This window comes from Pelmatolapia mariae, linkage group LG1 (assembly GCF_036321145.2).
Source record: "Pelmatolapia mariae isolate MD_Pm_ZW linkage group LG1, Pm_UMD_F_2, whole genome shotgun sequence".
Lineage (NCBI taxonomy): Eukaryota > Metazoa > Chordata > Actinopteri > Cichliformes > Cichlidae > Pelmatolapia > Pelmatolapia mariae.
The window spans coordinates 32421577-32493665 of NC_086227.1; the positions used below are offsets into that span (position 1 = coordinate 32421577).

Here is a 72089-nt window from a genome sequence, read left to right on the forward strand (position 1 = left end):
TTAGCGCTAAAGATACATAGCTTTACAGAAGTTAATTTGACTATAGTGTGTCACCTGTCAAAGCATCTGACATTAAATAATTAAACATTAAATACGTATCAAGAGCTACCTTACAAATATAGCAATATAGCAAATTATCCACTCCAGTATGCTACACTGACCTCAGTTTTTCTATATATTAAAACTGAAATATGAATTATTCTACATTTTTTGTTTTTTGATATATTTTGACAATTTGATTCTTAATCACACCAAACAAGGATCAAAACATTTTTCTCACTTTTTTTACAGCTTACTATTAGTGCCTTAGTGACATGGAAGTGTAAAAGACTCAAGTAATTGCACATTAGAGGGAATACCAAATCAAAGCTGTGACCCTACAATACTACAACGATAAAATATATACTTTTACAATATATCCAACAGTGGCTAAAATTGAGTGATAATGCTGCTGCTTGACATTTAATTTAAACATGCTCTTAAATTCTCAAGAGTACATGTGAAAGTGAAAGTATTTGCTCTTTAACTCTATTTTAAAATTTGGAAGTTTGATAATTACAAGCACCACTGGCTACTGTAACCAAACAAACTAATTACATACCACTGCAAATTTAAGTTTCGATGCACCAGCCTATTTCATTATTTAAAAGCAGCAAATGTAAGAGACATTATAGCTGAAATAAACACCTTTTTACATATTTTAGTTTTTTCCATAAAATGTGAGTTTTACCCAGTCCCCCACTTTCACCTCTCCCCAGGCCTTACTGCCACATCCACTGCACATCCTCTGCTCCCTTCCGGGCCCCAAGCTCTGGAGCCTCACAAAGGAGCCCTAACAAGAGAGAAGAAAGAGCCAGTGCCACTTGGACGGGATTACATCCTAGTAAGATTCTTCAGTCCTCTTGGCTGGCCGCCCCTTAACCCTCCCCTTCCCTGATTAGAAAGTGAGCAGGGAAAGGCTGGCTGGATAGAAAAGAGGTCCACACATGTCCAATGAAGTGTTGCACTGTTGTTTGCAGTAGACTTGCTGAGAGTTGTGTCAGTCTGGTCTTATCAGAAATCCTCTCATTGAAGCAATTGTTGTACATGACTTACTTTGCATTGCATCTGCAGTGTTACACAGAATTAGTTAATAAAAGGCCACTTTAATACATTTTTTAGGCAATATTGTGTGTGTTTATTATATTGTTTCCAGTCTCGTGTGAACTTCAGCATTAGTTCATGCTCTGGCATGCTCAAAATCAAGGACAAGGACGCAACTACTCTCATGTTGTACCTTATCCTGTCTGGATCTGTTTTTAATACCTGGCTACACACTTCCTGTGCTCAGATCTAGCATATCCTCATGCTGACCTGTCTATCTTGTTTTATGCTTCCTTTACTGTCTGCTTTACTCTACATTACTTTTTCATGATTTGAAGAAAGCTCATTTGCATTTGGAGTTTTCAAGTGACTAACAATTCATTCAGACATTCTGCAAGACATCAGAGTGCTTGAACAGAGGAGTGTTTTTTGCAGTGATTTTCTTTTTTTCACCCCGAATGCTTTTCACACCACCTGAGCCCCATGCCTTCTCCAAGAATGGCGGAATGGGTCAGGTGACAGGTGGACAAAAACCAGTAGCTTCAGAGTAAATGATGCATGCCCCAGGATCAGTAGATAAGAGGCAATGTGGCATTAAAACAGGGCTGCCCGCATAGCTGCCATTCTTGCTGGTGGGGATGTCGAGGGGTCATCTGGATGGACCTGCCACAAGTGTAGTACAGTGTAGGTCATGTTTGATTACTACAGATTTTAATTGCTAATAAGTGATGGCATTTTCTTTTTAGTAAAATTAACTACATGAGCCGCATTTATTATTTTTTCCCATGAAGACAAAGAATTACAGAAAAGTGTGCATATGTGGAAAAACCCTGGATATAAGACAAATGGAGGGAAGGCAATAGCATAAACAAGGTTATAGTCGTTTGTATGTGATGGCATCAATCTTGTAAAAGATGTCTGACATTTAGCTGCAATGAAACTTCAGTTGACAAAATAAAACTGATGAGTTAAACACCACATCCAGTTTCAACAATTTCTTGCTGCCATTAGCGATTCCTTTTTTATTTGCTATTTCAGCCAGAGCAAGAGATGAGCTGTTATTGTTTATGGGAAGGTGGTAATGTTTGGAGAACCTGTTTCAGTGCAGCAACGTCTCTGAGTGAGAGAGGGAGAAAGACGAAGAGGGGTGGGGGTGTTCTGGCTTCCCCTCAGGAACTCTATCGTACACTGGAGCCAGGGAGGCAGCTGCTTGCTTGCGTAGCCAGGGCTCCCTTTAGCCAGGTCCCTGCAGCACTTCTCAGCTCTCCTCTGGAGCTGAGCAGGGGACTGACGAGGCCTGGAACTCCTCTGTCTTCTACATTGCAGCCAGTACAGCAGCCGCCAAGCCAGTCAGCCAGGCAGGCAAGCCCCCTCCCCAGCCTTAGCACCAAGCCAGACCCCTTTGTGGTGCTCCACTGCCCAGTAATTGATGCCTTGCAGTGGGGATATATTTAATCACCATAACAAGGAGTTGGTAGGAATAAAATGATCTTGTAAAGGCGCAGCAAAGCCCTCTCTGAACAAGCTGGATCAGATTTTGTGGAAATGTAATGGTAAGATTCGAGTATATGAGTGTATGAGTGTACATGCACTTTTGTTCTCTTGCGCTTTCATATGACTATCTGGAATCTAAGACACTCACCTACGTCTTCCTCGTCTCCCCTGTGTACTTCTCTCCCACGACTCCACCCCAAAGACACGACTGCAGGCCAACAAATTTCATTACAACAGCCCTAAACTGCACAGTTTTAGAGCCTTCTAATTATTTCTCTCTCAGATGTGGTCATGTTGAGAAAGGCCGTAAATCAACAGAAGTACGAGCGCCAGGCCTGGAGCTGTGAGAAAACTGAAAACAAATGATGTGCCCCTTCCCCTGCTTTTTCCTTCTCCCACCATCCCTCTTTCCAACACCTTACCTCACTGTCTGCCTGCTTTGACTTCCAGGGACGCAGAAAGATGAAACAGAAGGACTGACTGAATTGAGTCTGCACGTTTAACATTCTACCTTTATCAGCCTAAGCCTAGGCGTGGACACTTTTTAATCGCCTCTTGCTACTATGCAATTCTATTGAAGAACTTTGGTATGGAGTCTCTTGCTAAAATGTCGTATGGTAGTGAGATGGTCAACAGATAGCTGACTAGTACCTGGGACCAGGTCTGTTTGACTGCTCTGCCGTCAGTGACTGCCTGTAATCAGCTTCTTTAAAGGTTCCAGCCAGTAATTGCTCAGTATAGCCCCAAGATAGAAATCAAAGAGATGCTGAACTCCATGTTCTGCCTCTCTCTGTTTCTTTCTTGTCTTCTCCCTCTATCCTTCTTTCTTTTTCTCTTCCATTGTGACTCTTATTTGGAGACACTGTGAAGAAAAGCATCTTAGCATCTGTTTTTTAGTGTTTGAGGGAAGAAAATCAATTCAAATTGAACTAATGGTAAAATTGATATTGCTTTGAAGAATGTTTCTCCATCCCTCCCTCTACCTCCCGCCTCTCTCTCTTGTCTCTGTCCTGGTTGCATTTTTCCCGATTCTCTGTTCTCTTATCTTTCAACAATTACAAGAGCACTCTAATGGCCCTTTTAAGTTGCCTGCCAGCTGTATTTGCAAAAAAATAATGTCGTCTTCTTCATCTATAGGCAAGTGTAGTTGTGTTGAGGTCCATTCTCATGTAAGGATCGCTGATGCCTTTCCTCTGAAGTCATGATGAGGGCATTAGAGCTGTTTGTCTGGGCACGAGATGTGAGCGAATTCATGAACAGATCTCATGATGTTATGTCAAATCTGTCAACCATCATAAAGGTAACAGGCAGTGTTTGATGTGGTATGAATTCCTGATAATCAAAGCTGTTAATTCTGCCTTCAACGGGAAGCCAAAACCATTACTTGATTAGTCAGTAAGATGATTGTTGGAAAATAATTTATCACATGAAAATAAACATTATCTGCTTATGGCTTTGTAGATGGGAGTGTTGGTCATCATCTAAAGATGAAAACAATGTTTGTTTAGTTTTCAGAGGGTTTGGCTACTGGCTAGATTATTTCAAGACATCATTTTGGTTTCTTGTAATTTATGAATTTATTATTTTTGGAAATGTATAGATTTGATAGTTAATTAAGCATGGAAATAACAATAACTAAATGTACGTGCATATTTTTATATTTCTAAACGTGTATTTTTGCCTTTGGACTGTACTGTAGATTTAGACTGTAACAGTGCCTTGCTTTGATAAAAGTCTCACTGTTTTCTGCTGCTACTTTGTCTGAGTTCTCACAAAATGTACCACTTAGCACTAAAGTTTGATTTGTTTGATTCTAATTTTATACACATTTTATATGTATGCTTTACATGTGATTGTTGCCAAACAGCATGGTGTCACTGGGTGAAGTCATCTGCTAAGTCTCATGAGAGAAGACACCTGCAGTTCAGCAGATGTCCCATCAATTATCACCGCCTGCACTTCTCCAACCTCACCCAGCACCCACTCCTGGTTTCTGGAAAGTGGCCCCAGCCTAATCAGACTAGCTTGTCCCTTTGATACAGTGCTCCAGTCTTCCTATCCTTTGGAATTGATTTAGGGTATTTGTGTTTTTGCTTTGATACCAAACCCTTCTGATCAACTTGTTCACATCATATTCTGTTCTGAAACCCAGCATAAACCCCGTAGACTGGCATGATGTTACTTAGCACGATGTTTGCCAGACTTTAATGCCAGCTTAGCCTGTGTTGCACTGTATTCAAGTGGGGAAAAAATGAAGCAGTGTGTCCTTTCCTCTTAAGGCTTAGAAGTTAACCTGCTTAAGAATCTGTCTTACGTGGGATATCAGGTGAGGATCATCCAGCATGATTGATCAGATTGCATCATGACAAAGCACGCAAGCTTAAAGATGCCAATACATAGACGACGCAAGCTAAAGGAAAGAGGCATAAACATGGCAGAGGAAAGCCACAGAGGAGAGAGAAAGAGGAGTGTTGAAATAGAAGCAGAGGAAGGGGGAAGCAAACCCGTTTGAAGATACTGGAGAGAGGAATGAAGGAGTCAAGGAGAGGAGGGTATCAGTCTTGCAGCTACGCTAAGACCAATGAAGATAGAGAAAGAGAGCAAGTGAGGGTTTGTGCAGGAGAGAGAGCGAGCGACACAAGCCAAGTGTTTGAAGTGGATCACTACAGGCCAAACATCTGAAGAGGACAAGACTGCAAACATGTCACACTGCAGCCTGCTTGCATTTAACAACAGATGTTTGTTCTCCCCTTTTCTGGTAATAGTCCCACACCCAGGTTGGTCTGACCTAGTGAATGAATAATATATACATCTTTTTCTTTTAAACCCATAAAAAAGGTGGGTTGCTGGCATGGATGGTCATTTTTAGAAGTCCTGAATTTTCCCAACTGCTAGTTCTCTTCTATCAACTAGAAAGGCTGTAGTGCTTTGCCTAAGGACTTTTCAATACGACTTGTCATAGGAAAGGAGAGACATATTAGTGATTCCAGAGCACGAAATATCAAAGTGTCAATGTTCAACTGTCGGCCACTTTCTCCTTAAAAAGAAAAGAACAGGGATTTTAAAAACAAACTGCAAATTTCCTACTTTTCCTCCACTTTTCCTAAATATATTGTGGTCTATTTTTAGAATGCTCAGCTAAGTTTCCTCTTTAAATATGTAATTATTCTGCAGCATTAGCACTCCAAACAGTCTCACAAGGTAGTGGCATCACTGGTCGTGTGCTGGTAATTTATGGTCCTAGAGGTTAAACGTTTTAAAAAGGTTTAATAATTTCTGTTAAATATCCCGACAGGTGCAAAACCTATGTGTCGGATGGTGATCAAACCTAGCAATTGCAAGTCTAAGCATGACAAGATACTAGCTCTGAACAGCTTTATACCTCTGCACTCATTTATAGGGGTTGGCAGTGGTGTGAGAGCAGAGCCAGAGGACCTTCATGAATTATAGATATGAGGTTGAATGATTGGGGCAGAGGCCATGTGAGCAATGGACAAATAGGACAGAAAGAAGTTGGCTGATGGGTTGTTGTCCCTGTTGCCCTGCTGTATGCCAGTGCTCATACAGATTAATGATAGGATGCTGAATAAAGCAGGCCTTTTGCTGGAACAGTTCACTGGCAATAAAATGCTAGGCCATCATGACATGCAGTCATTGATGGAAGCTCATGGCCATTTGAATGTGTTTTTAAAGGACTTTTGACAAGCCAGTAGATTACAGAGAGCCTTAAAGACTGTACAGCAGGAATACACAAACTTGTATCACTTATTTTAAAAGGTTGTTTATTTGAACTCTCTTAGAAGTTGCTGAGATTTTTTTACATCTGTTATAAAAGTGTGAAACTTTTTTTTACCCACTAGAAAACCAAACGAATATTTAAGGGCAAATTGATATGTATAGGGGGGTTGTAAGGAGAACTCTGCAGCCTGTTTCAAGTGATGATTTGGCCATTCCTAAAGTTTTAGCTATCACTCTGATAGGTTTCTTTTGTCGGTTTTTTTCTAGCCTAGTAATGCCTTTCGTAGGCATGCCTAGCCTAATAATCTCTTTGGACTAAATATAGAGCATCGCAGTGACAAAAATACCAAATGCAAGTTGGAATCAACTCCAGATATTTTATCTGATTATTTTTTCATTGAATAATGAGGGAACAGACTTCATCTGGCCATTAAGTTACTTGTCAGCCATTTACCTTTGAGCCTCTGAAAATGGAGGGCTATGTATAAAAATGAGTGTAATTCCTGAAAAGTCAAATCAGTGCAAGTGTTAAATTAAATCTGAAAAGCTATAGTACAATTTAAAACCACAACAGTGTTGTGCAGTGGCAAAATTACAAAAATTGTGCCAAAAAACCTGATTTAGTTTACTGTAACACCTGTGACAGTCAATGGGAATCTATATTCTTCTTTGTGCTGTTCCTTTTGCCAGTTTTTGTGCCAATGCACATTCGTAATACACAGAATTAAAGATTGCCATTCTGTTTTTAATGAACCACTTGTTGGAAGAGCATTGATTGTACAGACATTAAGCCCATGCTCAGATAAGATAACACAGAACATTCTCTAATCTAGCTCTGTCCTACTTCACACTTGACCAGATGGAGATTTTTTTTTATCACTTAAAGAAGCAAGAAAAAAATCTCTTTAAAAATTAATACATTATTTACACCCACCAAAGGCTTACCGCCCAGTGTAAATCAAGTCCACAGCAGGCTCTTCTGAGTCCCTCTTAATGACTTCTAAAACATATGTTTTTTTTTATCTTTCTCCTGTTTTCTTCCTTTTTTTTTTTTTTTACTTTTTGCCTTTTATTGAACCATACACACACTCACAGACACACAGTGAATTACACAGTGTCATTTCCACAGTAATAACAGAAGAACAGGTCCTGCACTCTACTGATAAAATCTGAAAAGGACACATAGTGACCCCCTTCCACTCATCCTCCACCCACATCAAAAGCCACCCCACACTCTCGTCTCTGTCTTTCCTTCTTTACTCCGTCTTACTCATTTCTGAGAGGAGCAGAGGGGTGGGGTGGTGCAGGTAGTTAAGACTGACCTTATGTAAAGCAGGCCAGCTGCTTTCTTTGTCTACAGTCTTCAGATAGCGTCAGTCAACAAGACCATTGTTGTGGCAGGGCAGGTAACTGTTTTTACATGTACCTTAAAAAGCATCTTGTGGGTGGCACTTTGAGATTACTACTTGAGATTTATTAAAATGGTCAGAGATAAAAAGAACAATGGGGTTTAAGCGGGCTGGGTAAGTGGGACTTACACACAACAGGAAGAAGGGCAACACGGCTGCACACCTACAAACAGGAGGATAAATGCCCCTGCTATTTTACCATCAGTTAGCAAACAAGCTCAGAGGTTGGACTGTCTGCAAGACAAAGAAGAAGAAAAACAATACTTGTTTGATTTGGAACAGTAAGGAACAGGCGAGCTAAGAGATAAGTTCCAGGCTATTGTCCAGGTGGCAGCAGGAAGGAGAAGAGATCGCTTGCTTTCGAATGAATTCAATCAACTGAATGTCCCAAATAACGCTGCGACATAATTATCCTGTCCCTTGTGTAATGCAATGCAAAGAAGAAGAAATAAGGTTGGAATGAAGATATCTAAAGGGAAATTGTGAACTATGTTTATTTATTTTAGTTTTTTTTACGCACTGGGTAATTGCAGCTACAGTAATATGAATTATTCTAGTGACATGTGTCTGTCAGTCAGTGCTGAGGTGCTTAATAAAAATTTGCGCGTTAAAGCAGGGATGCTACAGATGTTCAGGCAGACGTGCACATGCAAGCGTATGTTTTTCGTGTTAAGAGGATACATTTAATTCAACTAGAGAATAATTATTGAAAATACTAGGCTGCAATCCTAATCTGAGTTCCAATCAAAGCATGAGCCTTAGTCAGATTAAATCTATCCCCTACATTTCCATCTGCTTCAAGACATCTCCAAAGAAATACACATTTTCTTTGGACAAGAAAACAACAGAATTAGATTTTAGCCCAAGGCAGTTTTAACATCACTGTTTACCAAATCAGCATGGATTAAAGAGAAGGCCCTTGTCCTGGCACAGGAGCAAGTCTGCACAAAAGGACAGAGCAGCACGGCATTCCTAAAGTTCTTTGGCCCACACTTTTACACACACACACACACACATACATCGTGCATGTACTCTACTATTACCAAGCCTATGACTTTATATGCAATCAGCTTGTATATTGCTTGGTTGCATTTTTAAATCCGCAGCATCAAATTTGGGCTTCATATGGATAGAGGGATTAATCAACAGGATGTTAAAATGGATGACATCATCATACAAACTCAGGTTTAGCTGGAAAAGTTTTGTCAGACAGTAGACACAGCTACTATCACTTTTGACTTTTCACCTTTTTTACCCTCTTTATGACTTTATGAGTCATTCAGCTCAGATTAGGATGAGTATTTAGTGATTTGCTGCATTCAGTCTTGTCTTGGAAAAAAGTTTCAGGTAAAAAAAACGTGAGACAGAGTTAAATTTTGCCTTGAAATTAACTTATTCATCTGGAACTGGACTAGTACATTTAGTAATTCATACAAAGTTGTTTTTTGTTTTTTTAAGAGAAAAAAAGGAAAAGGTAGTCACATAAAGTTGAGTTTAATGAACTTTGACTTACGAAAAAAGAAGAGGGAACAGACAGTCCAGAACAAGTGTTAGTTTATTAACTGCGTTAACTTTTAAAGAACAAAGAATTTGCAAAGAGTTGTGGCACAAAATCGAGGGTTAGGTACATTCGTTTGAATAGCATATCAGGGTTTTTTTTTCTCAATCAAAATGAAAATATTTATGCCATTTTTAAATTGTCATTTCCTGAAAATAGTTGAAATAGTTTATACATGTTGCAAAACATTATAGATAACTAAAATCCTGTAACTCCCCCAAAACCTTCAATGTGAATGACAAAATGCCGTTTTCATGGCAATGAATGACTTATGACTCATACTGTGTTAACTAGGGTTGTTCAGGTATTTGGACAGAATGACAGTGGACTGTAGAGGTCTGTTCACCACAAGGTTTTAGCACTGACATTTTTATGTGATGGGGAAAAATGAACGTTCCAGTGGTCACACAATGCATTAAAATATAGTTAAAATATAGTTAGAGCAACAATAAAAACAAATAAGTACTAACAATATGTGCTGTTGAAATAAAACGTTGGCCTACTATGTGCAACAGTATACTAGAGAGAAAAAACATTGTGAATCACTGAACATCTCTCTCCTGCTCCTTTGGCAGATTCTCGTAAGCCTCATACCCTCTTCCTGTGTTACACTGCAAAGGACTGGATCCTTTGCAGTGTAACACAGGAAGAGCCATCTTTAGCCTGCATCTTCTGTGCTTTTGTCTTCTCTTTGTTACACCACTACGCATCCTTAGTTCTCACCTTCTCCTACAAATATTTTTATAGCTAACCATAGAATTTTGACAGTGTGATGAACAGTTTTGCACATGATATTGCAAACAATGAAATATATTTATTTTAGTCTCAAAGGCATAAACAATATTTGTTCAACTTTTTTTGTGTCATTTACCTGAATTTCCCAGAACATTTGCAATGACTAATGCTCTTTCTGATGTGCACAAGTACACTGTTTTGAAGGATTTCACATATTGTTTTGAAAAGCTAAACTGGCATTTAAGATTGATTAAACTACAAGTACAGGCATATACTTGTTTAAAGGCAAAGTATGAACCCTATCATCATTTCTCAGTTATGTAATTACTGCCGCCCTTCTTAGTGGTTGTGGAGGTTTTACAGAGATGCAGACAGATATGAATACAATCATTCTTAAGTCATACCGTGATTCATAGTCACACTATGTCAAATATAAAACCATGCTTTTTTAAGTACCTTTAATCCAAATAGTGTCTTCTCAGCAGAAAGTCTCTGGTTTCACGTCTGACAGTTCACTTTTTGAGAGTGACAGGAGATGACAGCAGGCTGCTATTACCTCGTTCTCATAGACATGGCCTCGGCTGCAGACATGTCAGCCTGTGGCATTTTGGGTGGAATTGATGATACAGTTACACATGTTCACATATGTCTCGGGGAATTAAGATGCATCTCACACTCTTACTGTCTTTCTGGGGTCGATGTCATACTTGGCCTCTTCGAATGGCCCTGCCTGTCCACAGCTTTCTGCATTTCACACTTTGGATTATTGCTCACTTTGTGTTTCACGCTGGTACATCCTAATATATCAACCAGTGGCTCCACTGCCACCCCCCCTTAAATAACTCAGTTTCACTGTAGCTTGTTTTAGTCGATCTTTTTTAATGACCATGGCCAATTGGATATGTTCTGTTGGCAACTGTCTAGCTCCTCTCAAACACTGGACTATTGTGAAGAAGCATAAAAAAGAAAGTTAAGAAGGCCCTTTGGATATTTAACTGGTATGTGACAGTAAATTTGTTTCATGTGACTAACTGTCTACTGATTATATACTGATTGTATAATTCTATACACATATGTTATGTGTGATTATCAATGCCTGTATATCTGTTTTTCTACATTTATATATATTTGTATATGAGGCTAATCGCATTAGCATTTTTTTTCACAAATTAAATCTCAGACTGCTGGGTTCACAGCTCCCTGGAATCATTTGTTCATCTCCATAAAACAGAACCAAAAAAATAATAACACCCTAAATCTTTCCTTTACTAAGAAGAAGCAGCAAAAGTTGCCAAGCGGTGCGGAAAAACAACATTCTTTGCCTATATGATGCATATCAGAACTGCTTATAGAATGGTTGAAAGAAAATCCCTCATAGACCTTCTTTTATTGGCAGAACAGAAAGATCAGAATTAAAAATCATTCTTGATTTAATATGTAAGGCGCTGTAATTGATTCAGACTGTCACATCTAAAAGACTTGTGAAAAATTGAGAAATAACTGTATAATTACATTATAATTAAAATGTGCAAATTTAATTGCTCATTTTACACACTGCATCCTGTTATCTGTGTTCATTGATTAAACCACATCAGTTGAGAATGACCAATATTCAGTTGTACGTTTAATTCAAGGATAGTACTGGTATTGGTTTAACTTGAGTACATGCGCTCACATGCTGGCATGAAGGAAGAGGTAGAGAGGTCATAAAATAGGGAGGAAGTATCATAATCTCTCATTACATCATTCATGGAGGTTATTGCAAAGGCATAAACCACAGCTTCAGGAAATGACTTAACAACTGTCATAAAAGTCAGTTAAATACTGCTCTCCCCACTGCAACTCCTCTACATTTCTGATCAATATATGTTGAAATGACAACGATGTTGTTTTAGTCTTGCAGCAATTTCACTAAGAAATGTATTGAAAGTGTTTTAGTTTTAGATGAAAACTTTATAGGGTAGACTAATTTACAAGACAGCCACAGTTATCATCGTTTAACTTTTTCAACTGATATTTAAAATAACTGCTTTCAAGAATGACCCGTCCATGATTCATTTTGCACTTTCATTAGACTGCATTCAAACCAGCTGCGGAGGAGTCCTGTTTCAAAATAAAAGACCTGAAAATCTGTGCATAATGAGTTAACATGTATTATGTGTAATCAAGACTATTAAAACCTGCTATGATTAAGCCATTTATCCACATCTCAAGGAACTTCTAAAATAACTTTCCACAGACTTGTAGGTCTTAACCTTGAAATGCCTGTTTTCTTCTCTCTCTCTGCCTTGACCCACTCATTGCTCTCCTGCAGTCATGTTTTTGGTGATGTGTCTTACTCTGGGAGTAACCTAAAGCTATTATATCAACTGAAACAGACTTGGTGGACCTCCCTCTCAGTTGTGTCCCAATTATCCCTCTAAGTCTTACGGCAGGTATCCAAAATGTCAAGCGTCTTCCATGTTATTTCTCTCGCCACTCCACTCCAGAAGTAGATTCAGTAATTAGTACCTGTGGGATGTGTCAGTGTGATCAGAGGGCAAGAGTTAAGCATGGCTCTGCACCGAAATGGTCTTTCATAACGGCTTGATGGTTGCATTGTTCAGACAGGGATTTTTGTTCGATAGAGCTCCTGAATCTTGACGTTACAGCAGTGTCAGCGGTGTGCAGGTATGGAGTCCTGGGCAGCTAGTTTATTGAGATGGAGCTTAGTGTTCTCACAGCCTTGAAGTGTTGCATTCCCACAATTAGGAAAAAAAGTATGAGTTTCTTAAAGTTTTAAACTACAGTCTAATTCTCATGCTAGGATAGAAACTGAAAGGTGAACAATCAGACCTGGACAATAATCAGACACTTTTTGTTAATAAAACAGTTTTTTTTTGTGGTTAAAAATGATATTTTTTCTATCATCAGTCATGTCATCGTATCCGTTGGTGGGAGAGGCCACCATAAGCATTGGTCGCACCACCATGTTGGTTTCGAAAAAAGTATATGTATTTAAGTAATCCAATACATTGCAATACTAAATGCCACCACTATTTTCACTGGCCTGTGGCACCTGTTTGCTGGATAGTCAAACTAGATTTGAAGTTTCTTCCCAGCATGCATTTACATCATCTGACAGTGTTGGGTGTAACAGAAGGTATCAGTTTCATACATGGTCTCCTTTCCACTAAACTGCATGTATCTAAATGCCACCTTTTTTCTATAATAGAATGTGGACAGGCATTTGAGGAATTAGTTTGAGCACTGCACAAATAAGTCATATTTAAAGATAGGCAAGTACACCTCTAATTCTTTTGTCCAGAAGGATGCTCATTACCAAATATGTTTATTTAGATGGGAGCAATAGCATGCACAAAATAATTTTATTATAATTATATTTATTCTCACCAACTTCATTTCTAATTTACAAAAGATTAATATATTTTAAAAAAATTATGTCTTAAGTAGAGATTCCCAGTGTGCACCATCAGAAAGACAAATGTGACAATGATCAGTAATGATGTTGAGGGACATTTTGAAAGTACAAACCAGTACAATTCTATTGATGTCTTTAATTACATTGTTTCCACTATCCTTGTGTTCACCCTATGGACTTATGAACCCCATATGAAGTACTTCTTCTATTACACCTAGCTTTTTAACTTGCCTTCTCTTACAGGGAATAAAAACACCTGTAAACTTTTTTCCTTTTTGGTATGGTCAGACAAGTGTGATGTGGCACAAAACAACACAACATTACATTATGAGCAGAGTTCACCTAATTTCAAAACCTCACAATCATTATTTGAGTAGTTTACATTATTTCAAATGCATAAAGAAACAATAAATAGCAGCAGCCTATTATCTAAACTCAAAAACAATAACTATTTGAATGAACATAAAAAAAACCATGAAAAGGTTTTCCACGTGATTAAATTGCTTTATTTTACCATTATGCAATTCTGTTATTCCAACATAATGTACTTGAATTGGACCAACTTAATTAAATTTGAATTGAGTTGATCCAACCCATGCAAATTACGTTAGTCCAACAAAAGTACTTAATGCAAATAGAAAGCCATTTATTAACATGGAAATCCTTTCCATGATTATTTTAAGTTCATTTAAAGAGTTATTTTTTGCAGTGTTCAACAATGTCAGAGTCTGGTTAACATAAAACTGGTCATGTGCATCTTATTTTCCTACAAAATTTAATGGGTTTAGGACATAGCTGTCACTCCCCTTGGTCGCAGGAGCCTATCCCAGCTGTCACAGGGCAAAGGTGGGGCACACTCTGTCCAAGTCACCAGTATATCACAGGGAGACAGACAATCGTTCACTCTCACATCTATGGGCAATTTAGAATCATTAATTAACCTAGCCCTACTAACTGCATGTACCCAAGAAGACGCAAACACGGAGAGAACGTGCAAACTCCACACGGAAAGGCTGTGGCCAGTTGAGCTCAGGACCTTCTTGCTATGAGGCAATAGTGCTAACCGAGCGCCACCGAGATGTCACTCCGTAGTTAAATGCCGAATTTTTTTTATGTTTTTGTCCCTGACAGGTTAAAAAAGTGCTGTGGTTATGCTTTTCTGCCACTTATAATCCCAATGATTTTCCTGTGGTTTGAAATCTCGCGTAATCTTGTGATATCCATGCAACTAACCACTCTTACTAGATTGTGTCATGTAATTGAAACAAGAATACATTGAACTAGTATTAAGTTGTTGAATTTCATGCAGATCGTACATGATTTAATTACATTCACCATAAAAACATAAAATTATTTTTATATTCAAATTACAAGTTAGACTCTTATAAATTTAATAACCACCCAATTTCGCTTTTTTGAGTGTAGTTCCTAGGACTTTGGGTGGATCCAGAACATATTTTAAACATCACTTAAGCAGTGTCACATATACTCAGTAAAGATATTTACTGATTTTTCATCTAACTTCCAAATGCATACTTTTATTCTCTTCAGTTTCAAGGTCTCGTAAATAAGAGAATAGGAAATAAAGCAACACTGGGAAGCTGTGGGAAATCGACTGATGAAGCCGCTCAGCTCAGTGTCTCCGTTTGATATAAGAGCTATTCTATGCAAAAGCACTCCCTGCTCGTTTTTTCCCCCTCTCCTCGCGCTTTGTCACTTAAAGAATGCTTGGCGCCTGTGGATTAATTAAAGTCTAAACATTAAATATTGATTGATGCATTATCAGTGGCTCACAGTCGCCTCCTCTCAGATTGATTTCCACTGTGATTTATTGTCATATTTGCAGAGTCATTTCACTTGATAACAAAGAGAAATTGCTTGCAACCTTGGTACCCCCACCATTAGCCACCCACATTGACACGCTCCTGGTACTTAGCCCTCCTCCCATCATCCCCCACATTTCTCTTGTTTCTGTTGTCCTTTTTTAGTCTTTTTACTGATGTTTCCTCCTCTGTCTTTGATATCATCCTCAAGCCATGTGCCAAGAAGCCTGTTCTGCCATTTCTTTGGCAGCTATTTGCAATGACAGGAAAATGCAGGGACAATAGAAAATATATGCATAAGAACTAACAGTTCAAAATATTAAGTGAAGCAGAGTATGCATGAAGTGAGTACTTCTGTTTAAAAAAAATTGTAATTTTATTCACGAGAACTGATTTTTTTTCTCCACTCTAAGTGGGTAATCAGGAAAAATGTCCTAAAGTATTTAAATGTGTTATTGCCATCATTTTATTTTTCATTTTTTAGGAAAGCAACAATCCCAATACAGCAGGGCAAATTTCTATTATTTCTCCTCCAGTTTTTGCTCCATTTTCATGTGCCAAACATAATTTACGATGTCCCACCTCAGCCGTCAACTGTGAACTCTATTAATTTGTAAGGGGGGAATCTGATTTATAGACTTATGAGGCCATGTATTCACATCATCATTTGTTAACCAGATATTTGCTGCCAGCTCCCTGGATGATGGCATCATCCTATTTCTCTGCAGCACACGCACACATTGTGGATACATACACAAACACACACATAAACTTAAACATATACAAACAGCCATCATATATACCTTCTAATTAAGAACTCACTGTGTAATGTATGCTTTATTCTCTCAGCAGGTTTAAGGGCACGTTTTTGTGTTTGTAGGCATGCGTGTAGGGCTGGGAGGGTGAGGAAGGAGGTTTTTGCAGTTTTCACTTATTGACATAATGTCAAAATGTGTTTGTGTTGTTTTTTTGTGTGGTTTTTTTTTTTTTTTGGGGGGGGGGGGGGCCTTATTTAACTAAAATTTATATTTTTAGAACAAAGCCAAAAGCCCTTGGAACTTTAAAAGTTCTAAGGGCTTCGGGCAAATTGAGTTTAGCTGATACCAATTAGATTTTGTGACACTGAATTATGAGATATGTCCTAATTTGTTTTGGTTGCATCTGTTTGTGTGGATGCAGGAGTGCACAAATGTGTGCCAAAGATCTTGTGGGTTTTAATTCTCAAGCCAGTGCTGAGACGAGGGAAGCATGTCATCCAGGTCTCGCACGGTATTGTATTGCCTGTTAAATTGCATTATCACTCATGAGGAGACTGTGTGGGAAACTGAGTTTTTCCAAATCAGGTGCTGAAAAAAAACAGAACCCATGTGATGTGAGCATGGTTCAAACCAGGCAAACACCACAGTCTCTCCTTGTCTTCTTTTGCACCACATCTGTTTAAAGAAACTGTTAATGTGTTGCAGAATAAATTACTCCATCAAAGTCATCTGACTGGCTTTCAAAATACAAAAAGTACATAAAAAATTCTTTGTTTTTAAGGCTCAAAAATAATGTTTGTGCCTTTGAAAAGCTTTTGATTGACATTTAATCTGTAGGTATTTCATACTTGCCCACTAAACACACATCCTTTATTCAGAACATTCTGCTTAATCAAGATATCCCCTCTGTGTTTGACATCCATAATCAGTATGCAATGAGGCAAATTATTCAATTAACCCTAATTAACACAGTAATATTCCTCAAATTGCGTGAAGATTAGCCCTGTGCTTTGACTACTACGAATCATGTTCGCACATGCTGTACAAGCTCGTCTTTTGTCTCGGAGCGGTTAATTAAGGCTAAATTTGCTAATTGTTCATTTGTATTTTTCTTATTGGCCTGTCATGATAAATCACTGCGCTGTAATTCATCTCGCCCCATGTACTTCATCTCTGTCTTATAGGAGCTTGCGCTGCAGCTGAAGATGAAATGTTCATTGTTAGCATCATCCGTCACACCGTGGGAGGAGAGTGATGACACAGCTGTGATTCTTCAAGCTTTACAGTACTAGGCCTCTCACCCATACAGCCTGCTTCAGCAATCATAGTGAATTTCTCTTTTCGGCACCAGTGAAGAAGTAACTTAACAAGCCACAACAGCACAAATCGACATTTAATAGTCTAGGCAAGTGGTTCTTGAGCTCGTGTACTTGTTCATCTACTTCAGCTCATCTCAGTGGAGTTTAAACTTGATGTTATTTAACATAAATAATTATACTATACCAGATGTTGTTGTGTTACATATGTTTTGAGCTGGCATTTGTGTTTTTGGATTAGTAGAAGCTGGGTGATTATTCATTGTTTCCACTGCTTGTCTGTTACTACTTTCAACCACTTTAACCATTAGGCTAAAGATTTCCAATTCACTGTTCCCTCGCTAACTAGTTTTCACACGCTCACTTGCAACCTGTGGAGTTTCTGACTCAGGCTGGAAACCTATTTGACTGTTTAAATTCCATCTTAAAAATTATGTTGACACTCAAATCTTAATCTCTCAATGGTCAACATTTACATCGAGCTCTCATCTGTAATCAGGCATCATTTCAAGCTGATTAACAAAAACTGCTCGCTTCCATATTCTGACATCACCGTATGACAATATCCTGCCACCCCTCTGGATAAAATCCTCCAGTTGTTGCTGTTTGCAGGAATGTACTCTAAGGCCACTTTTAGATAAACATAACCCAGTGTCTTCTCTATTCTGTGGTGAAGCAGTTCAATAACCTCTCATCTCTCTACCCCGCAGTCTCTCCCTACTGCATGTATTGGCTTCAGCCTCAACCAATCGTCTTATTGATCCCAAATGAAACTCTGAACTCATCAATAAGGTCTTAATGCGAGTTTGTTGTTCAATCACTTGGCATTTAAATCACCCCGCTCAAGTCCCACAAGCCATCCGTTTTCTGTCATACGCTGCACGTCTCACCAATTTGCTTTGTCATTTTGGGAGGAGTATGCAATTATCATAAATATCTCCCAGTGCTCACTTTGTCAACCCCACTGTGCAGCGTGAGCACGCCTGTGAGACTTCAGGAGTATGCCCCTTTTTATCTTCTTTGTATCCCACAGTGAAAATAGTTGCCTCTCTCTTACCACCAGTACTTACGATGGCCTATTCTTATACCTTAAATGAGGTTTCAAGAATGTCACAAATGAAGTCAAAGTGCAACCCCATTGATTAGGCTGGTAATTAAGATGTAAATGTGGTTGTGGGCTGGTGAGCGATCACACCTGTGATAACAGCATAGTGCTGTTAACATCACCAGGGGTCTGACTGCCATGCATTGCACTGCCTTATCAATGTTTGGGGTGATCTTCTGTTTAAATATAAGCTCCGCTCCTAATTCATGCTGTTTGCTAGTCTTGTGCTGCCAATGGCAGATACTAAGCTACGAGGTAATGACAATTTTCTCCAGTGGGTGCAACTCTCCAGATATCAACTCTGTGAGAGGTGGTTCTTATGATAGCCACCTGGTTAAACAAAGGACCCCTGGAAGACATTACAGTCCAAGGGAGAATAACCTTAACTGCCAAAAGCAATTAATGTAGAAGAATTTGTCATGGTGACACATTCACAACTCACACTGACAGAACAGGCTGACATATAAGGGCTTTCAGTGCAGTGTAAGGGGACAAAGCAAGGCATACTTAAGAATGGATTAGGTGTGAAATCTCAAATTAGGTCTATGAGAAATGTGTACATTAAGTTACTTGTTATTCTGTCATCGTACGAAGTTCCGCAAACAGCTCTGCCTTTGCAACACACGCACAGACTCTGTGATGTGCTTATACACTGCATCGTTTCTCTGTGAAGAGCAGATGTGAGTGTAGTGTGAATTTAGGTAGACCAGGCATGTGCAGCCGCTGGCAGTCCTTTAGGGTTCGGGCACTCACACTTCAGTGTTAACAGTTTAGCTCCAGTGCCAGGTAGAGAATGAATGACACGGGGCAGGGTGGCACATCCTTGGAGATGTTTGTCAGGAGATGTCCCTCCCTTCTGCGTGTTTACACTCACAGGGGCCACACTTGGCTGTTAGCGGGGGAGAAAACTGGGAAAACAGCCGTCTTGTGAGAGCCAAGACTCTTACTGTGAATATTAAAGAGAGACAGAGAAGGAGAGTGAGGGAGAGAGAGCTATCTGGACAAAACAAAGCTGGGTTTGGAGAGCCCGGAGCACATAATAAGCACGACTCTTTCACTGCACACCCAGGGCACTGTGGAAAGTGGGGAGGCCACTGAATGGGAAAGGAAGTAATAAAAAAAGCAAACTTCTTTGAAAAGAGTCCTGTGTGTGTGTGTGTGTGTGTGTGTGTGTGTGTGTGTGTGTGTGTGTGTGTGTGTGTGTGTGTGTGTGTGTGTGTGTGTGTGTGTGTGTGTGCTTACATTTGTCCTTATCCATCTGAATGTGTGCAGCTGTATACCAGAGTGATGAGAATGCATACCCTACCTGTAGTAGGGTTTTTAGATATGAGATGCTAGATCTCTGACAAACAAAAAGACTGTAATTTTTATCTGTACAAAAACATCATTAAAGAATATGGAGCAAACCTCAGTGGGCCTTGTGAAAATGTAAGGCAAGCTGTGTTGTGTCCCCTTGCCAGACGTTTTGATGGGAGTTTGAAAAGCACCAACTCACCAAACAAGATGAGCCAGGAGGTAGGAGAAAAAGTAAAAGGGCAATGGAGTTTGATGAGAGAGTCTGATTGCCATTCTGTCTGACATGCAGCCTAAATGAGCTAAGAGAGCAGGAGAGGGACTATTTGATTCCAGCGTACGCACACACACAAACACAAATAAGGGCACTGAAGTGTTTTTCATTATTACATGGATTTCTTTTTTTTTTTTTTTTTTTACTTTTTCATTTTCTTTTCATACCCTGTTCACCTCCATAGTAAATTAAATTTATTGGCGTAATTCTTACGTTTTATATCTTCCTTTACAAAATATGAAAAGAAAATAGTAAAAGGAAAAAAAGAAGCAAGAGGAGACATAAATAGGGGAGAAAAGAGTGACTCGTGAAGAAAAAGGAAGTGGGGAAGTGGTGGCAGTCCTATAACTTGACTGAGTTTACCCCTCAAGGTAGTCTTCTCGCTTGTCATCAGGGAACTGACTTCTCTGATATCCCGTATCCGACTAGACTTCCACAAGTGGGGTAAATAAAGAATGACAAGCCCTCCCCCTTCACCTCCAGGCAGATTTCACTCCTCTTCCCCTTTCCAGTGCAGACGTGGTGTGCAACAACAGTGGAGCTATAACTAAATACCATCTAATTTCAGTTCTACTCATTGAAAATAAAATGCCATATATATGCAGCACTTGCAGAAATGTTGTCCTCTACATATTATGTGGTGGTCACCTGAGTGGGTAAATAAACACTTAACAAAAGCAGAGATACATACAGTATCTCTGTTTTTGTTTTTTTTTTCAGTCTAAAGCACACAGGCATACACACAAACACCAGCTTAAATTTAGTTCCCTCTCGTGTGGTCACAGGAAGCTCAAGAGCACACATGCAAACACATAAGAAGACCTCACATAGAGCCTGCAACACTTTTCCTCCCGACAGATTCCTCATTTTTAACCACTGAAACCTCAGTGCAGTCTCATGTGTGTTTGTGCTTGTTTTAAAGAGCAATTAAGTACAGAAAGGCATCATATTTGGTGGTGATTTCTTTATTGGGAATATATAGAGAAATATAAAGAAAACAGGGCACAATCTGAAGCAGTCATTTAATGAATTGAATGTTGCTAGCGGTGAGCTTAAATGCCGCTTTGAAAGCACTGTGCACCAAAGTGAATTGCTTTATTCCAGCCAATCAATCAATCAATACATAAACGAATGAGGATATTAATTTAAGAAATAGCCGAACAAAAAGGATGAAAGGGGGACGAGACAAGATGCAAAGTACGTAGGAAGTTAAAAATTTCATTGACTGGAGAAAAACTGACAAGAAATGCATTTCTTTAGGTGGCCTTAAAATGAAAGACTTAAAATGGGACTATAAATGAATAATTTAGCTAATGCTTCATTAATAGATGCAGGCTGTTTATTTGAACACAAAGCAGCAATCTAAAGGAGTGAGATCTTTCTCAATACACTCCTGACCAGCACCACCGGTAGCTCTTCCAGGTGCCAGACAGTGAGTCTGAAGGCTCCGCCCGGCCTCCACTCCCATTTCTTTCCCTCTGTAGCTCCAGGCCGGTCAGGGACAGGCTGGAGATCAATAGCTTGTGTTTGCCTATAGCAGTCCCATTCCTCAGCCAGGACACTGATGCTAACTATCAATAGCAATAAGAGGCTGTCTGAGACACAGTTAACTGCTGGCCGACCAACACAGCTGTCTGGCGGCAGTTGATAAACATCTTGTGCCCAGAGTCACTGCGAATAAACCGCTTGATATGTTTCAACTTTGTGGCTGTATTTACTGTAAGAACGTGTGTGTTTTTTTGTTTTACGTGGCGTGTCTGCTGGCTCGGTGGTTACCTGCACGTTGCTTTGTTGTGTGGTTACATTACCCGCCCGGCTTGCTTTGTGGCTGTGACACAGACATTGCATGTGTATATTCTGTATATTCTGTGTTTACGAGCGTGTGAAGTAATGTAGGGATAAGTCGATGTGTAATTTTTAGTTTTGCTTCCAGGTTCTTAAGAATACATAAACACTCAGCTTTCGGTGGGTGATGTCTGTAATTTCTTCAAGATGTTTGGAGTGTTTGGTTCCTCTATAACCTCCAGTCTTAGTGATGTGTGTCAGTGTAATCCGGCTCCATTCTGTGAAACATCTAACCATCTAAGCATCCCTCTTCATCCAAATATCATTTGTCAATGTCATATGAAAGCACAATGTGTTTTTCAAGAATACGAAGGAGCTAAAATGGGAGTCTTGGTGGTCGTCCAGTACCACCGTGTTTGTCGTTAATGCAACTCAAGCGAACATGTTTAATCAGATACAATCAAGTGAATTTGTATGATAACAATTGAAGGATTGAACGATTGCATCACTGTGACTGAGTGTATCTATTTAGAAAAAAAACTTGGGTGGACAGTAATGAGAAACAGCCATAAAGCTAATAAACTTAGTGAACTAAAGCTAAAGGTTCGTTTTGCTCAAGTGCTGTGTATATTACTTATCTATATCTATTTAAACGTTTATTTATAAATAAGAATCATCAGTTAATAATCAGTCATATCTGATGTGAAACAAACTATGCTTTGAATTTGTCCAAATTGAAAAGTGTAATTAATTGTTTTTAATACAAGAATGCAGCAAGTTATACTATCATAAAGTTTTAATCTCTTCTAAATTGTGCTGTGTTTATATTTTATCTGAAACAAAACTATTCTAGTGTTTGCAAACTATCCAAAAGGATGCAAATGTAGTTTTATGTTTGAGTGCATCCCGCCTGTAATGTTTGGTGTCCAGTTACACCATTCAGAAAGACACTGAAGCCTGGCCTCTCTCACTAATAACGAGGGGGGGGGGGGTTGAAGCTCTTTGTCAAGGATCCGTTGGCACACATCTCCTAACACTTGTACACTTGTACCTGAGTAGCTACAGCTTAAACACAATCACTCACAGTGTTTGTGCCACAGATGGCTGTACCAGTGGCACATGCAAACTCACAATCACACACACACAGAGCCTGGACATGCAGGGTATGTGTGATGGACCAGTGACCTCTAGCACCTCTGCGACACCCTTGAATGTTTGCTTGTTTTCCCTCAAACAAGATGAGATTGAAAGGGGGTGTCTGTAACTGCAGCTGAGATAATGTAAAAACAAACACGACCCATTGATATCGGGCGATGCTGCAGGAAGATGTCAGAGGGCACAATGGGGGAAAACAATCTGTGGGACAAGTGGTGGCAGGGCTGCTGGAGGACAATAGAAAGGGTTTGATCTCTTAATTAATGGAGGCTAGTCGGTGCTGCTGCAGGTATTGAATTTTAATGCAGGCGATTTTTCAATGGGATTCCTTTGGTGGCAAAACAGTGCTAAATGCTGCATTCTGATTGTCTGGAAGACAAAGAAATCTCACTTCATACTTCAAGTAAATGAACCAATAATTTCTGCTCCAGCTGGAGTTTTTTTTTCTTCCCCAAAGCCCTATAACCTGATTAATTTTAGATATTTTTTTTTTTGTTGTTTATTTATTCGTTTTGGTTTTTTAGAAGACTTATGTGGAATAACTCAAATACTGAGTAATATTTAACTGACTGAGGTTGGGCACCCTAAACGTAGCAGTACTGTTCTGTTAAGAGTCATACAGTGACAGAGTGTGTGACTTGGTAGAAGGAAAATATGGGCTTATTTCTTTATTTGAGCATGAGGCCAGCTTACAACAATCCCTTTAATCAAGCTCATAATCCTTTAGTAAAGACATCATGGTGCCATTAATAATGCCAGGCACTTGATATTTGTTCTGGGAATGAGGGGACCATTGACTTCATCAGTTGTCATTAATAAAGAAAAGAAGGAATAATGTACTAGTTTATTCTGCCACAAATTAAAACATTTTAGGGAATTTCAGCCTATTGTTGTTTGTGATTGTATTTGTTATTATTAAAAAGGCCCTTTCATAATATTATCTCTATAACTTTTTGGTATTTTTTTAACAGAGGCTCTTTACTCATAACATATAAATCAAACCTATTGTCCATGTAAGCAGCAGCCCTGTTAATCAGGGACTCCACTCCTCTTCATACATACTGGAGTCACGAGACTCTGCTTTCTTGTAAAACCTTGAGTTTTGTCCGCTCTCTCTTTTTGCCATTTGTGCGACTGTTATCACAAATACTACGCACACACACACACGTACACACACACACACACACACACACGTGCAGCTGACCTAGATGAAGGCCTAATCCAGCTAGTTGTAATTCTTTAGGCATCGCGTCGAGCAGGGAGCAGGACCGTGAATAGAAACCCACCACGTGTTGAATACGCAGAAAAAAAGGGGGCTTTCTAGTTAGAAATACAGAGTGTGAGGATCACTAACAACTGCGCTTTGGTAGATTCCTCGCTTTAACTATCGCATTATGCGCTCAGACGTGCAGTGTTTCTGAGCTACGTGATCAATCACGACGTGTCGGTGATAATAGTGAATGATGACACCCAAGACAGACCGTCTCTGATATGGTGCGCGCAGCATTGATTGCGCATAACCGACAAATGCGCACTTTTTATGCGCCAAAGGCTTCTGTCACTTTTCTTTGAAAGCACTTTTTCCCCCACAGTGACAAAAAGAAACTGTTTGATGCGCCTGTTAAATAAACGGTTATTACATCCACCGTTAATCAAAGGTTTTAATAGTTTTTTTTTAAAGGAAATATACATTAATAATTCCATCTTAATATCATTATCATTAGTATGATAAACATTTTTATGTTAAATATTTATTTTTTCCCGCTTTCTCACTCAACAGATAATAAATAATAATTCAGGCAGACACACGCCTCTGAAAAAAGAAAAGAAATAAAAAACGTTTAAGTCAGTTTAAAACTTTTTCAAGCACTGGCACTGAGTTATATCTGTTGGGTCCCCAAACTGTGTCCGCCTGTGTCATTCAGCCCATGACTGTTAACACTGTATCCTCAACCGTCCCGAGTGAATCCCATTTAAAATGTCTCCTGCTCGGCTGGGCTGCAAATCACCCTGTTTACAATCTCACACCAACACTCACATCAATTAACTGGCCATTGATTTTTCCGCCCGGGACATTACAATATTGCAGACCCCTTTTTCCTCTCCTAGCAATTTCAAGTTTCCTGCATATAATTGCACGCGCACATACACATTTTCCCCTACTAATGATAATTTGCTCTTTGATTTTTTTAGTCACAGCTTTAATTTCGATCTGGTCCCCAGGTTTTTGGACAGTTTACGCATCAATTGATACTCCCTCCCCCAAAAAAAGAAGAAGAAGAAGAAAAGAATGTTCCATTTGAAAATTATGTGTGCTGTTTAATTATTCGACCTAACGCATTGATAAAGCAGATCACTAAGGCCATCAGAGGTATTTGATTTTCCCTCTGCTCTTTCCTTTTTTCATGAATAAGTAAATAGTAAGGCTAGTCGAAACTAAAAGATATCTGACACAAGAGAGGACCAGATCCATCTAGCCTGCAGCTGCTCTTTAAATATTCAGTGAAAAATAATGGCATCCGAGGCATCACCTATAGTAACATTATTATCTTCATTTCTCAAAATCAGCCTGACTGAGAGCTTCGTTTATCTTTTTCAGGTAATAAATCTACTCGACTCAGCGCTCACAAGAAGCTCCTGTGGGATCTCTTGCCCTCTTAAGCATCCCAAGTGAATGCGCACTCCTGTTAATGCATTATTTATAATAATAATAATAATAATAATGATGATAATAATAATAATAATAATAATAAAGTAACTTCTGTAATCCACAGGCTCGATTAAGACATTGTTTTATTTGCTTTGCCGTTATCAGCTGAAATATATTGGCCAATTGTCATTCTAATAAAAACATTTACCATTATGATAAAATAAAACATATCAACAGGCCAAACATTTAACTTTTGATAAGGACATTATGCAGTCATTCATGCCGATTTTACAATATAAACAACCCAGTGGATGGTGAATATATAAAGATAAGTTTAGGTTTTTTTTCCAAATGCATGATGTAAAATATAGATTAGTCCACATGACATGGATATGAGGCAAGCATTCGTTAAAAAAAAGTGTTTGGGGAAGAATTTAAAAGCTTAATTTATCCCCATTCAGATGAACAGACTTCTGTCTCTCCGCTCTTTACCACTGATCATCCCGGCGCGCACAAACCGTTTGGCTCTGCTGTGCTCAATCAGAGAGAAAGAGAGAGAGCGGGAGCGAGAGGAGGGAGGGAGAGGGAGGTGGAGGTGAATGGTAACGTGACTGAATAGCCCGATGACCAATCAGATCCTCGATGGGCCGGGCTCCACATTTGTCCCACTGCCGCACGGGCCCTCAAAGTTTGTTTATTCGCGGAACGCAGTGTGTGATGAAAACGTGTTAGTAAGTAACCCCTCTTTCTGCTAATAATAATCAAATCAAAGTGATTGGGACGTCGGATCACACTCTGGAGTTTTGGGAACGCGTAACGGTGCCATTTACGCACGGAACATGCTGGCGAGACGTTGCGTTTTAGCGCACCGGGAGCTTCGCTTCAAACTCTTCAGAAAGTAGGTGTCGGTGTGCACACAACAAGAGCTGAATTACAGCGATCTTAACGCAAGAGTGGAGAACGGACTACTGTTGTAGTGAAATTAAAGTTGGTTGGAGATCGCGAAGGTTTGAGTTGCGAGCGTCCCGTCAATCCACATCAACAGGGAAAAGGAAAAAAGAAAGAAAGAAAATAAACTGTGATCACTGCTTGATCAGTGAAAAAGACTGAAAGATACTGTCGCGGGCATGGACTCGAGACGCTGACATTCCCCTGTAGTAGTCAAGATAAGCCTTGACTTGGCTAACAGAAGGGGTTAAACCGTATCTAAAGGGAGTTTGGAAAACCCAGCCTTTCTTCCTCATACGGATCAACTCATTGGGTGGGAGCTGAGAGAGAGACAAGAGTCCCCAGCAAATCAGGAGCTAATTGATTAAAGAGACTTCATTTGAATAGGAGGGGGGCTGGCAAGGTGCCAATCGCCTTTCAAAGAAGCCCCCCGTATGATTAATCGCAGAGCATTATTGATAATCATAACGGGGCACATGCGCGGTGGATGTTCTCGATTTACGTAATTTTTTAGAAGGTTTTGTAGTCATTTTTTTATTCTTTGCCTGCTGATGTGCCAGCCAGCATGTCGCGGAGGAAGCAAGCGAAGCCTCAACACTTCCAATCCGACCCTCATCTGCCTTTATCGGAGCACAATGGTGAGTCCAAGTAACCCAACGCTCCTTTTATGCAATCACCGTGAATTTTTCTTTCTTTTAAGCGATGTTTTTATTGTGTCCGCGGTCAACTCTCACTGTTAAGGAAGACTTTGAATTGGAGTTTATGCTGTTAGTTTTTTTGTTGATTTCTTTACAAATTCAAGTGACTTCTTGATGAAAGTATGGTCGACTTTTAACAAAAGTTGATGCACCGATTTTCCACGAATTTCCCATTATTCAAGTACCAAGAACAATTTGGGGTAACTTGACAATTCTGCGCTGATTATTTGATTATCAGGGGTTAAAACTCGGTTCTAGACGGTTAATAAGTTAAATATAAAAACATAGATATGGTGCGTTTTCTTTGGGTCTGAGCTCGGTGTGACTTAAAAGTTTCAAAAGTTTTTAGTCTTAACTTTAGCGCGTTTTAAATAAATAAATAATCGCTCCGCTCGCACGCAGGCTTCCCTGCGTTCAGCGGTCGGCGTCTTGCCTCGACATCGACCACCCTGTCGCCCCTGTCGGGACTCCCAACTTTTCTTTGGTCCCGGACCCACAAATACTGTATTCCGTGTGCTTCAGCTTTGCGCTGTAAACTCGTACAGATATTTCCTTCTTTTATGAAAATATATCAACAGTCTACGTCATGGCTTGTTACTTTTTTTTAAAGTAAGATGAAAGGAGGACAGAGTGCGCCGGAGAACGTTAATGAACAAACATCTTTCCCAGTTCCTCCTGCGACGGTCTCTTTAGTTTACCCATCTTTAGGCAAATATTTTTTTTTTCTTATAAAAAAGAAGAAGACGAAGAAAACAAATATTTGGGAAGCTGAAGTTTTGTCTCGGCCATTCTGTGTCCACAAACCGATTAGTCTAAAAGATAGTTTCGTGTCCATATAGATAAACCGACTTCCTAATTTTAACTTGCGGACTTGTAGCCAATGCGAACATCTTACACCTTTGAAAAAAAAACTGCAGTAAGAACGCTTTGTTAGAAATGTGGTTCCTAAAATGTGAAATGAGTTTGTACAAAGTGGCATTCAGGACTCTGCATGAGCTCTCAGAGTTTCAGAGGCCAACATAAGCCAGTAAAGTTATAATTAATTGCAAGCTGCTTTGTTTTTGTAGAAAAGGGGAATACTCGAGCCAAACAAGACACTTTAATAAAACTGCGCTTTGAGATCACTGTAGTTATAAATAAAGCTTTCATTTCGCTACAGGACGTTGCAGCGTGTATTTTTGTTGACCGACTTTTCAGTCATGCGTTCATTAGGAGGAAAAAAAATATCCATTAATATTTTAAGCAATTTCATAAATTTCTTAAATGGAAAGAAGCCCCAACTTTGTTATTCCGCGCAGTGTGATCGAATTTTGCCGCACAAAATTTATACTTTCTGCAATTTAAAAATAAATAATCTTTTGATTTAAAATTTTAGAAAAATGGCCTACAGATTTCATGCGAGCAAATAAAAATTTATATGCAGCACACTGTGTTTAGCACAACCTGAAAAGCATGTGCATTTAAAATAAATATTTAAAATAAATATTCCTTTCGGGAGAAAGTCACGCATTGAAACGCTGTTTCACGTGATTTTAGGAACTTGATGATTAATGCAAAACCTAGTCTATCCCTGAGTGCTGTTTTTTTCCCCTAAATTTCCTTTAAATCTAATAAAGGGGAGTGAGGGAAAGTCACTTGTTTCAACAACCCATCTGCAGAATGCAAAAATTCCTAATTATGTCTAGGCCATATGCTAAAATAGTTGCAAGTGTCTTGTGTATGTAATTATAAGAGTATGACCATGTTGTCTTTAAGTTTGGGATTATTTAGCTGAAGCAGTGCTCATTATAAATGAGTTGTGTGTCTTTCTAGAGTGTTCTGGTAGCAGAAAGGGAAACAGAAAGTCATTGTATTTGTAGCTGAATATCAGTGATGCTCAGGGCTGTAGTTACTGGGAGGTCGGAGTGAGAGCCACAGAGGGTGGGATGTTGAGCTGTTTTAACCTTTGCCAGCGTCCCTCTGTTTGGAGGTGATCAGAGTTCAGGGCTCACTGTGTTCCTCTCTGCCTTGCCATTGACCCTGCTGATGAGAGCTGCAGGCGGCCCAGCAAGGCCTCAGCTTTTTTATTTAAGAGTGTGTTTGACTGTGGGGCCTTATCAATGTTGTGACCATCCCCTTATGCCCTATCAGAGTGGCCCCCCTAGAGGAGAGATTGGCAGGGCAGCCCCCTTTTGCGCTGTTTCTCCCTGCAAACACAGAGTGCCTCGCTTGTCATTTTGCCATTGTTTATGTGGTGTGAGTTTAGGTGTAGCCTGAAGGACTTGCTTTGCCTTTTTCCCTCCCCTTAAGCTTTAACCATGTCACCGGGGCAGAGCTTCTGAGATTTGAATCTTGTCCTGGACCACGGCAGCTTTAGTGGAACCCCATCTAGTGTTCAGTGGGATGAGTCCTGAGGGCTGGAGAAGATGTGAGCAGAAACCCTCCTGAAGTTACAAGTGTCAAGACGCTCACAGAGGCCCCCTGCGAAAAAATAATGTAGGATCTCTCAAAGCTCTCCAACTTTTTTGACTAATCCTTACTTTCTTGTCTCTCATATTCAGATTTTTGGTCAATCTCTTTGAGGCTCCGTCCTCTTGCTGTCTGCCTTAACGCCCTTTAGCTCTGCTCACTACTTACATTGTGCTATTGATAGACATTCTATCGAAGTTTACAGTCTTTCTTCATACCAGCTTGACTTTATCTTAATTGTAATTTGAAGTTAATCCTTGCTATTTTAGGAATTAAGCCTAATGCTAGCATCTGCGCTGTTTGCTCCTAGTCTTATGTGGACAGTGGATTTGTAGTGATGCATTAATTCAGTTTTGATCCTTTTTCGGTCATCAAGTAAAGACATATTTTGGCAGTGTAAAAAGTCATATGCAGTTGGTGGTGAAATGATTCTTACACTGTACAGCCGTAAAGGCATTTTTACCATTGCTTTCTTTAAACTTGTGATAGAGTTTGGAAGACGACAATGTCCCTTGCTGCACTGCAATTTGATGACGAGTCTTAGCAGTTCCTTACTTAGCGTATAGAAATGGACAATTTGGGGGAAAGCTCATCTATCTTTGCTGTCTTTTTTAGTGTAATTTTATATTCTAGCGATAGTTATATTTTATCCTTGCATTTGTTTTATTGTGGCATTTGTTTGATAAACTTAAATAATTTGAAAGTGCACAATTTTTGAAAATGCACTGTACAAAAAAATAATGTTTTAGTATTTGTTAGGATTTATTCAATTAAAGAAACACACTTATTATGTTTGTGAGTTAAATAGTGAATTAATTAAATTCCACTGTAGAGCTTTTTCTCTGCTGTGTGTAGATTTGCACACACAGTGAAAACTCAGGTATTTTATTTTTTATGAATAACTCTGCATCTTCCAAAAGTCAGGCAAAAGTTTTTGTTTCTTTTCTATATTCTTCTATTTTCATCCCGCTCATTATCATATGATTTGATTTTCTTCACACTAATTTGTGTACAGTGAACCTTGAGAAAAGAGAAAAGGTGTTTATTTAATCCTCACATTTCTCACACTATGAATCAAACACATTTTTTCAAAATTAACGCTTGGGGTGTAGGTAGACGGGTGGGTGGAAGTGGGGGGGGGGGGGGGGGGGGTTTAACATGAAAAGTTATCATTAAAGTTGAGTCTTCCCTGTTTGCATGGTTTGGTGGTGTGAGGGCCAGGGTTTACTGTCATGGCAACTTTGCGTTATCTGATGTCTCTGAGCGAAGAAACATTGAGGGAGATAATCCCTGAATTAAACAGGATCTGCTTTGAGTCGACTGAGATGAGCAGGGCCAGGCTGTGCCGACGATCCCCGCCGCTCCCATGCTGTGTGAACAATGGGAAGGCATCCTGTCTCTCTGTGGGGCAGGGCTGCACTTCTCTGGGTTTCATTTGCAAATGAATTCTTGGCCCTGATGAAAGTGTTGAGGGGCCAGAGGCACAATGAAAGGGATTCATAGAGAAATGCAATTTGTAAATCAACTTGTATGTTAAATAGCGAGATTTTAGTGTGACAAAGAGGGAAATGAATAAGGAAAGTCTGGAGCACAGCAGTGGCTCTGGGGGCAGGGTGTCGTCTTGCCTTTTCATTCCCTGACTCGTCCTGTTTATTAAAATGGAAAATTTCAAAACCTGTTTCAGGGCGCATTTGAAATGTGGTCGTTACTTTAGAATTTTTGTCTAAGTAACAAGAGAAGTTTCTGTTGTGCTTGTTCTATGAACTGGTGTGTCTGCTTTCTTAGTTTTGGCAAGTTTGTGATGCATGCGTTCTCATATGCCACACTGCTCTTTAGCGTTGACCAAGTATTTATTTATTTATTTAATCCCTTTCAGGCATTTTTTTCCTTAAATGAATTCACCGATAACTGTCCTTTCTTGGATTTAACTTTTGGGTTTATTGGACAATACTTAAACAAAAGTCTTAAGAATAATAAATATTTTTATTCTTGTAATAGATGGCAGATTTGTTTCATGTTTTTTGGTTATCAACTGAGTAACTGTTTACCTTAAACTTCTTTCTTGAATTTCTTCCTCTTTGTTTTTGCTTTCTTGTGTATATGCAGTAGATGTGGTGCCACAGGCTCTGTTGTTCTTGTCTCACTGTGATTGCAGGCTGAGTGGATACAAATTAGTTTAGTGACATAGATAACCTGTCCAAGATGCCTGTAGTTGGCTGAAAATGAGCAAAGTTGACAGCAAATTGAAAGTCTAATAAGTCCTTCAAATGCTTGATTTGCACCGAGTGGACAAGTAGACTTTGAAGGGCATGGAATATAGGAAATCAATGCTTTTCTATGAAATTTCATTAAGACCCAATGATCCTGACTTCACTCTATTCTATATTTTGATGGATTATCTAGAGAAAATGATTACCTTTGGTTGGCCTGATGAAACCCAGATGTACATCTTCAAAGATCACTTTTAACCAATATTTGAGTAGTTCCCATTGATTTTGTATCCCCTCTTATCATGTTTCAGAGGCCACTACATTGAATAAGGCCTTTTCTCATTTCTGCCGGCTTACTGTTGCCTTTCAATCGTTTTTTTGTGAACACATCAGAAGGATAAGTGTTAAAACTGATTAACTTAAGATTAACAACAATTGAATTCAAGAAGATAAACCTGCTTCTTCAGCTGCAAAACATTTCTAATCGCTAATCCTCTGTTTCCTCTTTTTCAGGGGACACAGAACTTTGCTCCGAGGACCCCCCCTGCAAGGAGTCAGACGCCCATGTCTGTAGCAGATGTTGTGCTGAGTTCTTTGAACTATCAGGTCTTGAGGAACACCAGAAGAATTGCACTAAGAATCAGTTAGTTCTGATAGTGAATGAAAATCCTGCCTCCCCTGTCGGAACTTTCTCGCCTGGGTCTCCTCCTCATAATCCCGATGACCAGATGAATGACACAGCTAATAACACTGATCAAACAGAGGGCAGTGACCTTTTGGAGCCTAACACTCTTGAAAAAGACGAATCCATGGACGTGGACGTTTCCGGAATGAGCAGTGGTCACGAAGAGGACGGCAGTCATACAGAGAGCGGAAGCCCCATTAATACAGTCAGCAGCCATGCTGATAGAGGCACCTCTGGCCCCGCAGTAGGTACTTCAGCTATCTCTGCCTCACTACCTCAGCTCAGTAACCTAACTGAACTGGGGAACTTCTCCATGATCAACAGCAATGTCATAATTGAAAATCTGCAGAGCACCAAAGTGGCTGTGGCCCAATTCTCCCAAGAAGCCCGTTCGACTGGAGGACCAAGGGTGGCTGTGCCAGCACTAATGGAGCAGCTCTTAGCCCTGCAACAGCAACAGATCCACCAGCTGCAGCTTATTGAACAGATTCGCCATCAGATACTGCTACTAGCCTCCCAGTCACCAGAAATACAGGTACCTCCAACTTCTGCTCCCGGCACAATGGGGCCAGCTGCCAGCCCCCTGACCACACTCAGCTCACATCTCTCTCAACAGCTGGCGGCAGCCGCAGGCCTAGCACAGAACCTGGCCAGCCAGTCGGCCAGTATTAGCAGCATAAAGCAGCTGGCTGCAGCAGCACAGCTACCTCAGTCCAAACCAAGCAGCAGTGAGACATCTCAGAGCATTACCACACTGGGGCCATCAACAATCAATCCCCAATCCTCTGACAAAAGGCCCACTCATATGAGTAGCCTTCATTCTCAACTAAGCAGCTCCTCACTAGCAAAGTCATCGACGCCAGCATTTGGAATAGGTAGCTTGTTAAGCTCGGCCGTGAATCCCCTTCTACCTCAACCCCCACCTGGAAATCCCATGTTCTCCAGTTCTCTGCCCAGTGTTGGCACCACTGTAGAGGACCTCAACTCTTTAGCAGCTTTGGCCCAGCAGAGAAAAGACAAGCCGCCAAATGTCAGTTCATTTGAGCATAAGAGCAGCTCTGATGATGCTTTCTTCAAACATAAGTGCAGGTTTTGTGGCAAGGTGTTTGGGAGCGACAGTGCCTTGCAAATTCACCTGCGCTCACATACTGGTGAGAGACCCTACAAGTGTAATATCTGTGGCAACCGGTTCTCTACTCGTGGTAACCTGAAGGTGCATTTTCAGCGTCATAAAGAAAAATACCCTCATATCCAGATGAACCCTTACCCTGTTCCTGAGCATTTAGACAACATACCAACAAGCACTGGCATTCCATACGGCATGTCTATACCACCTGAGAAACCTGTGACCAGCTGGCTTGACAGTAAACCAGTTTTGCCTACTCTGACATCATCAGTCGGCATGCTGCTTCCACCAACCATGCCAAGCCTGCCACATTTCATCAAAAAGGAAGATCATTCAATAGCCATAACTAGTCCTTCTGTTACTGCAAAGAGTGACTCAGGTGCCACTGAGCCTTCAGCTAAAAGTAATGATGGTGTATTTGAAGAGGGTGAAGGTGCAACACTGCCTACCTCAAATGGAAAAACTGACGAAGGCAGCAAGACTTTGGGTCTCATGACAAATGTGAGTTGTGCATCAGAAAGCGCTGCAGAGTATACGACTTCTACCAGCCCACCCATGATGACCAACCCACTCATGCCCCTTATGTCTGATCAGTTCAAGGCTAAGTTCCCTTTTGTAGGCATTCTGGATCCTCTCCAGGGATCGGAGACATCCAAGTTACAACAACTTGTGGAGAACATTGATAGAAAGGTGAAAGACCCAAATGAATGTGTCATTTGCCACCGGGTGCTGAGCTGCCAAAGTGCACTGAAAATGCACTATCGCACTCACACTGGAGAACGGCCCTTCAAGTGTAAAATCTGTGGCAGGGCATTTACCACCAAGGGAAATCTTAAAACCCACTACAGTGTTCATAGGGCCATGCCTCCTCTTAGAGTTCAACACTCCTGTCCCATTTGTCAGAAGAAGTTCACGAATGCTGTCGTTCTACAGCAACATATTCGTATGCATATGGGTGGGCAGATCCCCAACACCCCTCTGCCAGAGAGTTATCCAGAGTCCATGGCTTCTGATACTGGCTCATTTGAAGAGAGAAACTTTGATGATCTTGACAACTTTTCTGATGACAACACTGAAGGAATGGAAGAGGGTCCAGACAGCAGTGTGCCAGATACACCCAGATCTGCTGATGCTTCCCATGACAGTCTATGTAACTCCCCAGCTCCCCTTGAAATGGCTACCCAGGAAGGGCAAGAGAGGAATGGCCAAGAGAATAATAATGAAATGGAGGAACATAATGTGATCCAGATGAAGGCTATTGCAAATGGCTTAATTGAAGGTGACTGTCTCACCAATGACTCCTCATCTCTGGGAGGTGATGTTGAAAGCCAAAGCGCCGGGAGTCCAGCGGTGTCAGAATCTACCTCCTCCATGCAGGCGCCATCACCCACTAGCATGCAGCCACAACCACGTAAATCCCCGAGCCTCGAAGAAAGGCACCAAAGGGCCTTATCTTCAGACCCCACCAGTATAAGCCTCTTGCACTCACATCCCTCCAACCTTGGAGCCCTGGACCTGACATCTGTCAATTCACCAAAAGACCCTTTGGGCATGATTTTCCCCTTCCGTGAGCGTAGCACCATCAAGAATACATCCTGTGACATCTGTGGGAAGACCTTTGCTTGTCAGAGTGCCTTGGACATTCACTATCGAAGCCATACCAAAGAAAGACCATTTATTTGCACGGCATGTAACAGGGGTTTCTCCACCAAGGGCAATCTCAAGCAGCATATGCTAACACATCAAATGCGAGACCTGCCCTCACAGCTATTTGAGCCATCAAATACCAGCCTGTCCTCCAGCCCAACTCCTTCTCTTCTATCTGTCGGTTCTCTAAGCAAACCAGAAGTCAATGGTTTCCTTCATAGCCTTCATCCGGAAAACAAGGAGGTACCCCCTGGCTTGGTCACATCATCTGCCTCAACATCCCCAGTGCTTTCCACTGCTCCACCACGCAGGACTCCCAAGCAACACTTCTGCAATACCTGCGCAAAGTGTTTCTCCTCCGCCAGTGCTCTGCAGATCCACGAGAGAACCCACACAGGGGAGAAACCCTTTGCCTGCAGCATCTGCGGCCGAGCTTTTACCACCAAAGGAAACCTCAAGGTAAATGTCGAAACACCCAGCAAACTATTGGCCTCCTAAAAGTATGTGCGTGAGAATGTTCATGAAAAACGAGTCTCAGGGTTACTATTTAATTTTATATGGCATGTCAGTGCACTAGGCATCAAGATGTGGTAATGTGGTATAATTAATGAAAGGAACTGCTCTTAGAGAAAAAAAATGGAAAAGCTGAATCATGCATGTAATATAATTATTGGAGAGAAATTCCAGGATGTGATCAGCTAAGAATGATCCAGTGCACACAATTAATTATCAGGTATAATCACTGTGAGCTAAGTCAGTCTGTATTTTTCCATAACGGATTCTGTAAAAAATGTCACAGGCTTAAATCATCAAGAAAAAGATCTGCTTAATGATCTTTAGGATTTTGGGGGATTATGTGGCCTTAATTTACAATTATGTTAGTTATTTTTGAATGTCTCAATCTCCAATTCCTAGTGGAGAAATAAGGGCATGTGTTTTTTTCTTGTTTGTTTGGTTTTTTTTATTTCTAAAAGATTTACTGAATCAAGCTCAGGCTGTTGGATGATACTAGACTTACAGCGAGTGGTATGGTTTATTTAAAAAAAGGCTCATTAACTTTGTGTAAACTATTGTATATGAGCCACATTAAAATACAATTATTTTGGAGCGGTGTTTCAAAAATATCCAAGCAGAATGTTGTCTTGTTCTTAGAAAGGGTATGGGCAGAGGTGAAATGTCACATGTAATACTGGCTGGGGCAATGAAACTGGACAGTGCAATTTTTGCTTCAGCCGTGCGGTCCCCTTGTGAGATGAGCAAATTAAAGTTCAGATTAAACAGCATGTATCAGTCTTGCCAAAAGATGTTTACACAGTGTTTGTACTTCTCATAGCATAGGCAGCTAACTGATCTGCTGCACTCAGGGTGTGAAGCTATTTTAATTCACACTCAAGCATTATTATTATTTTTTCCATTGCATCATCTCATGTGCAGCTCTTGTGGCCAAGTTTGTAAACATCACTAGTTTTCATCCCGCTCATTGCTCTGTCTCTCACCTCCTCTCTTTTGTTCTTCTCCCTCTCCGTCTGTGTAGGTTCACATGGGCACCCACATGTGGAACAGCGCTCCTGCCAGACGTGGCCGCAGGCTCTCCGTAGATGGCCCGATGGCCTTCCTTGGCACCAACCCAGTCAAGTTTCCCGAGATCTTCCAGAAGGACATGGCATCAAGGGCAAGCAACGGAGACCCGGCCAGTTTCTGGAATCAGTATGCTGCGGCCTTCTCCAATGGTCTCGCAATGAAGACAAATGAAATCTCTGTCATCCAGAACGGAGGCATCCCACCCATGTCAGGTGGTGTCGGAAATGGGGGCAGCTCTCCCATAGGTGGCCTGACAGGCAGCCTAGATAAGCTACACAACACGGAGCCCAATGCTGCTCTGGCTGGTCTGGAGAAAATGGCCAACACAGAGAATGGGGCCCACTTCCGGTTCACACGCTTCATGGAGGACAATAAAGAAATTGCCACCAATTAGTATATGTCCTCAACTGGGCACAGACACATAAAGATGCCTAAAGGCATACTGTACACATATGTAGACACAGACAGAGGAAGAGAACAAGACAGGGATAAAATCAGCTGAACTGCTTTGCTCGCCATTGAATCTTTACGAACATGAGTGTGAAGACAAGTTGCTTTTTTTGTACAATGTACATGTTATAGTTTTAAGGAGCTTATTTATTAGTGATTATAACCTTGCTTGAAACCAAGTGGAAGCATTAACAATTAGGTTTTGTTTATTTTAAAGCCACAATGGGTGCTTTAAAAATGTGCTTTTGAAACTTAGAATATCTGGTTAGATAACCTTACCTTGGCATTAAGTTATTTTCTGTCTGTAGTAGCTATAATTGAACTGTCTATGTTCATGTGATGCATTAGCCCTGTAATAAGCGAACAGACTTGCTGTAAATAATGTACACTGATCTTCTGTAGATGGTCTAACATCTGTGTGTTCATGAATCCCCCCCACCCCGCCTCATCAAGACAAAACAATGAAATTCAGGCAAGGGACTAAATGATGTTGTAGTTCCTTTCTTTCCGATTATTATTTACCTTTATCTTATTTAAGGAAGACAAAACATTGAAGTTTGCTACATTTCAAGGGTTTATTTAGTGTTAATTTGTTTTCTCGTTACAGTATCTGTGTATTGTACTTTCTACTTTTTTGTTTACTTCCATTTTTTTTCTTCTATCTTCTGTTGCTCATATTTTGGTGTTGTTGAGAGCAAGACGGTTTCAAATAGAGGAACATTCAGTCTGGCCTGTTTCCTGGTTTTTGGAACTGAGACAGCTAATCAAATTGGAAGGATCACTTTTAGTATCTGAGCTGGATTTCCACATTGCTGCTATGTCCCAGCATCCTCACTGACATCAAGTGCAAAGTTATGTGTTGAAGCTTCTGTAAATATGTTCAGATGTGGAAATACAAGCTCCCTTGCAAGAAAATGTACATAAAGCTCTCATAAGAAGTCCATCACGGCCAGGGGACAAAATGATAGTGTTTTTATAAGTATAAATATATATCGGGTTTGACAACCTTCGGACTGTTACATGCACTTTCTTGGAAAGTTGGAAGATCTTTATGGGTCCAGTTTCTCTACACTTTAATACCTACTAACAACTAAGATACTGTAATTCTTTACTCTAATAATCAAATACATCAGTTTTCCAAAAGAAACATTGTGTGTTTGTGTGCTTTTATTTCCTCATTTTAAAAATACCGTCTCTTTACATTTACTAACAACTATACATAAGAAAAAAAGCAGAAATAAAAAAAATTAAATAAGTAACTTTTGTTTCTTTTAAAGAATTTGTGTTCACGTGCAGCCTCCACGCTTCCAGTTACCGTGCACAAACTACAGAAACAGAAACGGAGGCTTGGGTGCTGATGGTGTGAGTTTTCCTGCTCTTTAATTTAAAATGAATACTGTTTGAACATCGTAGTTTCTGTCGCCAGATCTCCAGATCTCCAATTAATGACTGTTCCACAGAATCGGATAAATTCAAAGCGTATCCGTGGAAAGGAAAAGGCCCCCTTCTGCAATTTATTTACAAAGGGGTTTTTTTTTTAAGAAAAAAAATGAAAGAAAGAAAGCGCGTCGCAGCGGGTAAAAGGATGGGGTGTCCGAAGCAGATAGTTAAGCAGGAGGTGTCCGATGCGCAGTTGGCGTTATTTTTCTTCTTCTTCTTCGTCTTCAGTTGAAAATAGAACTTGTATTAAGAAAGCGACGATCTAGTTAGTGCTTTCCAAAGGAGGTTGTCAAGACGATCGCTCGGTTATCCGGATACAGTTGACGACTTTAAAGGCGTTTGCGTTGCATTTTTTATTCAAAGTGAAAAATTTTCCCCTTTTGTATTTCAACAGCTGCATTTAATTTAACACATCGTTGCACATCCTGCAATGCAGGATCTGTTAATTTCTGTCCAGCATCCTCGGCGCGCTCCCCTCCTCTTTACAAAGCCGAAATCCCCAATATTTACGTTTTAGATTTCGAGACGTAGACGCTAAATGATCCTTGCCCACAGTGCCTGTTTTCTTTTTAACAGTCACATCTGTTCCCCTGAGCTCTGTTTGTGCAGTAAATCGGCTTCCTGAGAGATTCCTTCAAAGAACAAAAAGAAAAATAAAACATTCCCACATTCTTGCTTAATTATGACAAATTCTTCGTTTGCATGTACTATTTTAAATATGGTGTATTTCTACTTAGGAAAATTATTATTATTATTATTATTATTATTATTATTATTATTATTATTACATTCTAAATGAAAATCTAATTGATTTCATTAAAAAAAATTAAATTCCAAATGATAACATTATAAATACTTAAAGATGTGCTGCAAAATTAAATCATAAAATTATAAATATTTGAATAATAATATAATGGAAACAAAATAAATAAATAAATAAATAAAGGCCTGATGAGTCATTTGGCTTATTTTTCATGCAGACTGCTCACAGCTGGGGAGCACAAATATACAGGAGTAAATACATGCTTTATCTCTGTGTGAGTCATCCCACCACTAAGCATGGACTGTGCTCTTGGTTCTCAGCTCCTTGCTTAAGTATCGATTGAGCTGTGCAGTATTACAGAAACACTTGAATCTCAGGTGGCAGGAATGTGTACAATTGATCTCTTCCACTGTGGCTCCCAGCAGTGGCTTTTTGCTCCACAACACACCGCACCACAGGAAGAGCCAGGCGAACACACTGAAACACAATCGCCAAAGACTAAGATGGGCTGTCCCAGTCTGCCCTGCTCACTGTCACAATTTACTGTGAGTCTAGTCAACTGCTCTGCCGCTACATTGAGACTTTACTTTCAGGCTACTGAGAATACATACACAATATTATGCTGTAAACACACATTCTACAGCTAGACACAAAGTCGTGCACACACACATTTGGATTTATTTTACATCTAATGTTTGTTTTTGTTTTTATTTTAGTTTCACGGTTATTTTTCTTTTTCCTTATTCAAGCTAAATGGCTTGATGGCTTTTTGCTGCAGAGTCTGGCGAGGATGGGAACCATCAGGAAAGAAACATTACTCTCTTTAGCTGTAAGCCACTCCTGTCCACTTACTGTACACTTGAAAGTTCATTATAGGGTTGGCTTAAGTAAAGGCTGTGTGCACAGCTGTCACACTGCAAAAATAAACTCACTTGTTTTCTGCTTGTGTCAGAAATCTTTTCATGCACACTTGTGTATATTTAACACAGTTGTCATTATGGAAATTATATTTTTTTACCTAAACATCTTTATTTCATAATACATAAATGTGGATAAAACAGGAAAACATGAAGAGAAAAGAATGACCTCCATGGCTGATGGCAAGTTTTTGTGCATCATCTGATGTATGCGTTCACTGTAAAATGAGAGGTCAGAAAAAAATATATATTTTTGACTCTTAATCTGTGGTTGGACTGAAATCTGTTTAATAGCTGTTGTTTCTCTTTCCTGTACTCTCAACCGCCCTTCAGTGTGCAGGTCAGGCTAAGACGAAGCTGCACAGAGGCGATCTTAGGAAGCTGGAGTCCCCACCCGCCCACACCCACTTCCGCCTTGTGCTGTCAGCCCTGCTGAGTCGATACAAACCGTAGCCTGGGGCCCAGCCTGGACTCCCCACTGAGGTTCTGGCCTACGGGAGATCAAAGACCCACTGAGAACAATAGTAAGGCAGCCGCGGTTCACTCTCCCCGGATGCACCTCCACACCTGTCCATGCTGTCACTCAGGTGACTGACCTGCTCAGAGGCCTACTGTCTATAACAACATACCCCTATGTTCACCTACAAATATTGATGTAGAATTTTTTTTAAAAAAGCAAATCTAAATAATCGTATATATATATGTGTTATTATAAGTAATATGCCATTGACTGTTTAATGTGCTTCTGTTTGTCTCCCTAATTTCCCAAAAGGGTGTTTTTTCTGTTTCCTGGTATGTTTGTAAATGTCTAATTTGTGTTGTCATTTCCCTCAAGCCATTCCAGGCTGTTTTTATCTTCCTGTGGTTCTCATCATACTTCCTGTGGAAAGTGGAGGCTGTCTGCAGCATGTGCACAGCTGTTTGGAAAATCTCCATATTGAAGGTACAAACATGGAGCACAACTTTTTAGCTCTGGGTTTTCCATTCTGCCACTGCTTTTCTACACTGCCACTGCTAGTGAAGCAATCAAGATGTTTAAGTAGAAACTTTAATCCGCTGAAAGGCAGATCTTTTACTTCTGCCCATGTGTAAGTTCTACTCAGGGCTCATGAGGCTTTGGAGTTTTTCTTTGCATGGTTTATTTTTATAGCGCAGAAATCTGGAGACTTTCCAAATGTCAAGGTCATTTATCTTGCAGTTCATCCGCTCTTTGCCTTTTGTGTTGTGAGAAAGAGAGGCATAGGCCCATATTGCATTTCATGACCTATTGTGTCAAAGGAGTGCCCAGACAAACAGGTGGGAGCTCTTCGTGGACCAGCCTCGCCAAATTTGAGGCTCCCTGGCCCTTTCTTTAATAAGACACTCATGCTTGCAGAACGGCCTCAGTACTCCGTTTCCCTCTTCGTCAGATGGGAACCTTCACGGATGCTAATGAACATACAGTAAGGGTTTGTCTCACGCTCAGTGATCCTGCTATCTGCGTCTCCCAGTTTATCATCACCACTAAAATTGCAAGGCCATTTTACTGGGCTTTTACTACAGGGGAGACATTTAGGGCATTGTGATGCTAATTCCTTAAAATGTGATGTCTAGGTTTGTTCTTTGAGGTCAGGGTAGGTTTATGAGACTGGGTCTTTTGACGAAGTACAAGTACCTTTTTTGTTATCATAGAAAAACCTGCAGTCACGGGTTGTCCTCCCTGCCCCTAAAGGCAAATTTAATTTAATGTACATTTCCATTTTAAGATGAATCACATGTTCACTTATTTTGTACAGTAGAATAGAGACAGATCGTCTTTCTTTGGTTTTAAAGAACAGCTTTGAGATTAAGTAGGCTGATTGTGGCCCTTTCACCATCAGAATTACGGTTGGTAACCCAAGCCAGGTCTGTCTGCTCTGGGGCTTAAACACACACACAGTAGGGGACACTCTCTGTTAATGTCATCTCAGAGATTCAGTTTCCTCATCACAGTCTTACCTCAAGTCACACAACCTCTGACACATATTCTTATTTTTTTCTCACAGTGTGAAAGCATGCTAGTAAGATGGATATTCTACAAGTTATTGATACTGAGAAGTTGTCAGGATGGGATGTCAGAGAGACTAGGAAGAAGCCCTTCAGCCGCTTGTCAGGTGTGTTTGATTCCATAGGTGCAGTGGAGAGATGTCTTGAGTTTATTGAATTTGTCATTTTTGGCCTGGGAGTGAAAAGGGCACCTGTGTGCTGCCGTAAGCCCCCACGCCTGGGCCACCACCTGCATCACAGATGACAGCTGATGTGCAGGGACAACCCTGAAGCAGTTTTTTTTTTAAGCACTCCATCACTCACTGTGTACATTATTCATCAGCTGAAAAGCTGATAGGATATTTACTTTGTCAATTTTCTCATAAAAGGCTCATTGGGCACAAAAAAGTCACCCAGGGTTACAACAGGAAAGTCGAAACTATTTCGGAGTCAGTTTCAGTGTGCTGCCAGTCTCAAATTCAAGACGTTTTGAGTTGTAAATACTGACCACCCACATCAATGCTAGATCAAAGCAAAGGGCTGCAACAGTGGCTGAATATTAGCGACATTACTCGAGTGTGATAGGTTCTGTTACTCAATTGCTGGCCATGGGAAAATGAGAAAGTCTGATAGAGATTTTGCTCCATTTTACTGTCATTAAGGGGATCTGGGACTGCTATATTGTGTATCTACTGGGCCAGGAACTGTAAAATGTGTAATCTAACGTAAGATAAGAAATGCATTAGGTCATGGCAATTCCCACAATGTTCTGTTTGATATGGAGATGTGTGTGTGCGGGAGGGTGGGTAACTCAACTGCACCATTAGACTTAGTTTGACTCCCACTGGGTCTTGCGGTGCTAAAAGTGAATCACTCATCAGGTTAAAGCATCCGCTAAATGGAATATGCTATGATTATGTGATTTCAAGCACACAGAAATGTTTGTGTGAGTGTTTTTTATAGCCTGCCCCCCGTGTGGATCTCTTTGCATACACGGCGTCCTCATGCTCAGTTAACTCTCTGCCACCTGTGATTAATAAGAAATATCCCAGATCCAGCAGGTTAATGTTTAATCAATCAACTGAGAGAGAAGCCTCTAAATGGCCTAGTTTATTTTTAACCACTGCATCACATTAACAGCACCAAGGTCTTGCACAGCCAAAACTCATTATTTTTTTGGTTTCAGCTAATGTTTATCAATCTGTGGTGGAAATATTTTACACCAGCCTTACTTGGCAGAGCTGGGAAAAGTGAAAAAGGTTTCAGTTATCAGGAAGAGTGTTTTGAAATTAAAGGACAGAATGCAGCGATTTTAAAGGCAAAAATGTCACAGGACAGAGTGTAATTGTACACTGAGAGATGATGTAAAATTCCAGCTCACATGTTTTATAGTGATAGTAGATACATTATGAATCATTCACTCCATTCTAGGATGATTCTGCAATATTTGTTACACTGTGTGTTTACTCTTCACTGCGAGCTGCTACTGTGTTACTTGGCTGAAGCACCTGCGCTAGAAATCAACACCCCAGTCAGCAATAATGCTCTCTGAGGCTTGGCCAGTTTACTAAATAATCGATCCAAATAAAAGCAGCAGATAAAATTGACTGACCCTCATATACTTAATTATTGCAGCTATTTGACCAAATAGCATTTTTCAGGATGCTGTGTGTCACAGGCCATCAATATTCCTTTAATCGCCGTTAGTTATTGCCCTACTTTGTTACTGCTGTAGATGGCCAGTCTCCAGTGGTCAGTTTGGCCCAGGGCAGCGAGGGAATGAGATGCTAAATGGTTGCGCAAACAATTTGATTATGCTGTTTAATTCCCGTCATATAGATCTGCCGGGCCTGCTGATGCACTCATTTCTGTGAGGCTGTGCGGCAGAGTGCTGACCTGCCTGCTCACACCACCTGGCCTGAAAAAGCAGGTTTTTCCTCTACGGCCTCAGGATCAATAGTGCATGCTCTGTGGGTATGGACCGGTGTCTTGCAGGCTTCACCTCTTGACATGTTGGCTTTCAGCTCTTGTATGAAAGGGCAGTGCTCAACAGCCAGTCTAAGAGGTGAAACGTAGAAACTTCTAGCCTGTTTGCATTTGTGTCCTCAGCCCTCATCTAGCTAAACTAAGGTGCTGTAATACAAGGAGAGTTGAGGGTTAAGTCTCCCCCGTTGAAACAGACCACCTCACCCAAGTGAAAAATGAGAAATGAGCAGGGCAAGCTCTCAGACCCAGTTGCCCAGTTCCCAAAATTAACATTTCAATTCAAAACCAATAATAACGCATTGTGTCTGGCATGAATGAGAGCTGTTGCAAAGGGAAGCTGATACCTCCTGTTCCTGTGTCAATGAAAAAGCTCCTTCATCTTCTGCTAAAGGGCCCACACAGTCTGAGGTCAGCCAGTCAGTCTTGGTTACACTGCACAGGCATGCCTGGGAGGACGGCTCGAGCTTCCCGGTGCCTTTACAAAAGCCAGGAACTGCAAACACACACACACACATCCACACTGACACAGAAACACTCATGTCATGCTCTGCATGAAGTTGATGGCTCTTAAGCTTTGCCAAGGACTACTTAGCACATTGAAAGGAAAGTACACTTTGTGTTCTTTGAAATGAGTTGTAGTAGGTAACTGCAATATCAGATCACCATTTCAGCATTGGCAGCATATTATGATTTGAAACATAATAGTTGTATCTGGATAAATAATCTTTACATGTGCGTTCCACTTGTACTCTATTTGTCTGTTACTGCTGTATTCATACAGTTGTGACACCTTATCTGCAAGATATTCAGTAAAAACACACAAACACATTATATCTCCGGTGCTCATACTGTACGTCTCTGTTCATGTTAAACTGTCTGATATGCTCATTGACAGGAGATTCCAGGCACTCAGAAAGGGCCACAAACGAACACACTGTGTCGGGGGGTTTAGGCTTTGGCTCGTTTTGGCTTTTGAAAACTGGTTTGGGAGCCAGGCTCTATGACTCTGCCAAGAAGGTGTCAGAGCAGACCTCTGCTACACGCTCCCCTCCATCAGAGAGCAGATTACTCTTCTGGGAGGTGAGGCAGAGGGACACAGGGCAATTCCAAGAGAGACCCACTGTTGTTCCTATTGAGAATGAAGGAGCAGAAGAACCTATATGCTAGCTGTCTGGTCCAAGTGATGCAGCTGTTGTGGTCTGCAGACAGGTGAAATTTCTGGGTGGGTAATGTGCCATAGCTGATGTTTCACTTTTCTCTTGTAGCATTCTATCTGCATTCGTCTAAATATATTTGTTAGGAACAGGATAATCAGTAAACCTTCAAAAATCAAAGAGGAAGACAATGCAGCATTATGAATAATATACCCAAATCTGCAGACTTTAGGAAAATGGGCAAAAATTTCTGTGTTTCACAGTACCTAATAATTAACTGTATTACAGCAGCCAAAATGAATGTTAAAGTCGGCTGTATATCAAAGAAACAAAGCCGTCCAATTTTTTCTTTTTAAAATAAGCACAGCCAAATCAGTAAACAAATGAAAGTTCTCAAAAAACATGAATATATATAAGGTAATATGTTAATATTTAGTTAGGGAGTTGAGCTTCAAAAGAGCTAGTAAACAAATTTGTTACCTTTGGACCGTGGAGGCTAGGCATTTCTAATGATTTCTATTTTCCTTCCAGGTTAAGCTAAGCAGATTCTGGCTGAAGTTTTAATGCTTTCATGAATTCTCTAAATCTTTCCTTTAAGGAGTTTGGCATAGTCTACATTTTAAACATGATTTTACACCAACAGAGTTACATTAAATGTTTAAAACTTCATATTCTGCAAAGGCCAAACCATCAATTATAGTGATTTTGATGTTGAATTTATTTTCCCTTATTAGTTAATTCACTTTTTAAATTGAATTTACAATTGTTTGTTATTTTTTTCACACCATAATCATACCAGAGAAAGTCCACCCTTGAAAGACATATAATGAATATTTTGCTCAGCCTTCCTCGGTTATTAACTTAAAATATAGAGGGGGGAAAAAGCATATAGCCATTCCGTTGTTGTTCTAAAAGTGTATGAAAGTGTAGAGCAAACATAAAAACAAACTTCCATTATTGAACATTTCTGTTAAATGGCCAAGAAAGCGTCTTTTGGCAGGCAGCGATGACATCAGTGCCCCCAGTGAAGAGGCCAGCTCCACTAATAAGGCACTGTTGGGATTGCTGCCCGCTTAGGTTGTCAATGAGTCTGTCTTGATCTGAGGATTAGGCCAGTCGTTCCAATTACAGCCTGGTGCCTTGAGGTTTGTCAGGCATTGACACAGACGCCTGTCGATGGCTCGGTGCATATTCCAGGACCCCGCTGAGTGACAGGCGCCAGTGTGCCAAGAGACTATGATGCTCAGTAGGTGTGTGCATATGTATATTGTGTGCATGTGTGTCTGCGCTTGCTTATTTGTCTCATACCTCTCAGCTGTAAGTGAAGTCACTGTTCTGTATGATTGTAGAGCAGTATGTTAGTGCATAGTGTCTTATTTCCACATTGAGGATACCAACACTTTCTGACAGTTATCTTTCTTATATATAAGAACACTAACGTAAGACTGCTAATGTATCTGTTAGCTGTCACATGAACTGTCAGCTACTTGCTTGTTACAAAGAGTGTTAATAATTTAATACAACAGATAACACACCCTTATTACTTATCCTAAGAAATACTCCATGTTAACCAGTCAGGCAGCTCAGAGTAGCTAATTTATTAAGAACAAAAGATAACCTTCACCTTCAGATTAACTGTTACCTTCTGTATGTGATGCATTGGGATTATTTTGTGATCAAATAACTCTTTTAATGTTGTTGTTGTTGTTGTTGTTTTTGGAGGTGATGGTGTTTCCTTAAACCTGCCTCATCTGTATTCAATTAGGTCTGTAATATTTGACATCAGAATTTATAACAGATGTGAATGAAAGAAAATCACTATGAAAGAAAATCAGCACAATAACAAAAAAGGGGAAGTGGCTAGACAGTTACCCAAGAAAACAAGAATATTGTTATCTGTCTATGATGGAACTCGGTCAGTGTGATTGCTAAAAATCAATCACACTGACCGCATTGAAGAGACTGATGGTAAACCCTGATTCTTACTTTGTTTTACTCTCTGCATTGGCAATATGGTGTCATATCTAAACTTGACTACTCATCTTAAGAAATGTGGATAATGTACAACTATTAAACAACAGAGAGAAATAGATATAGATATAAATTTTCTTTTTGGTTTCTTATAGTAACATTGCATGGAGCGAAACAGGGAAACAGGTAAGGTAGTCTCTCTGACTACAGACATGGATGTATATGACTATATACACAAGCTAGACGCAGCCATCTTGATGTCAAAAATTGCTTTGTTTTGTCAGCTAACTTGGTTAGCAAGCCGTTCTCATCTATTGCATTGTATTGGTGGAACACAGACATGGATAGCTAACCTGTAATTCGTGTTAAGTAACATAGAAATAATAGATTTTCATTAATTAAAACTGGATTGCAAAATCCTGGGGGCTGTTAGTCTAATTAATGAAAAAATGTTAGATTTTTAAAAAAGCAATCTAGCTGGAACCTACCTGCTAGCTATAGTAGCCACCTCAATGGCAATGCATTACTTTAAGTCTTAAGCCATTTTAATCAAACCACTTCTTACTGTTTTAAAAGTGAAATTAGCTAAAGAGACCAAATTTCTGCTATAAACTTTGTCATTTTAACATTTGGAGTCTTGCTTTTAGCGACTGCCTCAAGTGGCCATTTAGGAAACTGCAGTTTTTGGTGCAAATACGTTGGCAGTATTTTTCAGCTTTAGAGGTTGCCACTTCATGCTGGTGTCTTTCTTTGCTCCACCATGAGTCAGAAGGGCTGGACAGAGCAGCGTTCAACAACTTGACAAGGCATGGCTGGACTCAGCCAGCTCTCATCTGGTCATCTCGGCTAATTCAACCCTCCTTCTTGTGTCCACGATAACGCACACAGGAACAAGCACACACATATACATGCTTGTCGCCTGGGAGGCCAGCAGTGACTTTACACCCACAGAGGTGGGTCATGTGACACAGAGTGCTGTGTTCTACGTTTGATACTTAATATTCACCACCTGGTGTTATTTACATGCCATTAAATGAAAGATGTGTGCTGACCTTACTGACTCTATTTATCTGATTTGGATGCAATAATCAAAAGTTCACTTTGTGTGTCCAAAATGAAAAATGCAGAATCTCCCAGGTTACACAAGAAGAAATAACTATCCCACTATGGTTTTTATAGCAATTATCTCCCCCTTTTTTTTTTCCTGAGTGTAATGTTATCCAGCAGCGATGTTAGCAGGCTGTAATTAAATATGAATGCAGCTCTGTTGGTTGTCTGGCTAGTTTGTTTGGTTCAGTGCTGGCCTGAGGAGGAAAGCTCATCAAATCAGTTGTGTTTGTGTCATTCTATACCCCTGGAACACTCCATGACAGGGAATCTCGGTGGTTTTGTGTTAAAAAAGGGGAGGGGGATCACCTGTATTTAGAGTTAATTAATTCAAAATATCTCACAGGCTCGCACTTTAATGAACCCTGGATTGATGAAAAAAAAGGGGCCCCTGTACGCCCCCTTGTCCCCGCATTGCACAAAAAACATTTTCAAATTGCATGCTGGTGCAGATAATTCACTTATTCTGTGTAATTGGATGCTGACCAGGGTTAATATGTAGGGTGTCATTAAATGGAAATGTAGAGCTGTAAAGGGGTACTGTATGATACAGGGAACCTTTTCTATAGAGCTGCCCAGATTGTGAGCTCCTTCTTCTAGCTGGCAGGGACCTTCTTTATTTGAGACAACTCAAGCATGAATTCTGCGAAGGAAAGATCGGGGACGGTTATATTCACTTCTGTTTGTTGCCCAGTTGAATGAAATGACCTTTAAGATAAAGCAAATCTCATGAGCAAGTCAGGTGAAGAAAAGGCCGCACAAATAGGGCAGATGTGGTGAAAGGAACTTTTTAAATTCAACAGTGAAGGAGCGCTGCTAGAGTACAGATAGTTAAAAGACTGTTGTTTGCTGGTAACCCTGCTCTGCCACCCCGACAATGCCACATGGGAGGAGGCACATACTGTGGACATTCCTTATGGTGATCCACTGATTGGACACCAGGGATTTACTTTTTTCAATTTTAATTTTAGAGCAACTGTTAAGGAAAAGTCTTGCGATTGTCTAGAAAATTATTTTGGTGGGGGAAGGCAGCAGTGGAATAATACAGGGTAATCTGGAGACTGGTTAATTAAGTTGCTCCTCCATCCTCCATTCATGAGTACGGCCTGTAATTAGTTCTCCAGAAGCAAAGGAATTTTCATCGGATGGGTCAATTTGAATTCCTCCTGACTCCGATGGAGAACGCCAAGCCTCTGCGGCTTCAGGAGAGGCCTGTAACCTGCATTCTCCTTGTGATAGCAATGCTGTAAAACCTAACCAAATGTTTAAATATGTCCTAAAGAAGAGCCATTAAAAGTCAAAGCACGTGGATGTACAGTTAGTAATAAAAACAACAAAATTAACGCTTTCGAGCGCTGCCTCCTTTTTATTTTTCTTGGTAGTCTAGTGGTGGCTGTGCTGTGCCATGACTCACCAGCTTTGCCACCTACAAAGAGGGCAGACTCTGCACTGCCTGGATACTTTTGGTGAGGAAGTTAATCATATACCTCAGAGTAGCGCGACACAAGAAAAGCAGTGTTTGTAAACCTGCCCCCACAGCTCTGCCCATAATTGGCTCTACAAGTGACTGCCTCGGCTTCCTGTCAGCATTATATCTGTGTTCACACCAGCCCAGCTGGTAAGACATTTGTTCCTTGAAAACATGGCTGCTGTTTTGATCTTTGGACTGTGAAAGCAAAGTAGCTCTCACAATGGTCGAAATGTGGGGAGGATTTTCCAGGCTGTGGAAGAAGTCAGGCGAAAATGTCCTGCTGCCTCAGGTCTGGAGTGACAAACGCTTTGTTGGTGAAGGTTTTGCTGCTTTATGATATTTAATTTTGTTTGTCAGTGAAAGTTCTGTGAGAAAACGTGCAACACAGTTGCACTTTAGATGCACTTTTTCTCAGAAACCTGATAAAAAGTAAAGTAACTTATTTACCCCCAAAAGTGATGAAAATAAAAGCACTCATTACATGTCACTTATCACAATATTTTATTATTTTATTTATTTTATTTAGCATGTATTTTGGGGTTGTTCTCAAAGTTTTTTCATTAATATCTAAGTAAAAATTTAATTTTGTAGCTCTAAAATTTAATCTATGATAAATTCACAGTAACTTATTAATATATATCTAAATCTAATAGAGTTACAATACATAGAAATACTATAAGAAGTTAATAAAATACCTCGCTTGATATTTTCCATCACTGCCAGATGCTAATTAGAGTACTATTATTACTCTATCAACCATATTTAATCCATTCCTAATAGTAAACATGTAATTAAATGGTACATTTAACCCAGTCATGTGTTTAAAATCATGTGCTTTGAATCATTTTTGAACATTGCATCTTGCTTTGAAACATACTTCAAACGGATCTTGTTTCATGAACCTTTGAGAACAGTGGGGGGGGGAAAAGAAGCAGAACAAAGGACCTGAGTGCAACCTGGCATCTTTGTGGCATCTCCATACGGCAGATTGTTATTAGGAGGCAGAGGGGAATGCAGGAGCGGAACTTTATTTTGAAGTTGACACATGGCAGGAATCTGAGATTAAAATTGGAAATGTTAAAATAATGCTGGTGACACCTCGACGTGTGGAGGGATGTGACTTCCTGTGCAGCTGTCAAGAAAGAAACACTTCCCCGCACCTCCCAAGCTGCTGCTGCTGCTGCTGCACCTCAGCTCTGCTAATAGAGCATGCAGGGAAAATAGGGGAATAGAGAACACTTGGAATATGCTTATAATTAATCATAGTAACCCTAAAATTAGGGGTTAATGATAAATTTGTAATAGTAACCACTTGTATGGTATGCTTTACTTTTTCAGAACACACGCACTTTCATGGCATACTTTAATTTTGCTTTCATTACGTAAAAAAAGAAAAGACAGAAATGCATTAAAAAATATCCACATGACAGGTGATGGATATTTTTTCGTTGATTGTTGATTAATACCGCATGCTTGAACATATAAGCCTTGGATTATGTATTTGTTGTTCTTTTGATGTTTACATGGGTTCATGATGGATATCTTAACCAGGTACCAAGAAGAATAGCTCAAGTTGCAGCCACTTATCCACATATTTCTGCAGTGGTTGCCCTGAGAAATCTGTCATCTTCATTTTTCACCAGATGCTTATATGGATGAATATGACTTTTCTCAGCCTGGTGCTCCCATTTATAGACATTCTAGATTTGTTTAGGATTTTTTGGAAAACCACACTCTGATGAGCATCCTGCCAGAGACATTTAATTGTGGCTGCTCCATTTTGTGCACCAGCAGCTCTCTGCCTTTTTAAGACTTGTTTATTCAAAAGCGTCCACATGTTGATTGTAACCTTTTTTTTCTCTTCCTTTGGTCCATGTTTCTCATGATATTATGGTCTTGGTTGGCTGGGAGGATATGAGTACCTTGGTGGATATAATTAATCTTTTATGTTTATCATCATTTATATCATAAGCTGCAAATTTTCCTTAAGTGGCTTTTTTTTCCCTCTTCTGGTCATTTTGGCAAACAAACGTGTATCAATATTAGCGGTTATTGTAGAAAACCTTCCTTTGGTTTCTCTATATTTCTACTTTTCATACTTTGGGTTGGAGGCAGTGAAAATAAGAAATGAGCACAAACAATACTTTGCATGCTTGAAGAAACACCTCAGTCATAAATAGCAGTTGAGGTGAAGCTAAATATTGACATTGTGACTCCACACTAATGTCTCCTGTGACTTCAGACTTTTGTCTTTTTCTCTGCCAGCATGTGGTTGTAATTGAATTGTAAACAACACCCACCACGTTATTATTTACTGCCCTATGCGGCTCAAACCGTTCGGCCAGCCACAGCCACCAGAGCAAAGCTCTGAGTCACTTTGACATGTTACCTAAAAGGCAGTGAAAACAATATATGGCTAGCTCATCCATAAGTCATGGCATTTGGCGCAGCACCGGCGCATCCAATAGAAAGGGGCTTTATGAATGGCACAAAGTCTGTGAATGATAACGGTCATTAATATGTCCATTGAGGGTCACCACATTCATGCCACATATCAAATCCCCTTTGAATGAGATCAGTTCCCTTCTGTCAGAGCCCATTAGATCCGTCCCACAGCCCCAGTAGCCAGCTGACAGGGGAGAAACCCTAGCCCCAGCCTAGCACCATTAACATTAGAAAATGAGCAATCAGCTGGAATGAAGCGCAAGAGGAGGGGGGGATCATCCAAACTTTAGCAACGATACCCGGAAAATCCAACACAAAATGTATGTCAAAGTGTCAGAGAGGAATGGTGCTCAACAAACAAATAAATGCTTTGCCAAAAGCCACTTGCACCAGAACTTCTCTTGTAAATTCATGTATATTTGAACTGACTACTTTTTTTAAGTTAAAGCATGCTTCATAGCAGTTGTGTCTCCTTTAAAGGCTGCAGAACTCAACTACTTCCTCTCCACAGAAAATGTTCTGGCTGCTCATAGAAAATTGTGTTGAACCCCTTTGACTTTGCGAAATAATTGAGTTAAAACACTCGATAAAACATTAATTAGCTTAGCAGTCTGGAGCAGATAACATAGATAAAACCCTATGTAATTCATATTGATTAGAATATGCACATTGAGCGTAACCTCTTAAGACAAGTTTTCCTTATTAAATGGACACAAAGCCGAGGTCATTATTCGTACAAAGAAAGATCGCTTTAGATTTTATCTTTTCACATAAAAAGGTTTGATTGGATTTCTTTCTGAGGAAGCCGCACAATCTATTTTATTCAGGTTTGATTGTATTACCTCTTAATTAGTTTGTATATTGAGTAGAACAGGCCTTATTGATTTGAGGTGCATTCATTTGCATTGCAAAAATCCCTTTTAATCCAATATAATCTCGTCCTTACTCAAACAGAGCAGACTGCGTCTTCGAGAGGCTCTTTTCTTGCTTTTTTCTGGCTCCTGTTTTTGGCTTGTTTCAGGTTTAATAGAACCTCTTGGTCGAAATTAAAGACTGTATTCTCTATGCAAAATAATTTTCCTAAATTTGGCTGTTTATGTAGAGGTAGTTACATTCAATTTCTGTGTATTTCATGTGGGGAATTGCATGGCGTGTGTGGTAATTTATACGTCGAGTGTAATAACAAGCTGTAGTATTTTCATGTGGCTGTGTTGTGGGCTTTAATTTCGAGCTGTTTCAGTGAATGATTGGCGCTTTGTAGGTGTTGTGTGTAAATCGGCTGCTGAACACCCGTGGAGCCGGTAGAACCGTGTCTCACAGAAATCAGCGTTGGAGGCGTCAAATCCCTCCCACCCGCCCAGCGCACAGCAGCAGGCTTAACAATTCTCTGTAATTAACCTCACCTGAACTTTAATGGCCCACCTCCGGGACCAAGGTCCCCGGCTGTGTAAAATTACTGTCACACATGGAGTCGAGGGGGAGCCTTGCCACAGCGGGTGTGTTCCACTCAGACAACTGAGAGGGAAATGGACCCCTGTGTAACACCTAATACCACCAACACGATGTCAGAGCGCTCCCAGACATTTTGGGGGTGGAGAAGTGGGGGCTGTGGTTTTGAAATGCTTGTGAACAGAAAAGCTGTGAACAGCTGAAATTGTTTAATAATAACTTTATTTTAATTTCAGTTCTGATGCCAAGTTTTTGCATCTTCAGAGTTTCTAAAAATGCTGTTCTTTTCTTTTGCTGTGATAGTGATTCATGCTAATGCTAACTATATAATTCTGTGGTTTAAAGTGTATAATTTTGCTCCAATGTTACGTTTTTGATTGTTTGTTTGTTATTAAATCTGAATATTAATTAAACAGCAATCATATCAATCAGAAAAAAAACAGTGCTTATGGACTTTTTTATATTTAAGCATTAGTCTTTCTATCTGATCTGCCACCTTACTAATAATTTTACTTAATTGGTCTTGTTTAGGCACACTACACTAGGTTAACATCAGAAAAAGCTCACCTTCATGGTGATCTGGCTAGGAGGCAGAATGCAAACGACAATCTCTTGGTGTCAGTCTCTTGGTAACACTGGCGTTTTCTTTACCGTGAGCACTGGTCATTGTTTTAGAAAGGAAAGTCATCATTCAGTTTCACCAGAATTTATCTGGCAGAAAATCAAAAAAGTTCTGTAGCAAATTGCTACTAATTTGCTATTTATTTAGAATCCAGACTAAAAGCTCCTGTGTAGACAGAAAATACCAATTTTCTCCTGTCCCTGAATTGCCATGTTGCTGTGGTGAAGAGTTGTGTGTTGCTCAGTGATCTTAGGGACTACTTTATTGATAGATTTGGTCCCTGATAGGTTCCTCCTAAAGCAATTTGATTCTGGGTAAGGGGTCAAATGAAGAACGATTCACAAAGTTCCAATGAAGAAATGACCAAGTGACTACTATATCCTGCCACCACAGGGTTACTGGGGCACACCCTGGAATAAGGACAGGGGAGGGAGCTTAAGGGAGAGGATCTGGTGGCTGGGTCTTAGCCCTTGTGGCCCAGTTGGATTCAGCCAGAAGAGAAGATGACAACCCCTGTTGTGGGCTCAAAACCTGCAGAAGGTGCTGTAGCAGTGGGGTGAAATGTGTTTCAGGTGGCAGTAAAGAGTGGAGATGGACAGTCTGATGCCCAGTTGTTGAAAACTACCTCCTATAACATGAAAAGGATCCATCATATCTCAGGGGTGGGCAACTCCAAGCCTCGAGGGTCGGTGTCCTTCAGGTTTTATATGTCACCCTGGGTCAAAGCACCTGAATCAAATGATTAGTTCATTACAGGCTCTGGGGAAATGCAAGATATGTTGTTGAGGTAATTTAGCCATTTGAAACAGCTGTGTTAGATCAAGGACACATCTAAAACCTACAGGACCCTTGATGCCTGGAGTTACCCACCCCTGATCTATCTGATTTGGAAAAAACCTGAGCTAGTCCATGAGACTGAGAGATACCAGCTAGCTATAGTTTGGCAAACTCAACGCATGGCTTGGGTCATGGAACCAGTTTCCTACAGAGGTACTAGTCTCTCTTCCAATCTGGGTATAACTGTATCAACTCTGCTTGCTGCCTGTACATTGGGGTTTTCCCCAGTGGTTGTTTCCTTGTGCTTTTGGGTCAGGGAGCAGGCCCTGACCGACTTTTGCACTTATGTCCTAAAGGACATTTTAGAGTACCCAACCTTCTTTCAGTCACCAGGTGCTGGAGGATGCCACACGTGGACATCCATTCACCAACTGTGAGAATTCAACACTCATGTTGGCAAAGACAGTAAAATCTGGCATGGTGTGATCTAAACCCCAGTGTTGTTCTCTTATTGGACCTCTGTGCCAGTCACAGTTAGTTTATAACAAACACCATGTTTGACCATAAGGATTTTCAAGTGCACGAGGCACTAGGACACTCTAGGGCATGGGATGAATGATCAGTTTTTGGGACACCGTGGTGTTTCCCCATACAAGCTGGAGGAGGTGGCTGGGGAGAGGGAGATGTGGGCTTCTCTTGTTAGGCTTCTGCCCCTGCAACCCAGCTCCAGATAAGCAGCAGGAAATGGATGGCTGGATGGACAAAATGTTTTCTTTATAAAAACTGTTTAAAATATGTTTAAAAATCTGAAAAAACCCCCAAAGTTTCTATTAAAGTTTCTTTTGAAGTTTTACACAGCATATTTATTCTGCCACAATTTATGTGTTCTTGAATAAGTGGAAGAGATGTAAAGCTCCAATATGGATGAGCATTGCAAAAAGCAGAGATTTGTTCCTCAAAGAGCACCAGACCAGATCAAGGACTGCAGATAAATGCCTGCTGCTTTCCTTATCATGTTCTCTGAGCCACTTCAGTAGTCTGTACACAACAGCTGCATTTGGCAGTGTGAACATGTGCATGTCGGACATAGATTTGAATCCTGTGTGTGGCATGTCTGAGCCCTGGGCTTTGGTGGTGCAGTGTAGATTTAGATACAGTGAGTCTGAAGTCATCCAGTTGCTTCTGTGGTACACTGAGGGCAGGTTCCTGGTGGAGATATGTGTTGTATATGTGTGCTCTTACTCCCAGTGTCTGAAACACACACAGAGGGGTGACTCACAGACGCTATCCGGAGATCAAACACTTCAAGGGGGCCTTGGATTTACCATCTCGCCTTATGTTTTATCTGCACTGTAGGCCTCTGCCATGGCTTAAAAAGAAGGTGGTGATATAGATGGTGAGAAGGCCCAAAACCTCTACTTGGCTGTGTCATTTATACTTTTACTTAATTGCAATGTCTCACATGTTAGAGTTGTGCCAGAGTGCTACCTACTATTTTCCATGGGTGTGTTTTCTGTGCTGTGATTCATTTAACCTCATACTAAAACAGCTATGAATTAAATTGTAGCTCATTTAGAGTAAATAAAGCTGAACTTAAATAAGTTGGACTGTCTGATATTTTGGAGGATTTGCGGTAAGATCAGCAAACGCTATTAAGAGAAAAGCACATAACCAAACACTAAATGTATTAATCTGTAACTCTATGGAATTGCTCATTTTATTTTGTTAGTTTCAGCTTTTGAAGTTTACCTACAGTAACAAACAAAGTTTCAAAGAAGAGCACTGCATTAACTTGTTCTTAAAGCGTGTCATTCTGTGTAGTGTTTAATGTGCTTAAAGTCTTCAGATTTACATAAACTGATCAGCTTGTGGAAAGCAGCACAGACAACTCTGTCATACACATCAGCGGTATATTCAAAGTGACAGGTTGACAGCTCTGCACACACACAAACACCCAGTGGCTGCGGCAATATCCCCCGAGCCGCTATCTGTCTGCCGCTTGTATGAAGGATAAAGAGACAGGATGTGGAGTCGGGGGGGTTCAGGCCTATGACTGAATGCACCATCAATGGGCTTATTTTCATTACAGCCAAACAAATGTGTCACCCCAATCATCACACGGCTGATTTTATCCTTCTGTTACTGTAGCTCCACAAGCATTTCCTTTTGTGAGCGCTCGCTCCTGATAATCCCACTCAGACAAAGGGGCCATGTGCCGCCATAGAGTTCCATGACCAAAAATGTAAAACTAGTCGTTTCCACTTACATACTTTCTCAGTGATATCATGCATAATGAAAGAGTGTTTGTAAGCACTTTTGCTTGTTAAGTAATTCCTATAATCCTATAATTTGCAATAACAGGTATTTAGAGATAAACACTGACTGGAATTCAACTTGTTTATCCATAGTTAAAATGAAGTGTTTATTTTAAATATTTATTTGTTCCTAAAATATTCTTTCATATCCTGAACTGTGACCTCCAAACTTAAATTGTGCTCTTTGTGGGGAGACACCTTCATAGTAAATGAACCAGCTGGGTGTTGTATAGTTGAAACAATTCTCCTGGATTAATTGAGCAGTGTCAGTGTAATTTAGAGAGGTACAGTTCTCAGTGGGACAGGACTCTAGTGCTTTCAGCTGGGCCTTCTAAACCTGAGAAACTCTTTTATTCCACCCTTCACTTGCAGACTGACTCCAGGTTTACTGGGCTGGCCCATCGTAAATTGGACTGGATATCTTCTTTCTCGACTCTGCCAGACTCGAAGTGGACTACAGGGTGACCTTACCAGGTAAAAACTGCATTATTGCCGGTGTAAAACACACACAGCGGCAGGCCTGCTGCACTGAGGTTTCAGTTGTTAATTTCTGAAGTCTGGGGGGTAGATTTCCAAAAGGAGATATTCATTGCAAGAATAATACATGGCCATACATTTCTACTAGCAGTACGCTTTGTGAAGAGTTGTGAAACAGCTCATTTTACATCATTATTTCAGATATACCAAGGGATTAATATGACACTGCTTTGCTTACCTGAAGGATAAATACATATTCAATTTACTTGCAAGCAATCAAGAGGTGTCCTTTATTTTAGGTAAAGCATTAAAATTAGATGAAAGACAAACTTCTGTTATTTCTGATGGTTTTGTTTACACAGTTGGAAAAGGAAATAGAAAAGATATAATAATATTTACGTTTCATATTTATTATATAGCTCACTGGATTTTTTTCTCTCATACTGTAATTTACTGTTGAACTTGGCCTACATTTTTTCTTAAATAACATGTATTATGAGAAAAACAATACAACGGCACTATTTACTACAGGAAGTAGTAAATTGTTTTCACATGCCATATTAATAACTGCTACCATGGGCTGCGTTTCATCCTCTGTGTTAACTTGGTCTCTAGATTAATTGACACAGTATAGGTTAGTTATCTTATATTTATTTGCATACAGTCTTTTATGACAATTGTTCTTAAAGTAGGGCCTGGGGACCCCCAGTGGTCCACAACTCATAGCTAAGTGGTATTTGGGGTAATTTGCTGTAAGTTATAACATTTTAAAGGATTATTAAAATTAAGTTCACATCCAGTAAAAAAAAAAATACAGTGTCCTTTGCTCCCAGTTGCATAAGATTTGGTCCCATAGAAGCTATTATAACTATAATAGAATAGAATAGAATAGAATAGAATAGAATAGAATAGCTTTTTATTGTCACTGTTACAAGAACAATGAAAGGCAGTTTGGCATTTCTCCATGTGTGTGAAGTACACAATAGCGTAAGTATTTACACAATAACAGACAAATATAGGTATTGCATGTGTTTTGTTTGAAAAAGACAAATAAAAGGTAATAATCATATAAGTACGTGGAAAATGTTTTAAACTGAAATAATATTAAAATATTATATATTTAAATTATATTAAATATATTATTCAGAGGTTTTACTGATACTCTAGAGATGCATGGATAGATGATACAGCATTTGAAAGTACTGCTGAAGTACAGAAGATGAAATAATACAACAAAATGCAAATAATTTTATTTATATGGGCTAAATTATTGGAATACAGTAATCCTAGTCAGTATTTACTCTCAAAGTAAGAAGAACAACCTGAAGTGAGATCTGTTTTGAACACACACAAAAAAACAGCTTTAAGAAGTGATACCTGCTACTGAAATATTGATGAGTAGACTTTTTGTATCCTGTAATGAGGCTTTTCTTTTTACAAAACTGCTGTTTGCTAGTTGCTTTCACACTGCTTACTGACTGACTTTCAGAGTGAGTCAAGCATCATCGATCCAAGGTGGAGGTACTGAAGGTGACTGAGGAAACCCTCAGAGAAACAAATTGACCCTTGACACTGTCTGTAGCTAAGAGGTTCAGTGTCATGACCGTGTTGGCTTCTGTCACAGCATTTGCTTCTCCTTGGAGTTGTAACTGAGACACAGTGTAAGGATACAAAGAGATATGATACTGTTGTGCGTCAATAACTGGACGTGGGTGTAGTTATGTTACTGACAGTTTAATATACACTTAATTCAGCAGTGCACAATACATACTGTCTCCTGGCAAATGTAGCAGAAGATATACTGTAGCTCAAGTTAAATTTTGGAACATATAGATTTCTATGTAAAGACATGAAACCCTGTTGAAATGGTCATCCATCACTTACATGTGCAATATGTGGTGCAGGTCTGCCGTGCTACCCTTTTGAAGAGGGTATCAAGTGAACACTTAATCACAGATATGAGGAATGTGGCGCTGTGGTGCGGAGCAGGCTGCAGTCTCTCGAGAAATGTGCCAAAGTGTAATCTGTTGTCTCACTTAGCAAGAAAAGTTCCCCCTATGAGGAACCTGTTAGGCCCTTTCAGCAGCTTGTAAACAGCTCACGTAACCTGTTGTTTCAGCTCCACACTATCTGACTGAAAGCACTTTCTAAGTTGCAGTAATGGTAAAAAATAAATAAATAAATAACAACATGACACTGTTTGTGTTGGGCAACACAAAAGCGACAAGCTGAGATGCAGTAAGCAACAACAGAGCCATTAGTGTGTGAGCAACGCAGCAGTGATGCTGGAATAAAAAGCTGTAGCGTAAACAGCCACGAGAAGGTGCTTTGATTAACAGTGAGAGCATTCAAGTGTAATGCAGTGAAACAAAGTGGTGGATCAACAGAAACGGCATTTGTACAGCTCAATATGATGAGTAAGTAAGCCTGTGAATGTGTGTTCCCTTGAATAAGTACTGAATGAATCTTCCTTACGCAATGATGTCAAATTTGAAGTTGAGATTAATTATTAATCTGCTTTTGCTATACTTGCTGGTATTGTAGAGTGTATTTATTCAAGTAATGTGTTTCAGTACAATTACAATTCAGGGCAAGTAAATCCCATTTTAGTGTATTTTATGCATACTTTTCAATATTTGTGCAGAAGCATTGCACTTTTCTTTCAATACTCTGACAGCTTTAGAAAGTTACTAGTTACATTTGTACTTCAGCCCTTTATAGGACACTCATGAAAATACTAGAAAATTGTCAATTTTAACTCTAGTGCTATTCTTGTATTACAGGACTTTTTTGTATTTGTCCAACTTTTTGCCCTTAAAAAGTCCAGGGCCATAAAGATATCATATATGTGCTACAGTGAATTTTTTTCCCCAAAAAGTGTGTATAAAACAAAATTGAGGTTGTTTTTTGTCCACTAAAGTTACCAAATATGGTTCCTTGCCAGATAAAAGGTTAGATTACCAAGATTACAGATTATTCATGAAGCAGTCAGTATGTAGTCACTGCAAGTTCCATGTAAAGGGTTACATTAAAGTTCTGTGTTTGATTTTCTTTATATTCTTTTTTGTTTCTCTTTTGTGTGTCACTTTTTTTTCTTTTTCTTTTTTTACATTTTTAACTGTTTATTTTGGGTTTTTCATTTAGTTTAATGTGTGTTTTGTGTCTGAATTTTCTTCTTTTTTTGTAATCAGTTATTGACCAAAAATTCAACGGGGACAAACAGTTTAATTACTCTTATAATTTGTTTAATTATTTATTTTTGTCAATAATTTTTAGCAAATTGTAACACTTTTTAATGTGACTTGTCTTAAAATACAACTTTGAAATTTTCTGATTCTCTCACTAACGGTTTAATACTGATGAGGGCTCACAAACTTTTTGAATGACTTAAATCTACACCTGTGTTGTTTTGGCCAGCACTCTGTTTTCTCCTGTGCTCCAACACATAACAGGCTTTTTAATGTAATTATTTGAACAGATAAATATTGTTTGTTGTCTCTGACTTAAAGTATCCATTTCTCTAGTTGCAGCTAATACAACCCAAACACAAAAACCTTCAGAGTTAACTGACTTCTATCCGTTCAGGTTTACTTTGGCTCAGGTTTAACAATTCAAATCCATCCTTCTTCTCTTCAGCGTCCTGTCACTACTTGTCGCTCGAGGGACGCCGTGATTTATCGACAAGGTAAACAGCTTATGAATGAGGCCTAAGCTTTAGTTATACAGTTTACAACATTTGAGTAACCACAGGAGGTTTATGTACACACACTTTCTCAAGGCTACTGTTAGGGGAGAGAACGAGGTTGCCAGCCTCATCTCATGTTGAGGGAAATTCTTCAATGTCTTAATTGTAAGCCCGTAAGATTAATTCTGCATGCACAACTCCTTGTGTAAACATTTCAGGGTGACGCTGAGACATTTTTAAACAAGTTTCGAGCAGCATGGAGAGTGACAAGGATTGTTTAAACCAGAAATTGCAGCTTTTTCTATTTCCTATTTGAAGCCGAATGTCTTGGGGTTAAATTGATCCAGAAATTAGAGGAAGAACAAAAAAAAGAAATGTTGTCAAATTTGTATGCTGCATTTAACAGCAATGTGCACAATAGCTTTTAAGTTTTAAATCCTAAGTGGACAGTTTTCAGTTGTGCGGAATGTTAGGCAATTTTTATGAGGTGCAAATTTTATAAACTTTTTTTAAAAAATCTGTTTTTTTAATGATCAAAACTGTCTAACTTTAACGACTCGTATTTCACTTAAAAAATGGAATGCTACAGATTTTTTAAAAATCTCTATAGCTTAGTGTGCATAAAAGCGAGAAAATTCCAGGAGCAACCCATTTGTGTCCCCAAGATGAGGCAAATGCTGTTATTGGCTGATGATTATCAGGTAATGCTCTTTCAGATTTTGCATGGGAAGTACAGTGATTTACTGTGATTTACTGTTAAAAGTCAAAAATATAAATACATGAGGCGATAGTGCACTAGGTAAAAATGTCATTTAGTGCAAAATAAAGTATAACAATGTACTACAGTTTATACTTTGTGGTGTACAGGCAGCCAAAAAGTACACATTTTTGGTTTATGGCTGACAGATGAAAATGTAAATTATTTTCGCTAGTTTACGGTGAAAACTAAACAAAAAAATCAGCAGACAGATATTTTCATCTTCTGCTAATGTGTAAATAGGGTGCTATTTTGCATCAGCCCGACACAGCCGACACAGTATGTGCTTACAGACGTCACCAAATTCGTGCGCGTATTTAAACACAGCTATTGTAAAAATGGCCCTCTTCCTGTTGTTGTTTTGTAGAGACTTTATTTTATTCAAGCCTCAGGAAGTGGAATAATTTCAATGCAGATGTTTTTCACTGTAAACAGCCGTAGCGATCTGGGGGGAGTTGGGGGATGAAAGCGGGCATCAGGGAGAGTAAGAAGTGTTTTCCAGAGGAGGAAAGCATACTGAAATATTTTGCTCAGGCGACGGTGGTGTTATTTGATTTAAATGCTAATTACATAAAAAAAAAATGGCTCCACTAAAGAAAATGATCATAGCTAGGAACTTTGACAAGAAATTAAGCACTTAAAACAAAATCTGCATTGTGACGTGGTGCTTGCATTAAGAAAAAAAAAAGAAAAAAAGAAGCCATCTCCCAAGTTTTGTAAATGGCCCTTAAGCTATGACCAACGAGGTCTAATTCCACAATGTTTTTAGGCCCTGGATTCATTATTCTTGCACAGATCTAATATTTACCTAAGCAAAGGCAATTAGTTTAAATGTTGCTAAAGCTGTAGACAGGTAAAAGCTTGGTCATTTAGGTTTGCTCATAAAAGAGTTACTTCATCAATAAAAATAAAAGGTCATTATTTAAACAGCTATTATTGGTAGGCTTGACATAAATGTTTATCCTGATGGTTTTCTCACTTTGCAAGGCTTAAAGATGTGCCAACATTAACAGACTGGCAAATGTCTTCCATCAAAATCAAAATCAGACTGTTAATGTAAATGCAGTGTGTCCATTCTGATTACGCTTTATTTGCCCTCCCTGCAAGGGCAAGTTTAACTTCACAAGCTCATTGACATGTTCTAAAACCACTATTTAGCAAGGTGTAGGGAGCAACCTGTGTAATAACCTACTAACAATATTAAAGTTACACATACCAGCTTTGAGTGAAGCACACTAGATGATAAACTGATTGGTGGCTGTTGATGAAATAAAACATCATGAAGTCTTGTTGAAGATTAAACTTAGATCCAAGGCCTTTTCTATGTGCTGAGGTGTTATGGTTAAATCAACAAGCACTAACCAATACATTCTGACCCAGTGCAAACAGAGCAGCTGACTCATTTGATTAATGAGCTGGCATGATGTAACCACGGGGGGAAATGGGTTAGTGCACCTGGTCGTTTACACAGTTTTTCATTCATTTGGAAAATGGAGCAAACAGTCAAAGAAACTGTTTTAAAGCACCCACTACTCAAAATTGTACATTTTTTAAATAGCTGAATGATTGACTTTCTGCTAATTTTGTCATGACCTCCCCAATAAATGTCAATCTTTTTGACAGAAATATAGCTTTTAGGTCATGGCCTACGAGTGTTGCATGTAGGGCAGTCTTGCACACGCATGCACTGTGTTTAGTTGCCTGAAAACACACTTAAATAATTGTGGGGGACACAACCATCCCTGTGCCCCTTTAGCAAATCTCCTTCTACCCTGAAGATGCATGGAGTTTAACCGGCAGCTAATATTGGTCTGTCATATATTGCTTTTCTTTTGTCTCTGTCAGTGGTCATTAAAAGGTCAAGGAGGTGATGTGAAGTTGTAAAATGGTCTGAGTGGTGCTGACCTATGGCTGCCTGAGCATTCCTAATGTAATAGTAGGGCCCGCGGGCCAGTCCTGCCAATACTGGGCTGATTATAACGAATCAGGTCCCTCTTAACACAATAATGTGATCAATTTCTCATTGCACCAAATGAATAACGTGGCAGACATGGAGCTCCTTGTGACCTGCTGTTAACCCCCTGGATCATTATTCATATCAGTGCCTGAAAAGAGACTAAGGCAAGGAGACAAGGAGGGAAATGGAGAAAGAGATCCATTTGGGCTAATTATTGCTAAGACAGAGGTGCTTTCCTAAATGCTTGAATGTCCTGGGACTGCTTTAAGACATCTGCTGTGTGAGTACTACCAATGAAACTCTGGACCTGGTTTACTTTCCTTTGGGGATTTAAAAGGGGTGACAGATGCTTTCCTATTCCCCAGCTAGTAGTAGCAGTATTTCAGTCATACATCCAGAGGAGGCTGGACAGACTTAGCTCGGCTCAGTAACACGGTAGACCTGTCTCTGACTGCTTTCTCCCTGCTTGGCACCTGTTCCTTCCTGGTACTAGTTAACATGAGGACACTTGGTAACATACCTGTTCTCCCGGTTGACAAAGCCACAGCAGTAGTAGCGCTGCTAAAAGGATCATAATTAGCTTTATCAGCAATGCATCATACATAAGAGAGCTCCTCTTTGACACATTTGAGCTCCATAAATCTGGACGCTTCTACATTTACTTCAGGTAGGCACTTACCCTTGAGTCTTTGTTCCGGCCTAAGTAATAGAGCTGGGTCTGAGCAGGCAGGATTTCTCAGTATTGTAACCAGAGGCCCTGTGCATCTGTGGCAGGACCCATGTGGGAGCACACGACACTCTGGGGCGAAGCTTTGAGCTTTACACGACACCCAGTCGAGCTCGACGGGTAGGATGTGACACGGTCATCGCTCTTCATTTATTTACCTGTGTTTTTTTTTTTTTTTTTTCCTTTTTGTGTCACAGTCTTTTGCCAAGTTTGTGTGCACTTCACCTGACACCCAATATCTGGACCTATTGCTTTCATCTCCTCGAGTATTGGTCTTCACTTATCTCACTCTCATCATCTAACTTTAATCAAGTAAATGGATGCATTTAAATGTTGCTAATTTCACTTTGGTAATTGCATGTGTATAATTAGGTTTGATCAAAGGAGCAGTTTATATAACGTGACGCTACCGATGCATAGTTTCCCAGATCTATAAAACCTTAAACCCAGTGCAATTTCCTGCAATATTTTAGCACAACATAAAATAACTGCTATTTTTCCAAAGATTTATTGTGGAAATGCTAAACACAGAGCTGCTCATTGTGGAATATAATGACAACTCATGTATTCTTTTCTTCTCTTATATTTGACTTTGCCTTAGAAGACAAGCAAAATCACACCAGATGTCTGTATCCTGCTACTTTATATCCAGTTCTGTAGACTACAGTAAATCCCTCTTGTCGCTCTGTTCACACACAGACCTGATGGTCTTAGCATCTGGCCACATGGCTGAATCTCTGTATCTCTCTTTACCCACCAACCCCCACCCCCTTCTTTCCCCATTTTCTTTGCTCCTCTGTCTGCATTATTCTGAAGCATGTAAAAGGCCTGAATGACGCTTCCAAGGTCCTACACAATTTTATTTAAGCCATTACAGTTCCTGGGAGTATATTCGGGGGAGGTAGAGGGCTCAGTTCCACATGAGAAGACTTCCTCCTCACCAGGCAGTGTTTAAAGAAGAGCAACAGGTGGCTGCTGGCAGAGGGAACCTGAGGCTAAGTGGATGTCAAAGTGGAATTGCGGCTGAATCGCGGCTATTTATTTGACCCTGCTCACATCTGCACTCTTCCCCTCTGAGAAGGAAGAGATGGGAGGGGAGATGAGCAGAGGGGTGTTTTGTTCGGCTCTTCTCCCCAAGTTAATGTGTGGCTGGAGGATGTGTGGCAGGGTAAGGGGGATAGGGGAAATTAAACATGGTATTAATTAAAGCCCTATTTTCACGTCCGCCCTGACTACATGTTTATGTATGGAAGTAACATCATGTGCAGACAACATGAAGAAGGCTCAGTGGTATGGAGGTGTTTTTCTACATGGTGTGTGGGCATATCCTGTTAATTCACAGATTATTTTATTATGTGAGAAAAAAAATTAAAAATATAAATACAAATGAAAACATAAAAATATGCACTCTGTTCTAAAAAATATTGTAAAGTGTAAAAAAAAAAACAATAAAAGAAAATTTTTACTTGATATAGAAGTATTACATCTTGACTGTTCAAGCTCTCTTGTGCTATTTTTTCTGTTGTCTAAAATAGGGCTTGGCGCTTAATTTTTCCAAAGGATCCCATAAGAAACTGAGACTGTTGTGGAGGACCACACAGATGAGATGAACTCCATTTTTGCTCAATATTAATTTTAGCTCTTTATAAACTACTACTTGTAAGAGTAGATGTTAGGTTCCAGTTGTGGCCCCATGGGGAAAATAGTTTCCCACCTCTTATATACCAGATTTTTTAAGTGGGTGACAGGTCTGGTCTGTAGCCAGACCAAACTGTTTCTGGAGCCACAGAGAATGTGGTGTTATATATTCCCCAGGTGTGTAGCTGAAATAACCTGGGAGTTCTTCAAAAGACATTGATGAGTGTATGCAATTCTCCAAAACCTACTTAGATCATTCAGCATTAATGGTGCCTTCACAGATATCCACTAATGCCCCTCCACACCATCAATGATGCTGACTGTTCCCACTCAACTTTGTCGTGTGGGGCCAAAAATTACAGCCATTCAGCATTAGGAAATTTTTTTTTGTCCTTTGCCTCTTCTGTTCTTTTGTTATAAAACACCCAAATTCTTTTCAGTTTTAAAATGAAAAACATTATTCTTAAATTGTTGCAGTCTTTCATGGACTATATGCACTTTCTTAATCCCATCACGTTACTGACCTTTGGCCATTTAACCTTATTATTTTCTTCCATAAGGGGATTTTCTTCTTTTTTTTTTCCAAGTATGACACTTTTAGAGCCATTTCTGGGCCACTCTCAACCTATTTGCAAAATTTTACCGATAATGAATTAAATCTTCATACATTTTTTAAAAATATAAATTTGTTGGTGTTGTTTTACTGTTACTAGCATTTAAATAATATGCCTGTCACATCATTATATTATGTTTTAATCTACATTTTACACCTTGCTTCAACTTTGTGTAAATGTGATTCTAAAACCCAATCTCACCTTACACCTCATCATTCTATAATAAAAACAATATGAAGGGAAAAAGATTTAAAGCAACTTACAAATGGTGCTTTTTTCCATATCTGTGTGAATAAATAAAAGTTTACAGGAACTCAAGATGCGCCTTCATGACATCATCCCTTAATGTTTTTTTTACCACAGGCATTCACATTTTCCCTCAGAGTCTCCTTAACCTGCATTCACAGGCCAGTTTCTTTGCTAACAGCCTGGCAAGAGAGTTTCTAAACACCAGTCATGTCAAGGGTTATTGGCAGTGAAAAGAGAACAGTGGCCAGGTCTGGGAAGGATCCCTGCATGTCTTTCCTGTTGGCCTCAGTGTTTCCATGCTGTTATCAACCCAGCTGATAATGCAGAGCTTCAGGCGCTTTTTCTCAGGACCCACAGCACGCTGCCACACATTCTGATGGCGTGACACAGACCTCCACCACAGAGCCCCCTCTGTCTGAAGCAGAGCACACTGCCAGGCAGAGGCCTGCAGCTGGTACGCATATTGGTGAAGGGCTCTGCCAGCCCGCCTCCTACTAACGATATCTGAAGATACAGATCGACTGTACGCACTGCCCTTGTTACAGTTTTGAAGAGTTTTAGAATATATTCAGTTGTACCAAATGCACAGAAAAGCAGGCAGAGTCACATATGCAGGGATCATAAGCAATAATGTGGCAGGAATGAAAAACAAGCCAGTGTGACATTTGCTGGGTACTAAGAAAACGTACAGCAAATAAAGACACATTTTAAATTTAAGGCACATGTATCTGTTTTCTCCTTTACCTTATTTAAATGCAGTGTTACTTCGAATGAACTGTTACTTCAAACTGTGAGTTGAAAGTGAGTTGAACTAAATGTAAATATTAAACATATAAATGTTCACTTTCAGTAAAACAGCTGTGTTATCTGCAGGGTTTTGCCTTGTTTGTTAAAAAAAATAGTGATCTTTGCATTTTCCTGTTTACCACGTGGCTTGGCATGGAAGCCATTTCATAACTGCACCACACATCTTGGATCTATCACAATTCCCCTTTGTGGAAACTCCTTATGCAATATGTAAAGCATTTCAAGACAGCTTAAATCAGTTATGGTGTCAGTAAAGTTTGTTTGCTTGTTGATAATAATAGTATTTTAACTAATGTGAGTAATGCTTGGTAAAATTATACTGTGATTATTGTTAGGAAATTGTTTGTCTCAGGGCTCGTCTTATTTTCCTGTTTTATAAAAAATGATAAGGATATTAAGCTGTGACTGATTATTGGTGTTTAGTTATATATGGTGTTAATGAATTATTCTCAGCTGCTATGGCCCAGTGCTTTCCTCCACGTCTGTAACTAAGTGGGAGGTAGCTCCCAGACTGAGGCACAGTAAAGTTTATTAAACACATCAGCTGGTTTGCAGTAGACCATTACTGAAATGTTATATTCCAGCAATGAGAGATCAACAAATAGGCCTGGGAAATAACAAGCAAGAGGACTTTGGTCTTTTAAACCAGAGAGCATTATGCTAACTTTGAAGGAGGAATTTATTAAATCTCTTACAACAACTGAGGGGCTCTATATTTAACTTTGCCAGAGCACTTCGGACAAGTATTGGCTGTGGTTTCCACTTGGCTCTGAGAGCAGACTGGTGGCTGCGAGGCAAACTTCTGGAGTCCCCAGTTCCTAAAATGAAACAGCTGCAGAGTGTGACACGCTGAGAGCAGTGGGGCGTACAGAGGAGGAGTTTTCATGAATGAAGTCAGTGGGAGGGGGAGGAGAGAGGAAGCTAGCTCGGGGTTAAACACTACTACGTAGGTGTGTCATTAAAAGGGTTTGAAGGACGTAGAAAGTATGGGTGTGGACTCGGTCTTGGGTCATATAAGTTCAGTTTGATTCATAGCATAAGAGAGGAAACGATGTTGTTGTTTACACTGGCTCAGGGTGCACAGCAACCCACTGTGTAATTTGTAGTGTAGTTTGCACAAATCTGCCCCCAGGGAGCCATGAGAGGCTGTCCTACATAGGCTGTTCCCCTGCTGCCAGGGCCCTGTATGTCCCAATGCTGCCGGCAGAGAAAGAACAGAGCACCACTTGGACCACGCAAAGGGATATTAAAGTCCAACGCTGAAATTAAACTTCAGAGTCTGACTTAAGATGAACCTCCAAAGCTATCTAGCAGCCCTATTCTGCTCTGTGCCAGTACAATATCTGTATAATTAATAACCACGGGACGAAAGAGAGAGAGAAATCCACTTTGCCAAGCCGGGGCCGAGCCATGTGTGTGACGGTACAGAGCTCACACACATTGTTTGGATTGGTGAGACAAAAAAATGTGCTATAAAATACTTTCTGCTGAATCTGTGGAAAAATTGCGGAGGGAAGCAACATGCTCTTTACATCTACCTGTCCAATCAGCGTCGGGCTGCTGGGTGGGGATGGCATCCAGCTGGTGTTGGAATATGAGTCACAAATTTAACACATTCTAGTGTGGCAGCGTGGCGGTTGTCTAATATTCTCATGGAGCGTACATAAATGTATCCAGATCATTCTTTGTTGGATAAAATCCAAGTTGAAGAAATTCACTGTTTTTGTTTGTTTGTTTGTTTATTTTTAAAGATATATAACTATATGTCAATCCTGTATCACACTGAAATACTACTTACAGTTGCTCTTTTGAATTTATAAAAACTGAACTCAGTTTTTATAACTGACCACAAATCTTTTGAACAAACAGGAAGCTGGCAGCCACCTTCTGATTCCTGTAACTATACAGTTTTTCTCTAACTCGCTTTTGAGTATAATGAAGGTCTTCAATGATGGTTACATCTGCAAAGCATATGCTAACAGTATCTTACAGCGGTCTGAGTGCATAACTTAAATTTTTTGGATGGGTGGTCTCAGTGGTATTTATATTTATTAACCTCTGCATTCTTTGCACCCTGCTTGATCCCCCTTTTCCTCCTTAATTTCGTTTTTTTTTTTTTAGGTAACTTGTTTTCCAGCTTACTTGCATACTTTCTTTAATGTTTCTTTTATTAAGTCTAAAGCTTAAATTACAGCTTTCACGTGCACCAAGCATAAGACAAACTTTCTAACCCCAGCCACAGGGAGATGCGTATGCTGTCCTAGCTTGTGTGTTGCTATCTATCTCACAGCCCTCCTCGGCTTCTCCTGATCAATATGGTGAGCCAGTGGTCATCATCACTCATTGGGAACTGACACACACAAGTGAATGTGTATGTACGCACACACTGTGGCCTTTTAAACCTCTGTATCTCCTAGAGTAAGCAATTGGACATAACCCATAGAGCACATAATCCATCTGGCTTTGATTAATGGATTCAACATCCATTTTCAGACCCATACAATGCCCCTGTATGAATTTTATCAGCATACAGTGACAAATAGTGGTTCTGTTCTCTGCTAAGAGCACTCATTGTTCCTTTGACTAACAGTCATGCAGATGTCACCGCCTCGGCCAGGCTGCCTAGAGTGACTCGTTTAGAAAATATAAATGTTACTGGCTGGTGTATGACATCATTGTCTCAACAATATAGACGCCTATTTTGTCAGCACATAATTGGTATAAATGTATGACTTGATACTGTTTGGCCTGTGAATATCCTTGCTCTTTTAAATGTTTGGGTTAATGGCATAATTGTGTGTTTGTTTTGCAGTCAGCCACAATCAGATCTCATTAATGGAAATGTCAGCATTTTCCTAAAGCAGAAAAACAAATATCAAGCTTCTTTTTTGATAAAAAATTGAAGGACGTTTTAAGGAAACTGCATTTTTGGCATCCTCTGAGCATTGTCTTGGAAAGGTTTAAGGCCGACACTGTTACAATACCTGTCTGTTGACTGTAATATCAGTAGGCTATGAAGCACTGATCAGGATGGCATGACCGTCTCCAGGTTCTGGGTGTCCTGACACTGAATAATGCAGCTTTTTCCTCTAAGGCCTTGTATCCTCTCAGTATCCTCATTGAAGATGCCCTCTCATCTCATCTCTCACTGACACATGGAAATGTTCTCCAAGTAAGAGTTTACATCATCCTGAGAGGCTCAGTGATGAGGTTTTTACAATGGTAAACGGCCTGGCCTAAGTGGCGTGCATCTCCTTCTGAGTATGTCTCCTGACTGTCCTCCTAATGACTCAGAAAATATGCACGCCACTCCATTTATGGGCAGTAAAAACAGTCATCCAGCCGCATGCTAACAGACTGTGAAGAG

At 39.9% G+C, this 72089-nt stretch overlaps 1 protein-coding gene across 1 annotated transcript; it reads left to right on the forward strand.

Moving 5' to 3' along the window:
- Positions 1 to 26285: 26285 nt before the first annotated feature.
- On the forward strand, positions 26286 to 38537 carry sall1a (spalt-like transcription factor 1a). The gene is made up of 3 exons (XM_063479053.1): positions 26286 to 27183; positions 32415 to 35818; positions 36894 to 38537. Exons 1-3 carry the CDS (start codon positions 27111 to 27113, stop codon positions 37332 to 37334), a joined length of 3918 nt encoding a protein of 1305 aa, XP_063335123.1. The 5' UTR covers positions 26286 to 27110; the 3' UTR covers positions 37335 to 38537.
- The last annotated feature ends 33552 nt before the right edge of the window (positions 38538 to 72089 follow it).

Coding starts and splice junctions, on each gene's coding strand:
- sall1a (XM_063479053.1), top strand. CDS start 27,111: ATGTCGCGGAGGAAGCAAGCGAAGCCTCAACACTTCCAATCCGACCCT. Junction 27,184..32,414: donor GCCTTTATCGGAGCACAATG/GTGAGTCCAAGT, acceptor CCTCTTTTTCAG/GGGACACAGAACTTTGCTCC. Junction 35,819..36,893: donor CCACCAAAGGAAACCTCAAG/GTAAATGTCGAA, acceptor CCGTCTGTGTAG/GTTCACATGGGCACCCACAT.